Source organism: Rattus norvegicus, chromosome 7 (genome assembly GCF_021556685.1).
Source record: "Rattus norvegicus strain SHRSP/BbbUtx chromosome 7, alternate assembly SHRSP_T2T, whole genome shotgun sequence".
In the NCBI taxonomy this organism is placed as follows: Eukaryota; Metazoa; Chordata; class Mammalia; order Rodentia; family Muridae; genus Rattus; species Rattus norvegicus.
This window is the reverse complement of record NC_141540.1, coordinates 84,213,101-84,285,189: the sequence shown is the minus strand read 5'-3', so window position 1 is coordinate 84,285,189 and position 72,089 is coordinate 84,213,101. Positions and strand designations below refer to the sequence as shown.

Sequence of the window (72,089 nt, the reverse complement as noted above, 5' to 3'; positions counted from 1 at the left end):
AAAGCCTCCTCTGAACAATCAAAGCAAGCTAGTGTATCTATACACCTGCAAAATTTACAAAGGTAGCTAAGTGATTCCCACATACAGTGACATTGAGGGAACATCCCCACAATATCAAGACTACAACGGAGGTCAAATATTAAATTCTCTAGCCCCAGGTTAACAAGTGGCTTAGTGGGTAAAGACACCTGTCACAGAAGCTCACAGCCTGGGTCCAATTCACAGGACACACATAGCAGAAAAAATATCTCTTACAAGTTATCTTCTGATCTCCAATCCAAGCCTACTTCCCTATACACAAACTACAGAAAGATACTAAAAACCTTAAAAAAAAAAAAACAAATTCTGTACCTTCATGTTCAGTATTGGAGCGTGCGGTTGAATGATACAGGTTGTTATTGGCAGGTCAGGTGACCTCTCTCCTGTGCTGACCGCCTGCTGCTTACAGCTCTCCTTCACAGATATTTCACACTGCTCAAGCACTGGAATTACAGGTGTGTTCCATCGTGTGTAGCTTTTTAAAAACGTAAATGCTAGGCATCCAAACTGAGATCCTTATGCATCTTTGACAGCCATTCCTAGAACCTCAACTCAGCTTTTAGCTCAACACTTCTACCAGAATTTGGCTTTCTAAGCTCTCTTCATGTAACAGTTAAGGTGTGCCTTAATTTTTCCAAACTTTTCCCACAAACCACTTCAGAGGCTTCTCAACTATGTGGTTATACAGTCACAGAAAGACCTTACTTCTTGTAACAGGTTGTCTATGCTAAGTTGTCTCTTTGCTATTATGACAAAATACTGGACAGAAACAAAGATTCATTTTAGTTCAAAGACTTCAATCTAATGGTCCTTTCCTCTGTGTTTTCTGAACTTGGTGATACAGGACCTGTACTGCAGCAAAGCCTTTTAGCTAGGAAGCTGCCTTGGTTGGTTTTTCCTGAACGCTTGAGACAAGTAGAGTTATCTGGGAAGAGAAACCTCAGCTGAGAAATTGCCTCCAAAGAATGCCTGCAGGCAAGAGTATAGAGCATTTTCTTAGTTATTAACGTGGGAGGGGTCAGCTCACTGTGTGGTGTCAGTCCCGGGCAGGCAGTCCTAGGTTCTTTAAGCATGTAGGGCTAAGCAAATCATGAGAGGCAAGCCAGTAAGCAACGATCCTCGATGGCCTCTGCTTCAGTTCCTGAATCCTGATTTCTGCCTTGAGTTCCATCGGTGATGGAATGTGACCCAAGAGCTGTAAATCAAAATAAACCCTTTTCTTCCCGTGTTGCTTTAGGTAATGGTGTTTTACCACAGCAATAGAAATCCTGGCTGAAACAAAAGCAAAAGGAATATGCTTGTGATGAATAAATACTTTTTTAAACTCTAAACTCAATCTAATGGCTAGAACTTAAACAATAATTGTATGTTAGTTAAAAGTACTTTTCTGAATGTTTTTAATACATTATGTTTTGGTTTTCTAAGATATTTTAAAGAAATCATTCAAATTTCATCTTTATGATTCCAATTTAAAAGATGGATAGTATTTCATGTAGGTGAAAACTTAAAAGCCACATTCCTAAAGAAACTTTTGATAAATATGTATGCTGTCTATATTTTATTTCCTACTAAATGTTGTATCACTAAGGCAGTCACATACATGAATGAAAAATACTTTTTACTAGCCTGTGGTATCTCTCAATATAGCCAGTTCTTAAATTTTAATATTTGTAAAAATCTGCTGGTTTCCCTCCGTTTAATCCCTACATGTTCCCTTCTGTTGGCCTTTTTATTTCCACTTGGAGAGGTGTAATGAGAGAAGAAGAGTAGAAGAGGGGAGGAGTAAAGGCTGGCCATGAGCACTTGGAGGGAAGGGGTTGGGGGATGGGGAGAGAAGGGATAGGGGAAGAGGGCAAGAGAGCAGAGAAGAGTAAGAGCAAGAGAGCTCCTGCTGTTGCCCTAGGTAGACTACGCTATGCACCCTTTCTCCATCACTTCAGGACTGCTTCAAGTTCATAATAAAAGACAATGTTACTCCAGAAGGTTTACTAAATTTCAATTGTGTACAAATTAACTATACATGGAACCGCAAAACATACAAGGAAGGCTTTCATAGTGTAACTATTTTTCTATTTCTTTTTTTAGATTCCTTTTTTAGATTCTTTTTTTAGATTTTTTTAGATTCTTTCTCTAGCCTTCAGATTATGCCCTGTGAACCACCCGACTATGTTGTCATTTGTGGAAATCTAATATTTATGAAATTCTTAAAAATGATCATCTTAAGACCTTTCTGACTAGAAGTCAACATCAGTCATGTACTACCAAGATCAGAATTTGGTATGCATTCTGGGTCAGACTCTACTATGCCTTGGGTATGCAAGTTAACAAGGAATGACACACAGCACTCAAAGTGTAAGACCCAATTCAAATGTGAAAGCAAGAAATGCATATTCATAATACCACAGAATGTGGCTTGCCTTGTTTCCAGGCTGAAATCTGTTTTGAGGACTGTGACTATCAGACCTTCCGAGTTCTGTCCTTCCTGCTCATTTTGCACACAGAGCTCTGTAAATCACATTTCCTACATTGGTTTTCCTTTACAATTATTTTCTTCCAGTTCTCAAACCTGTAATGACCCTTACGAATCCAGTCCTTAACTCCCTGCACTACCCTCTCTGAATTAAAGTTTCCTTAGACTCTTATTTAAGAATTTTCCAGTCACAAGGTCCTAGAAGGTCATCATCTCACAAAAAGACAGTTGCATTTGTCTGAAAATGGACATGAAAGCCGATTTTTACATTCTCACTTACAAATGGGACACTTGACTAACTTGTAAGTGCTGCAGAGAAAACATGTGAAGAAATGTTCAACATCCATAGCCATTGGGGAAGGGCAAATCCGAATTACTTTGAGATTCCATCTTATGTCTGTCAGAACGTGATGGTCAACAACAATGACACAAATAGCAGCTTATGCTGGTGAGGATGTGGTGCAGGGAGAACATGCCTTCACTGCTGGTGAAAGTGGAAACTCATATAGCCACTACAGAAATCAATATTACTGTTCCTTAGAAAATTTGTAATCTGCCTACCTCAAAATCTAGTAATACCACTCTGGGGCATATACCAAAAAGATGCCCCGTCCTCCTACCACATGGACATCTCTCACTTATGTTCATCTTTCATAATAGCTAAAAACTGGAAACAACCCTCAAACAAATCATGGATAAAGAAAACGTGGTACATTTACACAATGGAGTATTACTCAGCTGTTAAAAAAAATGGCATTGTGAAACTAGCAGGCAAATGGCAGGAACTAGAAAAAAAATTATCCTGATCAAGGCAACCCAGGCCCAGAATGAGAAACAGGACATGTATTGAATTAGAGGTGAATATTAGCTGGTACGCACAGGATAATCACACTACAATCCACAGACCGAGAGAAGTTACAAAAAGAGCAGAGGTCTATGGGGGATACATGGATTTTCCTGGGAAGGAGAGCTAGAATAGATTTTGTGGATCTAGGAGCAGGTGGGGATGGGAACAAGAGAGATCAGGTTGGGTGGGAGGAACGGAGGGAGAGAGCACAGGGAGAGACAGGTGGAGGTGATGTGGAAATCTAGTGTACAGGAAACTTCCTGGAATTTATGTATCGAGGACTCGTAGTAATGGAGGTTATGGAACCCGAACTGGCCATCATTTGTACCCAGGCTAGGTTCTCAGTGGTGGGACTGGGACACCAACCCAGCTACAAAACCCATGATCCACTATCAGTACTGCCTGCAAAAATGCACAGGGACAATGGTGGCTCTGAGCTTGTGGGCGTGGCCAACCGATGAAAGGTCTAACTTGAAGTCCAAATCACTAGAGAGAGCTCGTGCCTGACACTGCATGGATGGCCTGGATTAGAAACTCAGAGATTAAAGGTGTAACCAAACGCAACTGGCAAAAATAAATATAAATAAATTAGTAAAAGGAAGGAAGGAAGGGAGAGAGAAAGGAGGGAAGGAAGGAAGGAAGGAAGGAAGGAAGGAAGGAAGGAAAGAAGGAAGGAAGGAAAGAAGGAAGGAAGGAAGGAGAGAAGGAAGGAAATGTTATAGATGGGTGGGTGCCTACTGATCATCAGAGAGGCTTCCTTGAGTAGTTGGTATGAGTAGATGCAGGAACCCACAGCCAAGCATTAGGTGGAGCTCCAGGAATCCTTGAAGAAGACGGGGAGGAAGCATTGTAGGAACCAGCGGGAGTGGGGACACCAGGAAAATGTGGCTCACAGAATCAACCAAGCAGTGCTCAAAAGAGGCTCACAGAGACTGAAGCAGCAATCATAGAAACAGCGGGGATCTGGATCAGGCCCTTTGCATACATGATGTGGTTGCTTGTTGGACTCCAAACATTGGGAGTGTAGGTATCTCTGACTTTTTCGCCTCTTGTAGGACCCTTTTCCTTCTACTAGTTTCCCTCATACACCCTTGATATGAAGGTTTTTACCTAGTCTTATTGTTTCTTGTTATGACATGTTTGATTGATATCACTGGGAGGCCTGTTCTTTTCTGAAGAGAAATAACTGAGCAGTGGATCTGGGGGTTGAGAAGAGGTTGGGGGCCAATGACTGGGAGGAATGGAAACCTATGAGAGGAGAGAATAAAGCAAAAAAAAAAAAGTAAAAAAAAACCAAACAAACAAACAAAAACATGGAGTTAAAAATAAAAGAAAGTGGGGTTGGGGATTTAGCTCAGTGGTAGAGCGCTTGCCTAGCAAGCGCAAGGCCCTGGGTTCGGTCCCCAGCTCCGAAAAAAAGAACCAAAAAAAAAATAAAATAAAATAAAATAAAATAAAATAAAAATAAAAATAAAAATAAAAAATAAAAGAAAATAAATGACCATCAAGGAATAAAGACAATTCCACCAAGTGCAACCATAGCCGGTGTGTGAGCCGAATCATCACCACTGGCCATCAGGAAGGCACGATCAGTACTGAGCTTTAAAGTATCTACTTCTGGTCTCTTAAAATGGGATGTATATGCCTCATCAGTGCTCAATGAAGGATGACACAAGAAAATGTTGAAATACATAAATGTGAAAAGTTTCTTCAAAATGATATTAGAACCGTTTTCTTGCCTGATCATAATTTTTGAAAGTATGTTACTACTTCTTTATGTAAAAGTGATGCTGATTAAATACTGTGGCGATTCTATCAAATTTGATTTAGATAGGAATAAATGCTGCTGCATATAGTACAATTGTGGAGATTTACTAATAAGTAAAACCTTTTTCTCTCACACCATCTTCACTGATCAAGGTTATCTAGAGGAAGAGAACACAGCGCATGCGTTAGAAAAGACAAGTTACTAAAATGGCTTACATGCTATGGGCTGGATGATCCAAAATGGCTGCACACTGGCAGGTTGATAACCCAGAAGCAGCTCAATGCACACAGTACATTTTGAAGGCCTGGGAGATCCCTGAAGAATCCAAGTTCTTCAGTCCACGGGAGAAGAAAGATTATGTATTTTGGTATCTGTGAAGGACGTCAGCTGCAGTAACAACAGTAGGATAGCTGTAGTCATCAACGAGAGGCAAAGCAGGAAGACGGTTTTCTCCTGCAACCTATCTTCTTTGTATGTGGGCTGAGGCTAGAAGGAGCTGCCCACTCTTGTAGAATGACTTCTTCCTCAGTAAACCTTCTTGGAAATTTCCCCTAGAGAAATACCCATAGAAATACCTTAGTGTATTTCAGATCCCATTAAATTGACAACACTAACCATTACGTCAAAATTTGAGAATAAAATACAGCAATTCTGAAAGGTTGTTTTTGCTAAAATATATTTATAACATGCCATGGAAAACCAGAAAATAAGCTTAAATTCTTGGGGTGTCAAAATCGTGCAATATTATGAAAGAGGTTATACATTCAAAAAGTTCAGAAATAACCATTTAATCAGTAGCATATAAAAGCAATTTCATGCAAGACTTTAAGATTCTTTTATTGTTTCAGGAAATGATACCTCATAATGTTCTATCACCCAAGATAACCACTACCAGATTTTATTGAGTACTGTCATGAAATTTTAAGTGTACTTTAAATGAGCAGAGATAAATACTTTTAATAAATAACTATGGTTATTTAAAATAAAAAATAGAAATAGAAGACAATATTAAAATTTAAATTAAATCTTCTCCTTAAACTATGGTCAGTAAAACAGTTTTTCCAAGATCAAGGGGAAAAATGTAAGAATTGATGTCACTTTTGAAATCATGTGTTTTATCTTTAAAAGAAAGCTTATCACATACTTAACATTCTCCTTAGATTCTCTTTAGATGTTATAGACTATAACAATAATCCCCAGTGATTTTAGCTGTATATTGCAAAAATGGTAGTAATAAAGATATCGTCCCACAAGTACATAATAGTAGATGAAAATTACACAGGTACTCCTTATACGTTTTAAAGTACATTGGAAATACCTGTTCTATACAAATGCTGTGCCTTATTCTTACTTTTCCACTGGCTTTATAAATGTTTTATTCTAGCAAGAAAGACATAAAACCTATCACTAAAATGTTTTGTTTTCTCCTCCTTATAATTGGGGTATGCCATGCAATGGTAGGACATGCTGGGAAGGTGACGTAGACTTTTAATCCAAGCACTTGGGAGACAGAGATTTAAGACAGCCCAGTCTACATAGCAAGTTCCAGGACAGGCAAGGCTATAGAGAAACCCTGTCTATAAAAAAAAAAGGACAGGTATAACGCTTTGCACATGGGATGCAAGTGCTCCCAAAACCTCCCATCCCCTTAGTTTCATCTTCATTAGAAGGGAAAGGGGTCTTCTTAGGGTGAAGTTTCACTGGCTGAGGCTTAAAGTTATATCTCATTTGCATGGAGAGACATTCCAGAAAATCGGTCCTGTAATTTTGCCAAAGATTATATGGCATTCTTCAGGTAGAAGATTGTGGGGTCAGACTCCACAGGTCAGGTGGAGAAGAGGTAGACTTGCTAAGAAAAAGGAGTACTCCATTCTCTGCCGGGCTCAGGAAAGCTGTTCCCACATGGTACTCTACCACCTCAGTATCTAGGTGCAACAATGTTCTATCACCCTTTTTGCACATATGTATCACCATATCTGGGACATGAAACATTGTAAGTACATGCTGTCTCAAATACTACAAACATTAAAATTAAAAAAGTATATAAAATTACAATGAACATAGTTTATATACCTAAACATTAGTTCTTTATATTAAGGACCCATATTAAAGTGTTTCTATATGCTTGACAGTTCTTGGGATGCCTGATGAGAGTCTGATGATGATCAAGCAGGACAATGTAGTACACTTGTACTACACTTGTTTTACACTTGTTTTACACTTGTAAAACTGGATTGAACTACAGTGTGTGATAAATCTAAAACAAACACTAGAATTAATTTTAAGAAAAAATGGTAGACACTAATAAATTAACTGTCATTTCCGACCTTGGTACTTTTATCATACCTGAAGACAGAATTTTTAAATTAGTTCATTTACACTTTCAGTTGCAGTTGGGTGATATAGTAACATGCCTGTAATCCCAGCACTGGGAGGTTGAGGGAAAAGGATCAAGCATTCAGAGTTAGGTTTGGTGATAGGGAAACTCTGTCTCAAAAATCTGAAAAAAAAAATCCCACTTGTTTTAAGTAAATGATCCATTATATGATATTGATGATTCCTCTTCAATAAACAAACAAAATCCAGACTTTCGACATGGGCTAAGTCCCCCATATTAAAATTCCAATTAAAAGCAAGTGCCCCGTCAGCTGACAGAGTGCAGCGTTCTTGGTCTTCTGGAGTTTTATATTACTATAAAAGCCTGCCATATGTATAGAGCAAGAGAACACGACTGCAGCTACGTTTTGTGTTCTTGGAATGAATAGACGCAAGTAACAAGAAGCTTCAGCTCGACTGCCAAGAAGTCAAGTTTAATTTGCTTTCTTTTCCCTTCTCTTCAACTGGCTGAAATGCAAGTTCCACTGCAAATGCAACAACCAGCAAACACAGATGCCATCATAAATATATATTGTGCCAAGCAGAAAACCCTACACTGACAAACAACAGAGCTCCCATGGCAACTGCAAGATACTCTGGGCCGCATAAAGGCATAAGGCAATATTTTAAATAAAATGTATGTATCCTCTAGAACTGAAAAGTAAGTTTGAGATTTTTTTAAAAGCCACTGACATTTACTGTAACTTGGTGGATAATTTTTCTGTCTGGTTCATATTCTTAGCAGATTGGGAAATTTCATAAATCTTTCACTCTGAATTTCTGCAAAATGTAGCTGCTGTCAAGAAGTTCATGCCGGGCTTTAAGCAAAATTTGTCATAATCAATTAAAAATAAACCGAGCATACAACTTTCAAATGTTGCTAATTAAATTCACAGTCTGATAACCTCACTTTGAGGGCTGAGAAGCTTAGCACTTCTTTGATACTCCTTGAGGACATCAGTTGGCATGGAGACAAAATAGGAAGTCAGCACACTTTCCTAAGCATTCTCTTCAGGACAAGTATGTGTTAGAGGAGCAGGGAAATTGAAACAAGAGACAATTCTTACTGGGAGTTTTTGCTCTAGTTGGTAGAAAACAGAGAGACAGAGCACCAGAGAACGAAAGCGCTGTCTCAGAAAGCAACCGGAACCCAGTGTGGCCATCTTGTAAGCAACATCATTTGCCTCAAACATTCCAATCGCAAAGTAAAAAGCTGTAGTTGTTACAAGTGCAATTTGTCAGAACTATTGAGTAATAGGGATTTTTTTTTCAAAGATAGGAATGAGGATTTTGGTAGTTGTAAGTAGCTTAAGTTTCTAATTTTAAAGTTTTTTAATAGTTGTTGATGAAATCTTTATCACAATCTCTAATAAATATCAATGCTTTCTCTCTTTTAGCACTGCCCAGTTGAGCAGCCTAGAGAACGCTGAGCTCCCGGTGGGTGTTTTTGGTGGTGGTGATCGCACTGCTTACCACAGCCAGAGTTCTCTGGATTCACAAATGAAAGAACACACACAGCCTTTATATTTTGATATGCCATGACCAGCTCAATGACTGGGCATTTCCAAACCTCCCCGCAACTAGCACACACTCCGCACTAGTGTTCCTGAGTGAATACTTTCTAAATCTTTATTTAATCTTTGCTGTCCGGTTTTCCTTCTGGGCAGCCCTCCCATGGGGCTGCTTTCCCTTTGTGCCTACATTGCTGGATGATTTCTCTCCAGAAGCTCTTAAATCTGATCTGTTTCTGTGTCGTGGCGATTCTCTTTCTCTCTTCTACATTTCTTGCCCGAGAATCCTAAAATTCCCACTGCTTTCATTCTGCCCAGCTATTGGCTGTTGGCGCTTTATTGATTAATCAAAAACCAACTGGGGAAGGGGACCCTCAGCATGTGGAGATGCAGATTCCTGTGTGATCTGGGGAGCCGAATTAAGACAAAGCATTGAATTGGAACCAATCCCCAACACTTCATTTCTATGAAGTACTCCTTAAGTTTGTTTTCCCCCCCAGGTCAATGAGCATATCATGTCTGCCTGCACATTGGCTACTTTTCTCATTGCTGTGAAAATTCAAAGAAAGGTTGTTTTGTTTATTTTTTTTATGCTCATGTTTTAGAAATGAATACAGTCCATCATAGCAAAGGCATGCCAGCTACGTGAGGTGACATTGCTTAAACAGTTAGGAAGCAGAGGATGGTGAGGAAGTGGATCGTGTGTGGAACCTCAAGCTCTGCTGCAGTGATGCACTTCCTCCAGGGAGGCCCCCACTACAGGACCAAGGACTTCTAAAGCAGCAGCAGCAGCAGCAACTGGACACCAAGCATTCAAACACATGAGCCTATGGGTGCTATTCTAAATTTAAAGCACAATAATACTTGAAAAGCCACAGGGATCAGATCACAGAGTTTTAAATTTACATTTGTATAAGCATTTGAAAATGTTTCCTACTGGAATACAGGCTAATGAACATCCAAAATGCAAATTTCCATCATCAAACCTTATTCAATGACTACACCCTCATTAATACAATTACATTTATAAATTCATTGAACACACAGGATAAACGATGCTGTGCTTGTTAGACATACACATATGTATTGTTTTATGCACAATATTTAACTAATAATCATACATTAAAATTAATCCTAAGTTTATTGAACCAGGCTTTAAAACTTGTAACTCTGGAACTTAATTTGTTATTTGTTACAAGTGGGCATATTAAGTGAATTGCTGAATGTGAGATAATTAAATAAGAAAAATATCCATCAGACATATAACAACTTTAGGAAAGTTTGATATCACAAAGCTAGAGCACATATATAACAGTGTTCCACAATTATTTTAACCTCTGGCATGATTTGAATAAAACATGACCACATTTTGTAGTATAAAATAACACCAACTGCCCCTAAATGAACTGCCTTGTCTATCCTCAGTGGGAGAGGATGGGACAAGTCCTGCAGTGACTTGATGTGCAGGGGGTTAAGAGAACACAGAGAGGGGGACTTCCTCTTCTCAGAAGAAAAGGGAAAGGTGGAATGGGGGTAGGACTTGTGTGAGGGGATTCTTGGAGGGAGCAAGGGCTGATACGGGGTTGTAAAGTGAATAAATTTAACAAGAACAACAACAACAACAATAATAATAAATAACACTAACCTAGCCTGTGGGGTCTAAAACTTAAAAATGTAAACACTAGGTGGCAGACTTCTACAGGCTTGTGAAAGAAAAAGTATAGAACTTAACAAGAAAAGCCTTATTGTTATTTCAAATCAATGACTGCTAAATTATAAATTTTAACTAATCAACTAAAATTTATATTGTCAATATATTAATTATAGAATAATGCTATTAACCTAAGTTAATGCTACAAAATATGCTACATAATTGTTAATATTTCCTTGTAGGAAGCTAAAGAATATGATCAAGAATTCCCTCCTCAAAATGAAATTCATTCCACACCTTTAACTGCCCTATCTTAAAACAATTGGAGTCATATGGAATACACTTCATTACTCACTATATTTAAATGACTCTACATATTCACAAAGCAGTATTATAGTCCAGGTGGCGGTCAGACACACTGACCAGAGCTCCTGACACAGGAGGTGTGTTTGTTACCCAGTCTTGATTGCTACTGGTGGTCAATTATTTGTTACTACTTAGAAGGTACTATTTGGAGGTCTTTTTAGTAAGACAGATATACTCGTGTGTGTGTGTGTGTGTGTGTGTGTGTGTGTGTGTGTGTGTGTGTGTGTAGTAATATATATGTATCAACATTTTGTTACTACCCTGATTCCCCTCATTAAAATTTAATTATGAAAATGATAGGCATCTGTATTCCAGTAGTTTGTTTTAAGTCACTGAGGAGTTACCAAACAATGGGGCTGTATTATCTCTGATCCTCTCTGACCTACTAAGAATGACAGGTAGGCCAGGAAACTGAAATTAGATCCAAAATCAGCTGTCATTTGAGCCGAGCATTTGAAACCAGTGGTTCCTTCTGACCACTCTGGAGACCTTCACTTTGATTTCCAATTGATGTGGACAGCCGACACTGAAACAAGCAGTTTCACAAGATGTGACTCACTCACCTTTTGCCTAAAGGGCACTTGAAAAGAACTTCAAATCACAAAGCACACTCAATACTGTATCTCACCTTAGATGGACAGTTCGTCAAATTTCTAATTCATTCTGTTTGTTATGTATTTTTACTTGACTGTTTCATGTAGAGGTTTCCCTAACAGCAACTTTCTTGCTAGAGGACTGTCTCCAAAGTTATATGGCAGTCATTTGTAAAAGTAGAGAATTTTTCAATCTAAAAATCTTAAAAATGAATTTTATAAACCAGAGAGATAGCTCTGCAGTTAAGAATACTGGTGGCTCTTCCAGAGGACCAGGGTTTGATACCCAGCACCCAAGTGGCAGCTCATAACTATCTGTAACTCCAGTTCCAGGGAATCCCATGCCTTCTTTAGGCTTCCATGGGCCCCACATATGTACACAGTGCACAGACAATAATGCAGGCAAAGTACCCATATACATAAGATTTTCAAATGAATTTTCAAATGAATTTTAAATTCTTACAATTTTTAAATACTTCTTATAACAGAGATACAAATATCATACTAGAATTCACTCATTTTTTAAATGAAGGTGACTTCTAATTTAGTTTTTGAGGGGTGTTCAAATCTGTTATAAACTATAGAAGAACAATGGCTGAAGAACTTGATGTTTTTGTTTCCTGCTGTGCCACTGTGTGTGTGGCTACTTTATAAATGCCTAATTCTTCTTATGCTATTGAGGGAAATTAACACAAATTAAAATAAACTAATCTCAACTTCTGAGAAATTAAAGTGCTAAAGTTACTTAAAAGTGATAAACTTTTTAAATTTTTAAAAAAACTGCTCCAAAATATAAAATACATATATTTCATTTCTTTATGATACTACCTGGGGGCAAGGTTTGTAGTGAAAAAAGTTTGAGTTAGAAAAAAAAAAGATACAAAGCAAAAAGAGAAAAACATAATCCAATGAACAATAACATAGAAGTTTAAGCAGCAGAGAATGTAACAGCCTGGTCTCCACAGCAGAGTGTCTCCATTGTCCAACAACCAATTAGTGTAACAATGGTGTTCCAATTTTAGTGGCTCTCAAGATTACCATTCAGCTATACTAAAACACAAGTTGCTGGAATCAGGGTGTAGCTCACTTGATAAAGTATTTGCCTAAGTATGTGTTCAAGGTCAAGGCCCTGGATTTATCCCCACCTAATTCCTCCAAATAAAACCACATTAAACTACTGGACTGCATTTCTCATTTAGTAGATTAATGTAGTAGGGTCCCTTCTGCATTCTAACCAGTTCCGCAGTAACTACAGATAGAACTAGGAATCATTAACTAAAGCCTGTTAAAGCAGATTAGATTTTGGAAGTGACTTCCCTTGCTATTTCTTTTTCTGGGCAAGGAAGTGAAGATGTGAGGTTACTCCAGTTCTGCAGTCTATTTTACTGCTATACCTAACTGTGAATGCGTTTTCCTATGTGTACTGGGTACTGAATGCAGGGACTTGCCCACGTTAGGCAAGCAATACAGCAGCTACAGAACAGTGCCACCCTCAGACCCCATTTTGTGACGGAAGTAAGGTCTTACTAGGTTGTTTAGGCTGGTCTCAAACACAAGCTTCTCCCACTTTCACTTTTAGAATGTTATTTACCTAATTCACTAACATATATATGCATATGTTATATGCATAGACACATGCTGGGACATCTATAACTGTTCAGTCTCTGAATTTATATGGCCCATTTTGAGTTGTTTCTATAAAGCAGGTTTGAGGACAGATGCTTTTGCTGTTGTTTTTATTGACTGTCTATAACTGTTCCAGCATATTTTAAGTTGCTCCAAAACACCCCTCCATTGTTTCCAATGGTACTGTCAAAAGTCAAATGTCCATCCAGCTATGGGTCTATTTCCTGGTTGTGCTTTCCCACCGATCTTCATCCTGAGACCCAAAGGTTCCTGCTCACTGCGGCCTTATATCTTAACACCTAGCATCTGCTCACTGCGGCCTTAGATCTTAACACCTAGCATCTGCTCACTGCGGCCTTAGATCTTAACACCTAGCATCTCCACCGCTCAATTCCCTTGTCTTTCCATGCTAACGTTCCTCCACAGCGACGCCTTTTCATATACTGCGGGCTCTTCTCTTAGCCTATAGTAAATGGAGAAACTTGACAGAAATTACAGTAAATCTATAGAACCACTTTGAGAAAATACTGTTAATATGTTAAGGCCTTCAATCCACAAAAATGATTTTTTTTTACCTACATTTTATTATCACGAGTTATATTCATCAAAAGTTCCTCTTTTGCTTAGCTAAAGGAAAGAGTTAATTGGGGTACTGACCTTGCCGAATTCATGTACGAGTTCAGTACATTTCATTTCGGAGGCCACCTAAAATTTTTTCTGTGGACAATCTTTTTAGTGGAAAGATGTAATTCTTTCTTTCTTTTCAACATAAGCCTTTTATTTCCTTTTTCTATTCTGTTACATGGCATAAATGAAGAAAAATTGTCTTTGCTCCCTATCTTACAGAGAATGCATGCAGTATTTTGTGTTAAGTTGCTATTGATTCTGCTCATCAAGTAGGGAAAGTTTTGTTTCTGAGGCTTTATTCTGAATCATAAATGAAAACTGAAGTTTGCCAAATGCCTTCTTCTATATTGATCTAGTATTTTTCTATTTTGATAAAATATGATTTTGTTTTTTATTTATTTATTTATATTTTTTAATTGGTTTTCAAATACTGAATCAGCCTTACAGTTCTAATACGGCTTGTACTCATGCTCTGTATCTGTCACAGATACGAATTCTGTCACTATCTGAAAACAGCTCTCTGTAAATAAAGAAGAAACAGAAATTATTGTGTTCTTAAGTTGAAATTTATAAATTACTACTATTAACAACATACTTAAAGTTGTTGGTAGGAAGTTACTCTAAAAATACCTTAAAAAGATAAAAGGAAACCAGATAGCAGCTACAGAAAGAAATAACTTACTACACAAATACAACTTCAGAAGTACATTCGTATTTAGTGACTGGTGAGATCAGAGGGAGAAAAAGTAGAGGTACAATGTGCAGACACGAGGTTCTTTATGGCGAACATAAATGCTTCATGATGCTGAAGACGCAGTTAGTAGTTCTGTATATACAAATGTATATCTTTATGCTAACAGAACAGTGGTGAATGGTGAAAAATTATCTTCACATGGGCAGAGTTAGCTCACAGAAGACTGCGAATTCCTGCTCATGGCTCATGAGCTTATAAGATGAAAATATCTATAACATGAAAGATTAAATAAAACATCCAAACCAATTGGCTGGTACAAAGAAGTATGTAAAAGGCAGCTGATGGTGAAGATGTTGTCAGTATTTTCCCTAGCCCCTCGCAGACGGGAAATGCAGTCCTGGACAGACAGCTGCCTGGGCTTCGTGTTCACTCTTCTGTACCTATGGAGACAAGCAAAGCCCTGCTGAAGGCGGAGGACTGACCATGCATCAAAGAAACGGACAAGAAACCTTAGGAAAGAGCTGACTCCACAAGAACAGTAAGATTTTATTTCTAAAGAGAGTTTAGATTTTTCCTTCCCCCCAAAAAACTAAGGAGATTCCAGTGATAACAATGTCCTCAATATTTCTATGACCCTAACTATATTATATGTAATTCACAACTAAAGTTTTAATAAACAATGTGTAAAAGGGTTAATTCTAAGTGTGTTGCCCATTATTACCTTTGAAGTATTTTATGGATTAAAAATGTCTACAATAAACAAAAATTTCACAGTGTTATCATCAATTTTAAAAGATGACATAATTTAAGCAAATTATTTATTAATAATTTATTATTAGAACAATTTGAAAGAATAAAAATCCAAACAGTCCTCTGAAATGTACAATAAAATTCAGCCTGGCATTGTAAAATACTCAATGTTTCCACAAACTATATATTTTATGTTTCTCCACACCAATGAGAACTTAGGTAACAAATGAGTTCTTCAACACACGAGTTACGTATGACAAAAGGAACTGGAATTTTCGTCCATGAGTTTACTCAAGCATGGTTTATTTAATAAGGTGTGGGGTGATCGATGAGGATGGAAATACAATCAATAGGTCTTCAATCTCTGTCCCACGGACACCTCCATCTTCCCGCTTACGCCCAGCACAAGGCAAGTTGAGGTTTATTTAGACACATTCTTTACAATGACCCCTTCAGAAAAAATTAGAATACAAATAGCACTAGGCAGTCAGTAAATTAAGTCACAGGCCAAGAAGTTCAACTGTGCAGTTTTGAAATCTAACGTCAGAGAGTTCCTGAAACCTTAAGACTGAGTGATCTGCAATGTCTCCAACATGTCTTCAACTGCCTTAAGAGAGGATTTGGTTTCCTTCTTACTTCGACCTGCAAACTAATTAAAAAGAAAAAAAAAAAAACAGCTCAATTAGGCTCAATTTCATTGCAAAGTTTAAACATCACACCTCAGCTTCATATTGCTGATGAAAACAGTATTTATCATCATGTGAAATGACATGTGCTTTACAGTATGAGCAAACTCTAAGTTTTATGGATATATGTGCATGAGGGTTTCAACGTCAGTTGAAGTGTACAGATATTTCACTACATACCTGGGCAGTTTAAGCGGATTTTAATTGGCACGATAACCTACAAAAGCTTAGATTTTAAAACTACCCTAGGTTCAGACTCCAAAACCTTTCTGAAGTACTAAATAACTTAGATGAAGTTTAAACACATACATAGAGGAATAGAGTTGATATATACCCTGTAAATGGATGTGTGGAATTTCAAACAAGGTGCAGCAAGTACCTTATTTAAACATTTAAAAGTAAAAATGTACATACTTTGAACATTATTTAGAATAGTTCACATTTTTTAAGATTTCAGATTTGTTAAGTTAGCTGGATGATACACTTCTTGCCTACTAAGTTCTAATTTATTTTATAAAACTAATTGGAATTAAATTTTATAATGAAAACAAAAAATAGTATATCAAGTCCTAGGTTTGTGTTTACAAAAGCAAATTCATAGCATATTAACTTCAGAACTCACACACTGGGGAATGAGTGCTGACTCCCCCATGCTGACTTCCAAATGAGCTTTCTAACTGTGCTGACAGTCACCATCATTTGCATCAGGTCTGACTGAACACAACAGATTTGCCCAATAAGTAAATGTTCCCTGTGAGTGTGGGGGAAAGTCTATTAATCTGTAGGACTTATTTTCCCATGGTTTAGGTATTGATTAAAATGTGGTATTAGCAACATCTAGTATTCCTAGTTAACACATTTTCCAGCAACTGTCTTATGACAGTAAGTACTTAACATCTGATTTACCACGTGTTTCTTTTCTTTCGTAATCAACTGAATGTGGCAAATGACGTGTTCAGAAGACGGAATGAGAGCAGAGACTAAGGAGCACAGGCTTCATGACTGGTAACCTCCTCTGACCTGCCTACACGTAGCACAGTAAATCCCACAGCATTAGGTGTTATAGCACAGAGTCTATTTGACAGAGGAGATAATACAAGAGCATCCTAGAGACAGGGAGGAAATGCAAGGCACCAGCCTGTCATAGGCATCACAGCTTAAAGGACAGAGACATTAGAAATAGCAGTGCTGTTTATGGATTAGGGTAACAATATCATATTTAAACCTTTAAAACTTCTGTTAGCGATTAAGGAGTACAAAGAAGGTATGCTTCTCATGCGATGACCCAGTTGATAAATTTACCTTATGGGATTTACCAGAATAGAAATTTACCACTGCTTACTCAGTATAAGCAGGAATGGCTCTAATCAAATAATTTGTGGATTAATTTTGAGGATAAGCTTTGATGCTTTGATGGGTTTGGGGCAAGGGTATATAATAGGGTACCACACAGTAATAATTATTTTAATTAAAGTACAAAGTAAAAATGAAATTTGTGAAGCCTTAAAATCCATTTTTAAATATAGGACTTTTAACTTTACAGGAAATACACTTTTAGAAGTAAAAGTCTGATTTTTCATAATTAACTAATTAAAAGTATGCAGGCTAGTGACACTGCTATTGACAACAGTTGCAATTTGGGATAAGCCAAGCTAGCTTGTCAGAACACATTGAAAAAAGTGCAAATATAAATTTATCATTTCAAATTCTTTCTGACATGCAATTATTTCTGTCTATTCCAGAATTATATGGCAAATGAACTGATTAAGCCAGGATCTCATTTTTTTCTCAAATCATAATTTAGTTTTCCATTTTCCAAAAGAATAATAGACCCACATCTACAGTTATATAATAGCATATAGATCGCTGACAGGCAAATTTAACAGTGCAAGGAAGAAGTGCTGATCTGGAGACAGTCAGTAAGCAAACTCTTCCCGAACGCTAAATCGATGGCTGCTCTAGTCAACATGCTAGACCAAGTTTCCAATTAAAGAGCAGGCAGTGGTCACATTTTGTTTCATTAAGTGGAAGCAAAGAAAATCTGATGCTAAAACCTCATTTTATCAAATTTATAAACATTTTTAAAAGGTTGCAGTACAGATATAAGTGAGTTTTATGCTTTACACTAGGTTTATATGCCTAGATACATATTCCTAAATTTTCAAATGCATCTTAAAATTTATCTGGTTACAAAAATGTGAGTCTATAAGCTATACTTCTGATAGCATTCACAAATTTTGTGTTTATCAATTATACCTGGTTGAACAAACTAATCATGCCTGTATTGTGAATCTTAAAAATATAACAACAAAACTCACCAGAAAGAAAAGAAAAATAAGTAAACAAGAAAAAGCATCATTCTCCAATTTACTGGTGTATTAGTTATCCAGGAGGAGTGAGAAACTGAGCCAGACATGGAGACGTGTACATGGAGACGTGTGCATGGAGACGTGTACATGGAGACATGTAAAGAGCACTGTGGAGCCTGAGTCAGGAGGACTGAAACACAGTCAAGGCCGCAGTCTGTTTTACCAGGCCAGTTACAGGTACAATGGAAATCCAGACACCCCAACTCCAACAAAAACGGAAGCAGAACAGACCTCCACCTCACAGGGCACTCACCGGGCACTCACGGGCACTCACCAGGCACTCACGGGCACTCACCGGGCACTCACGGGCACTCACAGGGCACTCACGGGCACTCACCGGGCACTCACGGGCACTCACCGGGCACTCACAGGGCACTCACAGGGCACTCACCGGGCACTCACGGGGCACTCACGGGGCACTCACCGGGCACTCACCAGGCACTCACGGGCACTCACAGGGCACTCACGGGCACTCACTGGGCACTCACAGGGCACTCACCGGGCACTCACGGGGCACTCACGGGGCACTCACCGGGCACTCACGGGGCACTCACGGGGCACTCACCGGGCACTCACGGGCACTCACGGGGCACTCACCGGGCACTCACGGGGCACTCACGGGGCACTCACGGGCACTCACGGGGCACTCACCGGGCACTCACGGGCACTCACAGGGCACTCACGGGCACTCACCGGGCACTCACAGGGCACTCACGGGCACTCACCGGGCACTCACTGGGCACTCACAGGGCACTCACCGGGCACTCACAGGGCACTCACTGGGCACTCACAGGGCACTCACAGGGCACTCACAGGGCACTCACTGGGCACTCACCGGGCACTCACAGGGCACTCACCGGGCACTCACAGGGCACTCACAGGGCACTCACTGGGCACTCACCGGGCACTCACTGGGCGCTATGGAGCTTACTATGGAGCCTGCAGAGCCAAACCCAGAACCTCACACACACAAGCAATGCTCTCAGAGCTCTTTGTACAAAACAGTGAGACTCACAACACTTTATAAAAAAAAAAAAACACAAAACAAATCTATTAACAAAATAAATATGAGAAGGAGATACTAAACTGAAGGGAGAGGGTCAGAGAGAGGACAGAGGAGGAAGGGATAAGATGAATGTTGAAGCAAGGGCAAATGACACCAAGAGCAGGGTTTAGGTCTATGAACAATGGTTTAAAACACCAAAATGTCAATTGGTGAGGTGGGTCTCACAAAGTAGGGGACAGATGTTTGTTTTAGAAATGTAGGGACTTTCTATAACTGAAAAGATGGTGCAGGAAACCCAAAGAAATCAGATTCTTTAGTTTAATTATCATAGAGTATTTTACATCTAAAATGAAGAAACAAGTAGGGCCGGATATGATATCAATTACTTACATGAGATTATAACTGAAAAAGGTTAGAATTATGATAGTACCTGTCTTTATGAGAGGCATCATATTGTGATTTTAGAATAGCAACCTTGAAGGAATTAGAGTTCCTGAGTTGACAAAAGATGCCATTTAACCAGTATGTCAACTGAGAAGATTAATCTTTCTGTACTTTTGATTTCTACATTTGTAAAACAGGACATATAGGTCGATGGTATATAATTTATCAAAGCTATATAGGCAGTCTATGTCATAGTCATACCTAGAACCCAGAAAATATAGATCTACCATTTCTGATTAAAAAAAAAACACTAGATATCCATAGGGGTAAAAACTGATCCTACTTTGATTATAAATAAATTTTTCCTACTGAATAGGAATCTTAAGTGGGAAACAAAAAATGTAAGAGTCTCACTCTTGACCTTGTAGTATCCACAGATTTCTCATATACAGACTAAAAGCCATACAGAAAAGGATTAATGAATTTGAACACATTTAACTTTAGAAGATCTACGTTTTAAACTGACTTCAAAGAGAAAATAAGCACTTAGAAATATTTGCCATAAATACATTCAAAACATGGATCAAAAATTAAAAGTTATATGAACAGATAGACAGACTGTATGAAAGAAAATATCTAAGTATACAAGAAAAGATATCTAAGTACACAAGAAATGTATGAACATTTTCAACCTCACTGCACATTAGGGAAATACAATATAACTACATGAAGTAACACCAGGCACACACCAGAACATCTATTGGTAAGAAGACAATTCTCTAAAAGTACAAATGGAGTAAAAACTGATATAGAAAACTATCCTCCCTAATAAATAAACATATTTTAAATCAGTGTTACCAAGTGTATACATACACCAGATGTACACATGAACTAAGACCAAAAATTAAAATTAAGTGTCCAATCAATCATTCCTAATAGCCTTAAGCAAGACATAAACTACATATTAGCAATTAGTAAGTAAGAGACTCAGTCCAACCAGAATGATGAAACTGCAAATTTAAGTAAGGGAGGCCTTAAACCTAGCAGTGATCCAAACAGAAAAGACAAAGCAAATACAGTGTGGTTCTATAACCTGGGAGGGATTAACCAGGCCTCCTGAAAAGGGCAGGAGTAATCGTTGGGAGGACCTACTGAGATGTAATGTCTGCTTACTAGCCTAATACACGTATTCTGTGTTGTTTATTGACAATCCTATTCACAACTTACGTTCTTCTTTCCACATACAAAGTAATTTAATAATAGCTGATTTTAAAAATGTATTCGTGCTATGGCAAAAGATCAATTTCTCAGTAGCTTGTTGTTTCTAATAAAAACCTAAACATACTCATACACTGTACATACTACTAGTTCATGTTATTATATTGGTCGTATCTTTAAAACACACACACACACACATACACATACACACACACACACACACACACACACACACCAGATATAAGCCATGCCAAACTGCATTTGATGAAACACACAGTAGCTATTTATAAGCATTTTGAGTTGTAATATGCTAACAGAACTAAGATTTTCTATAATATATAATATACATAAATAAAGGTTATTTTCATAATTAGGGGGCACAGCATTTTTAATGGCCCCAATCTTCTCCAACCAAGGAATCCTAAAACAACATGAAAACCAAATGAACAGAAGAGAATACCAGCCCTCTAATGACATCTTTCAAAAACTCCATCATAAGCAATTTTCTAAACATTCCAGTGTGATCATGTGGCCAGCGGCAGGCAGCAGGATTGCAAAATACAACTGGCTCTAGGTTGAGGCAGAGGAGAAGTGAGTAGATGACTCCTTATATTAAATCAAAGCTGAAAAATTATCTGATCTGAAGTGATGAATTTACAAACAGCCAAAAACAAACACCTTGCAAAGTATCTTCCCAGCCTTCAAGTCATAGGCACATCTGAAAAGTGTATGTAAACGTAATTAGGCAAACTGAACTATATAGAAGACCTCAAACTAGCAGCCAATACTTCTGTTTGGAAGCATAAATGCTTCAAAGCATAAAGAAAATACTAACACCCAAAACCAAACTGCATAGGACAGAAACATGGAACAGGAGGAAGAAATGGTCCAAGGAAGCTAAGGAGGAACTAACAGCACAGGAAATGTACCACAGCTCAGAGCTGCACCAGAGGACTCCAGGCCTACAGAACTCAGTGGAGTGCAACTGAAGACCACAGTCAGAAAATCCAAGTCAGGCAGGCTTAACTGGGACAAACAACAGACAGATACACTGAGCAGTGATAAAGGAGTTCTCAGCAACAAAGAGAGAAGGACACAGTAAGGCCAGAAAAGCTACCTTATCACATCTCCGTGGTCCATCCCACACACAATTCCCAGTAGCCCAGAATCTCACTCAGTGTGCAAAAAGAAAAAGAATGTGAAAAACACTACAGCATATTATTGTGTTAAAATGACAGAATTACAGAAAAAGGAGAAAGAAAAAGAGTAAATGGCAAGAAAGGCAAAGGAATGCATTTATAATTGGAGTCTTGAAAGAGGAAAAAACCATATTGCTAAAACTATCTCTTCTCACCAGGACTAAATCCTAGAAACAACTGTTCTGTGTGTTTAGAAATAGTGATCCTAAAACAAAGTATGTTACATATTGACTTTAAGATAAGGAAAAACTTCCTTTGGACAACCAAGCAAAACTCTAAACCACTTGTGAAAGTTGGGGCTGCATTAGGTTTCTGGACAACATTCTAATTGAAAGCCATTGGGAAAATATGGTTAAAATATGTAAGTAAATGTTAGGCAAACAACGTATAAACTGCCAAAGGGTTTTATAAATATAAGTGTGTGAAAAATATACAAGCAGGTATTTTTCTCATGAACAAATTTCCCATGAAAACGTCCCCTGAAAAAATAAAATTCCCCTAGAAAGGAGCTCCAGAACACTAACAAATAGAGAGGTGTGAGAAGGTGCTGGAAGCTCGGTGGTGCACACACAGAGCAGGCTTCAGGATAAAGTCTGCTTAGTTGGCCTTTAGGCCTTTCTCTTTATTTCCTGAAGTATATCTGATCAAAATACACTCTCAATTCCAATGTGCTTCTAAGCTGCATCTTCTAGTTTAACATCTGGATTTATAATTTTTTCCTATTTAACAAATGAGATATACAAATTAAAATTAATTATATCATCAAACTAATAGATGGCTTTGTGGGAAAAGCTCATAAAAGCAACATTTGTTAAAGGCCTAAGGCATTAGAAAAAATTTCCAGTAACAGACATTTAAATTTGTACTTTACAAAGATCAAAGTGACAAAGAAATACATCCAGTAATATACATAACAAAATTGCCAATACTAACCTGATAAGCCCTGTTTATTTGATTAGCAGCCCAACCAGCATATCTGATGTTGTCTTTTTTCATCTTTGCACTTGCTTTTGGATTAGAAGCAATATGACTTGCAGACTATAACAACAACAAACAAGAAACATCAAAAGTAAAACTTCTCTAGTTAAGATCATAAAAGCATGAGTCATGGCTGGGTGTAGGGAATTGATAACAAGTTTTAACACTAAAGCAAAACAATTTTAAAGTAAAAATGCTAAATGAAATTAATGCTCTAAACTTAAAATATAAGTTAAATGTAGCATAGTCCAAAATAACAAGACAGAGAATATTTTGAAAGTGTGTCTAAACCACTTACTATCAACGTCAGCTCTTAAAGCTAACACCGCTATCCACTACGGAAAGACACTTTATATACAACAAAGCATTTTACTCAGGTTACTGTTATTTCTTGCTACTGAAGAATAGCAAATTTCTAATATTATAAACTATTAACAGAGAGATCTCAAAAACAATTTAGCACAAATTCCAATATTAACAGATAAAACAATATTCAGGCTGATAGAAATAATCTAACTTGAACCAAACAAGTTAATGGCAGTCTCTGAAATAAAGAGGATATTTATCTTTTCCTGACTTGTCTTTACACTACACCAAGCGCTTTCCAGTTATATTCTAAACCCAGAATAGTCACAACAATTTCATCAACCTTTAGAAACGATATACTTTAATCAGAAATCCTTAGTCCAAGATCTAGTAAACAACCTATAAACCTCCAAAATAAGAGGCTGATTTTAAATATAAGCTTATATTTCTGAGAAAAGGAAGGATGAACTTTGGTCATATTCCCAAAGATACCCTGTCCTTATAAGGATCTGTCTAGGAGATGTAGGAAAGGTTAAGGTTTTCTTTTATGCCTGGTATTCCTCAGTCTTTCTGCTCTCCCCTCTCTACCCAGTAGGTTATCTGTATTCTTGTAGCAATTTCTGCACCTCTATGAAATATTATCACATTTTTGTTATGAACTTAGAAATGCAGTGGCTGAAAAAATGAATAGTCAACTTCTGGGATTCCAGCTAAATATAGTAGCATTACACTCAGCCTTGGGGAAATTAATTATATCTGCATCTCAGTTGTACCATTTGTAAATTTCAATTAGTAACTGGAGATTTTATGTAAGTGGCTGATGTGAATGACTACTGATGTAAAATGAAAACTAGGACTCAGAGCAATAAGGGGGCAGTTGTTAGTAATCACTGCCATGGGGTTTTTAGATGGTTGTTTGATTTAGTAAATACTGCTAACAACAGTACATCTCCAAGCCACTGGTACTGTTTTGGACAGAATCAAAGAAAATATCCTTTGCATTTTTTTGTAGGCATATTTTAATCTTATTTCTTTACTAAAAATTATCGTATTTGTTTCTTCCTACTGCTGCACTTTCAAATAATTCTCTATCGCTGGCTTCAACAAGAAGACATCCATAAAAGAGTCCATAAAAAAAAAAAAAAAAAAACAGACCAGTAAAATATGGTCAACACTAATTAGACTCAGTATATCTGTAAAAAGAATATATGAATTTGAGAGAGGAAGGTGGGGGGGGGCAGAGCAAAGGTGGAAAGTAGAAAATGAATTTTATAAGAACATTACATCCATGTTTGAAATTCTCAAAAGATAAATATTCAAAAGTAAGCAAGAAAAAGAAAAGGTAAACCACAATTTCAAAGAACTACGGGACCCGTTTATTTCCCTAGCCTTTCTGATTGCAAGCATGTGCTCATTTTAGAAATAGTCTAAAGCTCTGCGAATTGTCCTGCTTCCCCTAGCTCTTGTTAATTGATTTTTCTAAGCTCTTTGTGAGGCATGCATAAATGACAACTACTTAATCTCACAAATAATTTCCAAACTGCTTTTTCACATTTTTAAAGGTTTAAAATTTGATATACTAGATATTTTACTTTTTAATGCTTTTTATTGACATAACTTAAAATATCTTTTATACTGGGCACAAATCCCAAGTATTTTATATTGTTTAATTCTGATATACCAAATATATCAAAATTGAAATGTCAAAAGGCAAGAATGTACTAAAATCACAATTACAGCATTTTTTACCTTCTTGTCATAATTAAATATGTTCATCAACAGAATACAAATGCAAGCAGGGAGAGATTGGAAGGACAGTTAAATGCATTTTAAATGACAGACTCCGTAAAGTGATGTTGAACACACACATCAACTCACCATGTAAAGCCCAAACAGAGCTCTCATGTTTCTGTTGTTGAGTTTCAGTGCCTGTGCAAAATACTTTCTTGAAAGCTCCAGGTTTTCAAGTCCACCTTGGGTGTATTTGACCTGTTAAAAGTTGCAGATTGCTGAAACCTGTTTATTTTACTACTTTGAAATGTAGCATGTTCCATCATACATAGGCATTATGTAATGAGAACAGAAATTCTCTAAACAAATGCTAACATGCTAAAAGAGTTCACATTAAGGAAGTTAATCTAAAATGTAAAACACACCCTTGCTCTTACTGAACTATTCTCTCCTATGAACATTAAGATTTCTGAGTAGTTGTTATAACCAAAATGTTATCACACTAAAAAGCAGAGCACAATCTTCCTATCAATAGCCTTGCTGTTACACAGCACTGTATTTTCTATTATATGTACTATATATCTAGACCTTGACAGAAATTCTCTATTTTACATGTACACTTTAAAAATGAGAGCAATCACCTTTTTATATTCTTTTATAATGACATTTGTAACGTTATAGCATTCAGTTATACTGCGATTCTTAATAGTGTACAAATTAAACACATATTTCCAATATGTCATCATTCTAGTTTCCTAGTATATTTAAAAACTATCATCTTTATAAGTGTCTCATAAACAATTAAATATTGACAATTATGATGTAATTGATTCAAAATTAGGAAAGAAACACAGATATACATGAAACCGACAAATACCATAATAAATTACAACAAATTTCAGTTTATCTAAACTTTTAATTGAAAAGTATGTTATTTCAAAACTTCCATGGTTTAGCTTGTATCCCCTAACCGCTCACTAGGTAGGCTTGTCTAACGTGACGAACACACAGTAATATACAAGAGAAGGCAGCAAAGTTCGACCCCAGTGTCCTTGCTGCCATACTTACCTCTGCGTACTGTTGACAGTACAAGTGGTTATGTGGATTTGTCATCATCAGCTCCTCTAAGCAAAAGGCTGCTTTGGCATAGCTGCAAAATATTAATGGTATATATTTATTTTAAGTCATAAGTTTTCATAAACACACCTTAAAATAAATGTAAAACCTCAGTGAGATTAGACATTTTATTTCTAAAACTATTTAAACAGATTTTAAGCATTTGTTGATTCAAAATATTAATAACATCAAAATTTTTATTGAAATAATAAATCAATCTATGTCAAGATCCCAAAGTAATCTATGACTACTCAATGGGTATTCCTTTGCTAAAAGTGTGTTTACCAAGGCACCCACACATTAGTAACATAGGCTCCGACCCTGAGAGCTCTAAACTTCTATAAATCCACTGATCATTCAATATTAATGTTTAAATTGAGTAGCAGAAAGAAATACAGTATTTAATGAAATCGTATCTAATTTCTACAGTCTTCATAGTCTGTATCAATATGTTCTACTGTAACAGTTTCTCATTAAGTTTATATTCAAATCAGAATTAGGTATGTGTTTCTGAAGCTATCAATAAGAGATGAAGTTAGTTCTGGTGTGCCCTCCACTATTAATAACTCAAGTGCTGCTGAAAACACATGAGCTCTGCCAGAAGGACCGTCCTAAAGTAGCTTTTAGAACGTGTGATTATAATTTGCCTTAATATATTTTTTATGCTTAGGTCTACGTTCTCATCCTCATTGTTTACAGAAAACCCTGAAGATGCTTAGACACTGCAAGATTTATTCCCAGTGAGGTAGTGACCCTCCTCAGTGGCACAAGGTTAAGTAAAGTTATTTTTAGTATTTGTTAGTAATATCTGAATATTAACACTACATATCTTTCTGATATATATAGAATCTAAATCCACACCTACCTACGGAATAATATGTAAATTCTATAAAGTACTCATTATGCATCCTGCACTACTCAAAGTATTTTTAAGTATATCAACCAATTTTATCTTACCAAAATCCTAAGAGTAGAAAATTAATTTTATAATTCCTGAGCAGAGAACAGAGCCACAGAGAAGTCAACTATAACCCAGGCTGTCCCACTGCAGAGAGCCGCCATATAACCACTACCTGTCTTGCCTTCATAGTTCCACACACACCAAAAACCTATGTCAACATAGTAATGAAATTGTCAATGGGTACAACAAAAAAACCCACAAAGACATCAAGGAACCAAATTCATCCCAGAAACTTGCAAAAAATCATATTTTAGATTTCTGGAGGATCTTACATACAGATTCCCATCCAACATCTGCAGCTTTTTAGCACTTCTTATTTTTATGCCTAAAATTTAGCATTTGTTCTTTCAAAGGTATCCATTCAATAAGTAGCTGAGTGAATGAATGAATAAATACAAATCTAAAACAAACCCATGAATGACACATTTAATATCTACTCATTTAAAAGATGAGGAGAAAGCAGCTTCTATCTTAAACATTCAATAGTCTCCCTTTACCTACAATGCTACCAAAAGTTCAAATTAACTTTAAGATGAAATGTCGTTAAGAGATTTAAATGGGTTTAACCACACTCTAGTTCTGATGAAGCATAAAACAAGGTAAACCAGGGAACACTGAAGGTAGATGGGTGGAATCAGAAGTAAATTTTGTCATGTCTTTGCTTTACTGGAATTTCTAAAGTTTTCTATATTAGGTATTTCTTTACATTGAACAAAAAGATTTCCTTTTCAAAATTTAAAATGCTTTTATAGTCACAGAAAACTTTGAAAGGTATAAAGAAATTGTAAGTGATTGCCTTGTGTTTCTTAAAAAACAAAAATCTAATGTTAGTATTGTAATATGTGCTGAAAACCCATTTTCTATTGACTTATATGTGGTCTTACATGCCTGAGAGAAACCTGAACATAGGTAAGTGTGTGTGTGTGTGTGTGTGTGTATGTGTGTGTGTTTATTTATTTACTCTGAAATCAATTCAGGAAACAGATCCCTTACCGTAAGAAGAGACTCTGGCAAAATCTGACAGAAAGAAAAAATGGTTCTCAAATGTAAAATGTCTTTCACTATATATCAATTATGGCTTTTATTCAATATACCATTTTCAGTAAAATTATGAATGTGATCTCCTTTTGTATAGTCTTTGGTGTATAGACTTTTGAAAAGGCAACATACAAATGTCTTCGTTCTATTTTATTTCTGGTGTCATCTGTGTGTAGTGAGTCCAAAGTTAACTATTAACACAAATAAGAAAATGTGCATGGGAATCCAATTCCATCCTTTGAAAATGAAGGAAAGATACGTGTTATGGACTTCAGATTTAGAGCTAAGAGGGTAAAGAAGTAAGCTGTCCCACATTACATGGAGGTTGGCACTAATGCTGTGATATCTGCAAACCTCCACCAGGACTCAGCACTAATCCTTTCACACTGGGATTTCCTCTTGTCACTACAGCAATAAAAAAGCTAACAAAAACATTAAATATCCAATAACCAAGCTCCTACAGCATTCAACATTCTTGATTACACTTCGTTTTTAGCCCAGGCAACAGAACGCTTCAGCTCTGGAAGAGTTGATTCTCTTAGTACTAAGGCTAATAAATGCATACAATTGACTGAATTTTTAAACAGCAGGGAACATAATACTCTTTGTGTATGAGAACAATTTGACCTCCAAAATTCACAATCTTGTTTCCCCCAAAGTAATAGCTTAGGAAAAGGCCTTTCAGATTCCAAAGAATCCCATTTCTATTTGAAAGAAAACCTTATTTCCTGAACAAAAATAATTTACTTAAACCAAAAGACCCAGTTAAAAGATATTCACATATTATAACTAGCAATTTTTATTTATTATTTTTAATTTATTTGATCTTTTAATTAGTTCTTCATCTAAAACGACAAATGTTTGTCTTATTTCCAATCTTCTGGAAACGAGTCTATTGAACTTTACAATTTCATTCTTAAAATTCTGTGTGTTTTTAACAACTTACTCATGCTCATTAATATAAAGTTCTGCAAGTTCATGCCAGGCTTCTTGGTCTCCAACGAACCTGATATGAGGAAAAGAGTATGTGTAAATGTTCTATAAATGAACACTAGAAAATCAAATGCAAATTCCATTTTAATTAAAAAAGATTTATCAGAATAACAAAACACAATCCTCTTGTAAAACACTCACTGTTCCAGATACTCATTCAGCTCCCGAATGGCCTCCACATTTTTCCCCTGGGCTTTTCGAATGGCAATCTTACGCTTTCTGGCAGCCTATGGGTTGACATTAATAAAGGATTAGGTCCTCACGATTTTTTGTAAAGAAAGTAATTTGACTGTGCAAATTATTATCTCAATGCCAATGAAATTCCATTGTAGAAGAACTGCTTTAGAGAGAGTTTATAAACATACCCATGACATCCCACTGGGGAATTCAGACATTCCTCCAACAATCACACACGCTTTACTTTTGATGCATGCAAAACGTATGCATCATTTCATCCAAATAAATAACCATCCAAAGTCCTCTAATTACAAGCCAGCAGGGAATCCTAATCTCTACCCACCCTAATGTTCTTTACTCTGCCTCATTCGCGGGATCAGTATATTAAGAGGCAGTGGAGATTAGGGCGAAAAGAAAATTACACAATTGACACTTGAATGTCATTATACAAATCTGGCTTCTGACAACTTTTTTCACAATTTTAAGAGAAAAACAAATTACTTATAAACCTTTAAAAAATAAAATAGGTGTTAATAAAAATACTTTATAATAAAATTGCTTAAAACTTATATTTTAAAGTTATAAAAATGATAAATATAGAAATTAATGTTAATAATTTATACATTCTTCAAATAACTATTAGATAACTTGTTTATCAGGTACTGTGCCAGATAATGAAATAATAAAGATTAAAAAGGATGCAAATCATTCTTTATAGGAGTAATCTCATGAGAAATATACATTTAGTACAATTTTAATATAGTAAGAGCAATGAGAGATATATCTAGGATGTCAAAGCCGACGGGAAGAGATCCCAATAAGCTATGGCACCATGAGAGGAGCGAAAGGAAAAGCAGCCATGAGAATCCAGGTGAAGATAGCCACACTGGAAGAGAAAAGGTAAAAGGAGGCATCGCAACATAGCAAGTCAAGGAGCTCACGTGGGGAACTGCACCACGGAAAGACAAATAAGCACAAGTAAAAGAAACATCACCACCACCACGTGACTCAAGTTCAAGACCACAGTGAGCTGCTAGGATCAGACAGCACTGTGTATAAAGAATTACACACGCACCAGCTCTAACTCTGTGAAATTCAAATAAAGGATACACAAAATAACATATGACTTGGGTCAGTGACCTTATATTATGAACATAATTTATTGCTTTATGGAATATACGCTCTACAAGACAAAGACAGAAAAGGAAAAGGGTAAAAGCCTCTTTAAACTAAGAGTTACACATAGTGGGATGGAAGGAAGCCCATTGGTTTGGTTCTGAAAAAAGGAGAAAAATTGGAAGAGAATCACTATCAAGCCTAAGAGAAAGCCAACAATACTTTACTAATGAAATATTTAAAAAATATATCTTGATTATTCAGCTAACCCTAAAAGCTACCCCCACAAAGCCACAAAGTAGGTACATTCAATTGTTTAGTTTTTTCTCAGTGGGTGACTGGGAAGATTTGCTTTATTATGTAAAACAAAAGCATCAAAATAATTATAAAATTTAGAAAAATCTCAAAAAATTCACAGGTTAAAGCTTTAAGAGTAAGTCAAGCCCTAAGGCCACTAGAACTGGGAGGGGGATAAAACCTGAAGTATAAAAAAAAGATTAAATAAAATTTTTTAAAAAAGAATATTACACAGTGGAAACCTTATCTCAAGTACTGAAAGGATTGCATGACCCAACTCATTCTCTCTCATTTTCGTCCCCTACCCCTGCCCCCAACCCCATCTCTCTGCTATTGATTGACTGACTGATTGATTGATTGATTGATTGATTGATTGAGACAAGAGTCTCATTATCCAGCTCAGGTTAGCACTGAATTCATCCTCCTGTCTCATTCTACCACGTCCTAGCATTATGGGACTGTATTACCAAGTCCGGATAAGACACTGATTTCTTCAAGGAGATAAATAACTTTAAATTAAATAATCTAGCATTATTTGAAGTACAGATAAATTTGAAATAAAATTTAGTCTATTTTTTCATACCACTATTTCCTCCACATGCAGTATTAATAGGGTGGAAAGTCTAGTTTTGAAATTAAAATGTCAAGTTGACTCTCAACTGTGACTTATCAACTTTTCTTACCTGCTCTGAATCTAGCTACCTCCACTTTTCTCCAACAGCCAACACAAAGCAACCATCAGAGTATGAGTACATAAAAGGCCACTTTACTCCAGCTTTTGTCTGTGAGTAACAGCTAAGCCTTATACTACAGCCTCTAGTAAGACCTTGAAACTACACAGACTTGCTTTGTTCATTTATACCTTGACCCAATCCTTATAGGATCAGCACAAACAAAGTATAATATGATTATGCAACTAGAGTGAAAACTTGCTGAAAATATTGAAATAATAAAACTACAAATTACATTGTGAAAGAACAGATAAGAACAGCAAATAATACACCTAGAATTATGGTGAAGATGCTCATGAAAGATGTCCTGAAAACACCTCATGATACTGCAACTGGTCTTCTCAGTTACCTGACCACAAAAACATCTGTACTATTAACCGCACTAATGTTTTTCACCAAGTGCACAGTAGTTTGTAAAGCTGTAGAGTGATCCCAGGAAAATTAATTTTATTTTTTATTTTTTAATTATTCATTTGTTGGGATTATAATTATAAAACACACACACACACACACACACACACACACACACACACACATCTTCATCTCTGGTCAAAATGGATTGAAGATACAAGATTTAGTTTCCTGACTGAAAACAGCCAAAGGATTTGACTAAATATATCAAACAAGTATTTAAGTATTTTTAATGTACAGAAAGACTCAGGTAATAGAAAACAGATCCCTGTCCTGGCTATCTATCTCAAGAGTTGTAAGCCTGTTAGGTTCAGATAGAGAAGGCAGAGTGAGACCAGGGGAATGAATGCCTGAGCTCAAGGGAGCACACACACTTTCCAGGAAGATCAAAGAGTCCAGTGCATGAGACACAGTGGGCAGAGAGACGCAGGAGGAGGATGCGCAGCTGCAGGGGCTCCAGGACGCAGTCAGCTTTGCACTGCTTAGTACACATCGGTGAGGAAACAAAGCTCAGGCAGGCAGAAAACTAAAGGAAGATCTACAGCAGGTAGTATTAACACTCAAGCAGACTCGTAGTCTAAAATGTTCATTCATAATCTTTCTGTATGTTCTGCTTGTGCCATTTCTCATCCGGAGAGACATAACTTTCTGAATATACCCAAACTTTTATTTGGGTAAATGTTAGTAGAAGTCAACTGAAGTCTTAAAATCTGTTCTCTATCTTCTAAATGATTTCAATATCTGGATTAAAATTTCTATTATAAAATAGGAAATTTCAAAACATACTCTTTTTTCCATGGAATAACAAAGGAAAAGGTATTCAAGTCTTAAAATGTTGCCATTGGTTTTAACTTTTAAGTAGAGAATATGAGATGTGAAATCCTCAGTCATTGTAATCATGGTTTCACAGAGGAAGAGGGAAACTGAAGCTCCAGAGTCAGTGTGCTCACTCCCACTGAACAATGGGCGTGGGTCACTGGGAGAGCATGCAGATACACAGGAAGACAGAAAGCTGCCTCACACATTTTACAACTGGAAAGAACCTGGAAATGGGCAGTGATAATTAAATCTCTTCATTTTATAAAAACAAAGCTCGTCTCAAGCTACCCAGCAACGCTTAAGGCTCCTGGACACGTTCACTCTGCTTCCCAGCAGCTTCGTGTGCAGGGGACACTTACCATTCTGCTGTCCATTACAATTCACAAAATCTAACTCAATCGATACATCTTCAGAGAGCCACAGTAACTGTGTAGGTTTTGAGTGATTACCAAGCACAGAATAAGGTTCAAACAGGTTTCTCTTGGATTTTGGATTTTAATCAGAGCACATAAAAAAGTGTGTAAAGGGGAGGGTGCTGTTAGTTTTCCTATCATGACTTCACTAGTATAAAATTCACTAGAAACTATTCTTAGAAAATAGGAAGGGATAAAATAAAAGCAAGTGGTTTGCCTTCCTACATACTCTACAGTAGTGATTACAGTCTAGTTGAATGACATTTACAGAATGGGATTTTTGTCAGTAGGACAAAGTGGAATCCCAGATCTCTTCACTGCCATGGCCTTTTTGATTATGATCATGGGCTGCCTCTGACCTCAAACTACCACTCCAGAATCTGTGACTTATGAACTGCAAGATGTTGGTGAGGTCTCTTAACTTCCTTATGATCTAGCCCTCTCATAAATATAGTAACATCTGATAAAAATCATAGGACTACAGTGATATTATCAGAAGACACGTAAATGCTCAGCTCCATGAGGACTCATAGCAAATTTTCAAGAAACACTACATTTCACCTTTAGTCTCCTTAACTCCATTTCTTCCCGCCATATGTAGGCACTTATTACACCTTTGTTTAGTAAAAAGTTATGACATTACTCTAAGTTAATGGTAGGGTAGAAAATATAACACTAGCTACATATATATATATATATATATATATATATATATATATATATATATATATACATGCCTTACTTACAACAGAATTAACAAAACCAGATCACATTAAATAAGTAATATCGTCTTTCAATCAATTGTAACACCTAAATTTTTGTCCTCATAAAAAGTAGAATTTCAGGAGTGAAAAAAATGACTCAGTATTTAGGTATAACTGTTGCTTTTCAAGAAGACTTGAGTTCAGTTCCCAGCACCCACATCCGGTGGCTCACAGCCACCTGTTAACTCCAGCTACAGTGATCTGATGCATCTGGACTCTGCAGGTACTTACGTACACACGTACCTTTAAGAATTTTAGCCTATACTAACTCCAATAATGTATCCCTTAACCTAAATCAATATTCTGAATTAACAATCAGGAAACTTTATTAAATACAATAATAATTCTGAAGAAACTATGTACAGTAGTGGAAACAATCCTACTAACAATACAACAGAACACAAACAATTCACTCTACTGCTGAAAAATGAATAAACTGGCCAACAAAACATCCTGTATCTGATTCCGATTGTTTTTGTTTTTGTTTTTCAGGAACCAAATAAATAAGGTTCATTACCTGGTTTCAGAGAATTGACTTTACTAGGCTAAATCTGTTTAGCAAATATAATATACATACTTCCACATCCTCATTAGGGCATATAGGATATTTTCATGTAAGTTCTCAAATAACAGGGGAACTAAACACAGGAAAGCCAGCCTAGGAAATAAACAGGGTGTGAACAGAAATGTTCCTGTGAGTTATTTTCAATTCAGACAACATGGAATCTATATATAGGCATAGCTTTACTTGTGTATATTCCCCAAACCTGGGAAGCTGACACAGGAAGACTGAAGGTCCAAGGTCACCCAGGGCCAAAAGTGACCTCCAAGTTAGCCTATTTTACTGTGCTTAAGAGTTTTATGACAACTTGACATAACCAAGTCATCAGTAAGGAGGGAGCCTCAATTGAGAAAACGCCTCCCTAAGATCAGGCTGTGGTTAAGCCTACAATGGCAGTTTCTTAGTGATGGATGGGGAGGTCCCAGCCTACTGTAGGTGAGGCCACTCCTGGGCTGGTGGTTCTGGGTTCTTTAAGAAAGATGGCTGAAGGAGTCATGAGGATCAAGACAGTGAGTAGCACTCCTTCATGGTCTCTGCATCAGCTCCTGCCTTCAAGTTTCTACCTTATATTGAGGCCTATCCTGACTCCTTTCAATGATGACAGTAAAATAAAAGTATAAATCAAACTCTTGCCTTCTGTCTTAGTTCGAGTTTTATTGCTATGAACAGACACCATGACCAATGTAAGTTTTATAAAGGACAACATTTAATTGGGGCTGGCTTACTGGTTCAGAGGTTCAGTCCATTATCATCAAGGCAGGAACATGGCAACATCCCAGTAGGCATGGCACAGGAGGAACTGAGAGTTCTACATCTTCATCTGAAGGAGGCCAGGAACAGACTGAGCATCCTCAGACAGCTAGGAGGAGGATCTCCAAGCCCACCCCCACAGTGACACACAAGGCCACACCTGGGCCAAGCATATGTAAACTATCACACCTCCCCACGTTGCTTTTAGTCATGGTGTTTGATTACAGCAATGATCGACCTAACTGGGACAGTTAGGTAGAGAACCTGTCTAAAAGAAACAAACACCACACACACACACACACACACACACACACACACACACACACACACTCTCACTTACACACACACACACATACACACACACACACACACATACACACACACACACACACACACACACATACTGCTTTAAATTTTAAGACTATGAATAAATCTTCATCAACCTAGTTACATATCTTCTAAAAACTTATACATGATTGAGTTAAGCATTAGCACATTTTGTGGAAGACATTACACATTTTTAAAAATAGACTGCTTGCAGAGAAATAACCTCTAGAAATGGATTACCATATTACACCCAGTAAAATACAATTTACAACTCCCCAAACTCTACATTTGGAAGACAGAGAGGCAATATAAAACTTAAGTACTTGATCAAAGATAAACACATGAGCATACATGCACACGTGCATGCAGAGGGACAGTCACATGCATGCTTCTTGCCTGGGCTTTAAAAGAAACCTTTCTTAACACAAACTAGAATAAATCAAGAGTGCACCTAAGGGGAGGAGGACATGATGTTCTTTTTGTTCTTTTCGTGTATCATTTTTTACTATTTATAGTTTTTAATGTGAGTATCCAAAACTTAAAAAAAAAATTAAATAAAAATTAGGTAGTATCCCTTTTCACCACCACTTCTCAAAAGTCTGAAACGTAATTGTAATCATATTCTTCCCTTCCCTGAGGAAGCCTTGTATTTAATAATGTGAAATCTTACGCCATTCACTTGGCACTGAATATCTTTCTCCAAATCACTGTCTTTGTTTTATTTAAGCCACATTCATTCTTTACAGCCTCTGAAAGTCAAAACTCATATAGAACATCACAAAAGAATCAAATTTAATCAATCCATTTCAAGGGTCAAAGATATTTGTCACGTAATGAAGCCTCTTGAGAGGCAGAGACAAGGCAACACTGCATCTAATGTGCCCTCTGTCTGGCAATAAGTGCAAACATTCCACGGTTTTGAAGGAATAATGATTGTGTGTGAATGAGGTGAATCTTTAAAACTAGATGTACAGATCCATCTCTTCATTGAACACAGAAGCACAAGACAAAAGGGCCAAATAAGTATTAGACAATGAAGAACTTACACCTTTGAGGTTATGCCCCAAATTTGCTTTATAAGACACAATACAGCAAGTCAACCATTTAATGCTAAAATGTAGTCTTCTACTAGATACGTTAATTTTAATTCTTGAATAGTTTTATGTCCTCCCCAACAATGCCTAGTATACTGACTCCTAAGAGTAAAAGATCAGAGCTGGGTTTTATTGCCACGACATGAGAAATACTCAAGAGATATCTGGGAAAGGAGGAGCTTGGGAATATCTGATAATATTTCAAGAAACCTGAATGCATTCACCTTGTTTAACATGCCTATATAATGGGATTTACTTAGTGTCACCTCACCTATACTCTGAAAGAAAATAGTTGGATTTCTCTTTTAACCAGCCTTAAAAGCCACAAAAATACATAAAATATAAAAAGCAAGACAAAGATAGCCATATTAAATGATAAACTACCAACTCTTTCTTGCATGTGGCCTGGGAGATGAAAACCATGGCTTCACAGGTATTTATCACTAAGCTACATCCTCAGTCCTTGCCTTTAAGTGAAGTAATTTATTAAAAATATCCCCACTTAGACTAAAGCAGAAGTAACATGTTTGATTCCACAAAAGTGAATTATTCACCAGTCATATTAACTTATATGTGAAAAGCAAAGGAAACTTAGAAACTTGATTTTACTTTTTTCAACATATAGCTAAATGGCAAAGGAAGCCAGGACATTCGTAAATGAATTAAGTACTCATAAAAGTACTTTAGCAATAAAAAAGTGGTACATTATAATTTATGCTATTTTATGAACATGGGTGTTTTGTCTGCATGCCATACATGTCTGTATATCATGTGTACGTCTGGTGCCGGTAGAAGCCAGAAGAGGGCATCAGATCCCCTAGAACTGGAATTACAGCCTGTTGTGAGCCATTACATGGCACTGGGAATTAAAAGTTCTCTACAAGGGCAGTCAGTGCTCTTAACCACTGTGACTCTCTCTGATCCTAAGAGGTACTTTTTAAATTAACTTTTTCTAAAGCAGATGGCAAGCCATTAAGATAGTTAAAATTAGAAAATTATTTAAAAATCAATTTTTACTCTTTATAGTAATAGAATCTAGACAAACTAGTAGTTGTTACTCTCGTTTTGTGTTTTTACAATAGGTGGGCTTATCATGATCTCAGCTTTTACCTCTACTTTCTAGATTCTGAGAACCATCATGGAATAATGAAATCTTTCCATTCAAATACCTACAATAACAATAAACAACAAACCAAACACAAAGCAAAACTCCTTACAAGTTTTTCCTAAGAAGATTTTCCTAAGAAAACATTAAAAGTGGAGTGTAGCATAAACATATCAACTGCTGGAACACTGACAGCAAAGGAGGAAGCAGAAAAGACGTTTATGATCAATGCCTCTACAATGTGCTTTCGGAATACATTTATTTTAATTGTATAATTACTGTATCATAATTACTTTCCATTATTTATTATCGAATCATATATTATTAAATAATTTCCATGTTAACATTAGCAATTATGTAAGTTGAATTGATACCATTGTTGAATTACTTTTAGATCTATCATAAAATCTTTAAAAATACATCACATGATTTTTTTAAATAGTAATTTTTAAAGATATGTTTGCCAAACAGAAACATTTTAATTTACTTTATATGAACATAACAATTTTTCTTTTTATAAAAATTGTTTAAAAATTCCAAAAGTAGGGGCTAGAGAGATGACTCAGCCACTAATAGTACTGGTTTCTCTTCCAGAGGACCCAGGTTTAATTCCTAACACCACAGAGTGGCTCACAACCATCTACAACTCTAGTACTAAGGGATCTCATATTCTCTATTTGCCTCCACAGTCATTGAACACCAACTATGTACAGATTTACATGTGAGCAAACCACCCATACCCATAAAAATAAATCAATTTTAAAACATTTTTTTAATTCTAACAATCTGTTCCTGCTGCAGTCACATATGCACAAGGAAATTTAGAAAGACATAACAATGTATTATCTACAACTGCCCTGGAGCTTTCCATTTAGTCAGACAAGCTATGATGTCAGCATATTAAATTAAACATCGCCACATTTAAAAAGACAACTGGGAAATTTTAAAACAAGTAGTTATTTACATTGATTTTTAATTCAAGTAGTAAATAAGAAATCCCCCAAAATGGAATAGATGCATTAATACCATCTAACAATTACTGAGATGACTTCTTTCATTTTGAATTATGATAACCAAAAAGGATGTGCACACACTAAATGGTACTGCATAGGCTTCATAACATTAGAGAGAGAGAGCCTTGCCTGGCTTTTACATAAGCATAGTCTGCCCTCCCCAAGCTTTAACTAACCTACTTTTTAAATAAAAGTCAACTCTAACTAAAGAGCGACAAATGTCTTGAAAGTAAAAGTGATTTGCCTAATCTATATAAAAGAAAAAGAAACATTCTGGCTCCATGAATAGCTATTTAGTATTTCCTCAACTATTTCATTTTACTCTTATATCAAACATTAAATCACCTTTAGGACAATGCACAAACTTACAGTATTAGTTGGATCTTCTTGCAAAATCCGATCATACAGTTGTATAGCATCATCATATCTATTTAAAAAGAAAGATATACCAAGAACCATTACCTTAAATGTCATAATACAGAAACATATTAATTAGGGCTTTAACTCATTTATAACCATTATGCAAGTCTCCGTATTTTCATTTAGTGATAAAAGTATATTTAGTCTATATTTTTAGAAAACAAAAATCATAAAGTATATACAGGAAAACCTTCCACAAAAGCCATTAATTCTATATACATACAATGATAAAACTAGAAACCAAGGCTAAAGGATACTTTTTTGGTGTGTGTGAGGGGGAGGGGGATTAAGGAGGAAGGAGTTGGTTTTTGGTTTTTTGTTGTTTGTTTGTTTTTGTTTTTTTTTTGAGTTTTGTGACTGTGGCACTAAAGTCATAAACTACAGCAGGGAACACAGAAACACAATGCATGAAGGTAGAAAACAGGCCATCAGCTACATCTTGGAAGTTTTTTAACCCATCCTCTATGTTCTGCTACTATTAATAACAATAGTGTAAGAGGCTCAAAAACTGTTCTTCATTAGACTACAGTCAAATAGAATGTTTTTACAGATAAGTCCAAGGGTGGTTCCTGTTTATTTCTTAATAACCTAAAATGCTTTCTTCATATTTTCAGTAGAGCATATTAGTACATAACCTTTAACTGCTTGTTATCTCTAGCTTCAATCCTAGCCCAAAACTCTATCTCACCTCACACTGCTGCCACATCAATTCTTAACTCTCCTGCACTTCTCTACAGATGTGCTCCTAATGCCTCAACACAGGTCCAAATGCGTCCCCACCTACAATTCAATTGAAACAAACCATCTCTTCTCTAGATTTCTAGGTTAAATGTATTTTTCAAAACAGATTTATTTTTCTAAAAGGTTAAAAATATATGGTCTATTGTGAAGGGTATCAACACCCTAGTCACAATCGTCACAAATAACATAAAATACCTCAGTGTGACTCTAACCAAGCAAGTGAAATATCTGTATAACAAGAACTTCAAGTCTCTGAATAAACAAATTAAAGAAGTTCTCAAAAATGGACAGATCTCATGATCATGGATTGGCATAATTAATATTATAAAAATGGCCATCTTGCCAAAAGCAATCTATAGATTCAATGCAATCCCCACCAAAATTCCAACTCAATTCTTTATAGAGTTAAAAAAGGCAATATGTAAATTCATCTGGAATAACAAAAAACACAGGATATCGAAAACTATCCTCAAAAATAAAAGAACTTTTGGGGAAATCACCATCCCTGACTTCCAGCAGTATCACAGAACAATAGTGATTAAAACCTGTGAGAGACAGGCAGGTAGATCAATGGAATAGAATTGAAGACCCAGAAATGAACCCATACACCTATCGTCACTTGATATTTGACGAAAGAGCTAAAACCATCCAGTGGAAAAAAAGATAGCATTTTCAACAAATGGTGCTGGTTCAACAGTAGGTCAGCATGTAGAAGAATGCAGATCAATCCATTCTTATCGCTCTGTACAAAGCTCAAGTCCAGGTGGATGAAGGACCTCCATATAAAACCAAATACACTCAAAGAATGAAAGCAAAGGTGGGGAAGACCTTCAAACACATGGGCACAAGGGAAAATTTCCTGAACAGAACAACAATGGCTTATGCTCTAAGATAAAAAATCAACAATGGGACCTCATAAATTGTAAAGCTTCTGTAAGGCAAAGGACACTGCCATTAGGACAAAATGGCAACCAACAGATTGGGAAAAGATCTTTACCAATCCTACATCCGATAGAGGGCTAATATCCTACATATACAAAGAATTCAAGAAGTTAAACTCCAAAGAATCAAATAACCCTATTAAAAAATGGGGTGCAGAGCTTGGGGTACAGAGCTAACAAAGAATTCTCAGCTGAGGAATATCTAATGGCTGAGAAGCACCTAAAGAAATGTTCAACCTGGGTTGGGGATTTAGCTCAGTGGTAGAGCACTTGCCTAGGAAGCACAAGGCCCTGGGTTCGGTCCCCAACTCCGAAAAAAAGAACCAAAAAAAAAAAAAAAAAAAAAAAAGAAATGTTCAACCTCCTTAGTCATCAGGGAAATGCAAATCAAAACAACCCTGAGATTCCACCTCATACCAATCAGAATGGCTAAGATAAAAAACTCAGGTGACAACAGATACTGGCAAGGATGTGGAGAAAGAAGAACACTCCTCCATTGTTGGTGGGATTGCAGACTGGTACAACCACTCTGGAAATCAGTCTGGAGGTTCTTCAAAAAATTGGACATTGCACTACCTGAGGACCCAGCTATACCACTCCTGGGCATATGCCCAAAAGATGCTCCAACATATGTCAAAGACACATGGCTCTACTATGTCCATAGAAGCCTTATTTATAATAGCCAGAAACTGGAAAGAACCCAGATGTCCTTTAACAGAGGAGTGGATACAGAAAATGTGGTACATCTACACAATGGAATATTACTCAGCTATTAAAAACAAAGACTTCATGAAATTCATAGGCATATAGATGGAACTAGAAAATATCACCCTGAAAAAGATAACCCAATGACAAAAAACACACATGGTATACACTCACTTTTAAGTGGATATTACCCCACAGACCACATGAAGCTCAAGAAGGATAACCAAACTGCGGATGGTTCAGTCCTTTTTAAAGGGGGTAACAAAAATATTCATAGGAGGAGATATGGAGACAAAGTTTGGAGCAGAGACTGAAGGAATGGCCATTCAGAACCTGCCCCACCTGGGGATCCAGCTCACATACATACACCCACCAAACCCATACAATATTGCTGATGCCAAGAAGTGCATGCTGATAGGAATCTGATATAGCTGTCTGCTGAGAGGCTCGGCCAGAGTGAGACAAATACATAAGCAGATGCTTACAGCCAACCACTGAACTGAGAATGGGGCCCCACTAGAGGAATTGAAGGATTGAAGGAGCTGAAGCGATTTACAACCGTATAACAACAATACCAACCAACCAGAGCTCCCAGGGACTAAACCACCATCCAAAGAATACACATGGTCAGACCCATGGCTCCGGCTGCATATGTAGCAGACGATGGTCTTGTTGGGCACTAATGGGAGGAGAAGACCTTGGTCCTGCCAAGGCTGGACCCCCAGTATATGGGAAGGTCAGGTCAGGGAGGTAGAATGGGGTGGGTGGTTGGGTAGGAGAACACCCTCATAGAAGATGGGGGAGGGGCAGATGGGATAGGGGATTTGTGGATGGGAAACCAGGAAAGGGGATAACATTTGAAATATAAATAAAAAATCTAATAAAAAAGATGAAAAAAATATGCTCTAAATGATGATCATGCATTTCATGTACTTTGAGAGTATATGCATAAGTATGTGTATGTTTCCCTCAAAGCCTAGGAAGTTGACAATATCCTTTCTTAGAGGAACAAAGCTCAGAAGTCTTAATATTGACTTGTCAAGTCAAAAACAGAAAATGTGGAAAATGAATTATACTTTATGCCAAACGTTGCTTCCTAGAAGTGTGGGTGGGGTTTGTATCGAGAAGCGCTCTGATGTCAAACAGAGCTCAGGAGCATCAACGATGCACTATAGAAACGGCTTCCGCATCTGCCCATGCAATTACACTGTTCACTAACCATGTTTACCTTTCCATAGCTTCAAACCGCATTCCCGTTAACCGCTTAACTCTGTGACTACCAGGGAATTGTCTTCTTAACTCCTGAAGACAAAACTGAAAACATAACAAGTTAAACGAAACAATGACTTGAGCAACTGCAGTTCTATCTCATAAGTAATCCATTAAAAATGGTCTAACCAGTTTCTACTGTGCCCCAAAGTATGTAGTTTTATTTACTGTTTTATTGGTACGGGTATTTTATTCATTTTCTTTGTGTGCATGATACTAGAGAGTGAACCTAGAACCTTCTGGAAGCTAGCCAAGCATCCTACTACTGAGGTACAACCTTGGCCTTGTACTTAAAGAAGCATTCAAAACTTGCCATAGAAAGCACTCAGTACGTGTCCCACAGTAAACCTTAACTACACATTAATTTATAACTCATAAAACAAATATAGGGTAAAATATAATTAGTTTAAATACTTACCAATGCCAAGTCATCCCGACCATAGTCTAGGGCTGCAATCATCACCTGCTCATATATGATCCAAACTACACATATAAGATAGGAAAAACACCTGAATTTAATGTAGAAATTTCCCAAACAGAAATTAATAAATTCTTCTACTTTCAAATATTTTAGGGACATTGCTTATTACTGAGAATTATTAATTATATCACTTTTAGAAATAAAATACTTTTAGAATTTATTTTTATTTTTGTTTTTAATTTATTTTATTCACAATTATTTTTAACATTTTTATTACTTATTATTTATTTTTTATTTTTAAATTATTTTAGAAATAAAAATTCTTATGTTTTGCAGGCAAATGGATGGAACTAGAAAATATTATTCTGAGTGAGGTAACTCAGACCCAAAAGGACATGCATGGTATCTTAGCAGAAAAAAGCACAGAATGCCCAGCATACAATCCACAGAACTCAAAAAGGTTAGCAAGCTGAAAGGCCCAAGTGAGGACGCCTCAGTCCCACTAGGGAGGGAGAAGAAAGCAATCACAGGAGGGGAAAGGAAAGGAAGGTCCTGGGTGGAAAGGGAACCGGGAGCGGAAGAGGGGAACATGATCTGGTATTGGGTGAGGGAAAGGGACTGAAGCCCTGAGGTCAGCAGAAAAAATGGAAACAGGTGACCTCAGGAGGTAGGAGGTGGGGGGACCCTCCAGAATGTACCAGAGACTGGGGAAGAAGAGACTCTCAGGACTCAAAGGGAGGAACCTTAAATGAGATGCCCTGCAGTGGGGAGTGGAAACTTATAGAGCCCACCTCCAGCAGAAAGACAGGGGATCAAGTGAGGGTTGGCTTTGCCACCCATAGTCAAAAGCTCTTACCCATAATTTTTCCTGTCTGAAAGAACTGCAGGGACCCATAATTTTTCCTGTCTGAAAGAACTGCAGTGACAAGAGTCTGAGGAATAGGAGGTCCAGTGACAGGTCTAAAGTGAGCTCCAGCTCAAGGGGAGGCCTCAAGGCCTGACACCACTACTGAGCTTATGGAGTTCTGACAAAAAGGAGCCAATCATGACTGCCCTCCGGAAGACCCAACAAGCAGCTGAAAGAGTCAGATGTAGATATCTACACCCAACCAATGGACAGAAGCTGCTGACCCCTGTGGTTGAATTGGAGCAAAGCTGAAAGAAGCTGGGGAGGAAGGCGACCCTGCAGGAGGACCAGCAGTCTCAATTAACCTGGACCCCAGAGATCTCTCAGACACTGCATCACCAAGCAGGCAGCGTACACCAGCTGAGATGAGGCCTCCAACACATGTACAGCAGAGGACTCCTGAGTCTGGGTTCAATCAGAGAAGATGGACCTAGCCCTCAAGAGACTGGAGGCCCCAGGAAGTTTAGAGATCTGGTAGGGTGGAGGTAGGAAGGACATACTTGTGGAGACGGAGGCAGGGGTTGGGAGGGGGGATAAGGGGTGTAGAACAGTCAGAAGTCAGAGGGTGGACCAGGAGGGCAGGAGGGGGATAAAAATCTGGGGTGTAAAAAGAAAAAAAAGATTAAATAAAAGAAAATAAAAAAGATAATGTATACATTCAACATCCCCCAAAATTCTTAAGTTTAGACTTATACATACTAAATTCTAAAATTCTCTAGGAAATACATTTTGACCACATTAGAATGTCATTCTGAAATCTACAGTGGCCAAACATTTACCAGCTTCGTGAGCCTTTCAAACAGAAGTGCGTGTTTAATGGTTTAACTACAGTGGTGATTTGAGTAAGATTGTCCTCCACAGTTTCTGGCACTTGAAGACTTGGCTGCCAGTTGTCTAGGGAGGTCTAAGAGATACGGCCTTGCTAGAGAAGTCCCTCTCTAGGGCAGGATTTGAGGTTTCAAAGCCTCTGCTTCATGACTACTGACCAAGAAGTGAGTCTCCAGCCACTTCTTGCTGCTCCTGCCACCATTACAGACTCTAACCTAGAACCATAAATCCAAATAAACTGTTGTAGCTCCAGCTTCTGTTGCTGTGATGAAGACCATGGCTAACAGCAATCTGGGGAAGAAGGGTTTACGTGCTCTAACAGCTTTAAACTTATCATCCAAGAAAGTGAGAGCAGAAACCAAGGCAGAGGCAACGGAAGAGTGCTGCTTATGGACTTGCTCAACCTGCCTTCCTTTACAACCCACGACCACCAGCCCAGAGGTAGCCTCGCCCACAGTGAACTGGGTTCTCCCATATATATCATCAGTCAAGAAAATGCTCCAGGGGCTTGCCCAGAGGACAATCTGGTGGGGACATTTTCTCAGTTGAGGTTCTTATTTCATAAAGACTCTAGCCTGTTTCAAGTTGACATAAAACTAGCCAGCTCAGACTTTTCTATTAGCTGTCACAGTAATGTTCTGTATCACAGCAATAGAAAAGTTAATGGATATAAGTACCAACAACTGTAAACTAAATTATAGTACCTCCTTAAAGTACCATTCATCATATCTCCTGCAACAAAGGAGGGATGTAACTAACTAGTAAGTAAAATGTTAATAAAGACCCTTAAAGATGAATAATCATGAATATGACATGCTGAGCCTGCACAAATAACCGAAAACTTACTGTCGTCCCCAAGCTTAGATGCATAATCATTAATTAATTCTTCTCCAACTTCCATAATTTGTTCACTATTTCTTGAATTTTCTTCTCGCCATTTTCTCATTTTATCTCGCATTTCTAAAAAAAGTAATATTCAAGTTCTTTACACATATACATATATAAACATATGAGAGATGTCAAAATACTGACTAAATGAAATCAACTATTTACATAACGAAGTGAACTCCAACTTCTAGGCAAGTCTGTGATATCACAACCATCTTTAATTGTAAAGAACATCATGCCACAGGTCTGCTACATGCACTGTATCACTTTGGGCAACAGTAGGTCTTAGTTGGAGAGCTGAAGGCAAATACAGACTACTTTCTAGAGTTTGGTAAAAGTCAGAGATCATTTTCTAAATAGTAAAAAAAAGCATACTATTATATTGAGATATCTCAATATATTCAATGTATTCTTATAATTTGCTTATGGATATAGAAATTTTCAATAATTTTCATAAACTAAGCTATTAACAACTAAAGGATATTAACCTCACATTTCCTTCATACTACACTGCTAAGCTAAGAAGTAAATAACGAAAGAATTACAACAAAGGAAGTGTTTAAATGAACTTAGTAGACAACAAGAGTAATGTTAGTAAGATCAATTGTATTGTTAGCTGCATAAGACAGGAGAACAACTCTGCAAATTACAAGTCAACAGGAAATTTTGGGATAAGAACTCTACTGTGGTATGAATGCCTCTCCCTACGTTCAGGAATTGGAAATCTGATTCTGAATACAACCAGACTGTGGTGGAACCTTTAAGGTGTTCTCAGATCCTATGGCTTTTGTCCTACTGAATGGATCAATATCCGTATCACAGGAGTGGGCTGAGAGGAGTATTAGTTATCACAGGTGGGTTATTTACAACAGAAGAGGGTTCCTGGTTTTTTTTTCTTTTTAAAGAAAAACCCCTTATGTTTTGCCTGTACACAAACTTTTGTCCTTCCCCGGGAGTTGAGAACCAGAATGCCTTCCCCATAACCACTGGCCGAAAATAGGTAGGTAAATACATAAATAATGAAATAAAAATCCCAGTCTGAAGAACTAAGATCTGAGTATAATGAAAACCAAACCCAAAGTATTTTAAAAGCATGTTTAAACTGGTTCCTTTTACATAACAGGCTAAATGTTTATGATTCTTCAAGTTAATTAAATAAATACTTAACTAAAAATCCAAGACCTTAAGTGGTGACGGGCCTATGGAAGGCAATCAGTGCCCTCACGAGATGTAAGAGACTCTGTCTTCTCTGCTTTCTGCCATTAGCTGTCTATCCTCACTAGACACCGTATCTGCCAGGAGCTGCCTCTCTACTTCCTATCCTCCAGAACCGTATAGAAGGAAAGAATTTATGGTTTAAGATGTAAATTGTGATGTATTTGCCGTATTGGCCTGAACTAAAACACATAGCTTAGGTAAAACTAAGTATCTACCTGAGAGCATACATCTTTCCTATTTTACCTGTACACACCTATCAAGAGAACATACCTGAGAGCATACATCTTCCTTATTTTACCTGTACACACCTATCAAGAGTGCAAATGCAATACTCAAGCTGCTGCACTGCAAGTCTCAACACTGACACTTTATACCTGGGTATCTGCTGAGTTAATCACTTTGCATTTCAACATTCTCATCTACCAAATGGAGATAAAAAATAATACTTGTATAACTTGGCTACTGTAGTGAGCATTATTAATTGTGTGTGCTGAAAACAGAATTTTTGCTCAGTTTTATGCATATTGCTATTTTGATGATTCTTCCTCAGTCAGTCACTATTATAACTGCAAACACTATCTTGTTCTGACTACGGTATCTCTAGCTTGCTCTGCACTTTGCATTTATATCAGAAAATTTAAACTTGACAAGAAACTACAACCTTAAGGCCAAATTTGTAGCCAATTGTTTTGCTAGCAAACTTTTATTAGAACCTACGTTTGGGGAGGTTTTGTTTTTCTATGCTGCAATGATACAAGAAGAGACAATACAAGCCAAATAACACACAAAAGCTGCTGACATTTAGAACATTTAGATAGAAGTACTATCTGGTTATTCTTTATTAAAAAAAAATATATGCTGATGCTTGGCTCCATACAAGATTCAGAAAGAGCAAAGGATCTAGTGAGAGGACTAGTATTAAATCACCTTTGCCTCATCAACCTGAAGGTGGTGATTCGGGACTTATCATTAAACATTTCTACCACTTTGGTTATTACATACACAGGATTACAAGTTTCACAGGTCTCTCATGAAACTTAAATACAGCAAAACCGAGAGTTCATGTTTGAACAGTGCTGTGGTTTGGATTTTTGTTTTGCTTCTAAGCCGATTTCGATTACTATTAAAAGATCATGCACCCGTGCACTCCTCATAGGCTTTACCAATCTTTCATTCAACCTCATTCACATGTTGCCCTCATTTATGTAGTCTGCATTTAGGACTCCTACTGTCAAGTAATTTACAGAAAACATTCTAGTAAACATAAAGCACCACAAAGGGTTTGGCTACCTTACGGAAGTAAAATAAGGGAATTTGGGGAGCATTCCTCCCTTGAGTGTACTTTTCTTTTTAAGCTGTTCCCCAAAGGCAGTACACTCTTCAAATCCAAGCTCACTTTATTACATACTATATATGTAATCTATTCACCACTCTCTGTACCTGCTATTAACTACTGTCTTTCTACACGGGGTAATATCAATAAAAGAGGTTACAAGGGGCTATCCTGTTCATCTTTCCCTAAAGACTAAGTCTCACTGTGCCAAGACACCTGGACCTCGAGAGATAAGGAAATAGCCTGCCTCCTACTCTGCTTCGTTTATACGAAACACCTTTCTCCTGTATTTCCTCCATTCCAATACACATTCTCAAAGACCACTTATAGACTCAGGTATATGAATCAGTATATATCTTTTAGCAATTATTCATAGTATCACAAATTTGGATCACCAAATCACAGTTACAGGACAATGAAATTGCCTTAGCTCTTAATGGATGGGGTGGGTACTAAATTTGAAGGCAAAAAGTAAGTTATTTCAGTGTACAGAAAATTCAGTAGAAGTGTTCTCCCAATTATGTATGGCAGTGACCTAGTGAGGTATGAAGTCAATCTAGTGCATTCCAGCACTTGGCAGCAAATGGATGCAGAGAACTTATTAAAAGAACAGTGTGAAAAGAATGAAGTAAACCTAGGGGAATTCTATTAAGAAGCAAAAGCGAGGGGCTGGGGAGAAAGACAGTGCTTGCTGCAGAAGGATGGATAAAGACCTCAGTTCCAATCCCTAGAACCCTTGCAAAAATATGAACATGGTGACACCCCCCTAAGTTATGGGAACACAGGTGGATCCTGGAGACCCACTGGCCCATCAGTCCAGCCAATCAGTGAGCTCAAGATGTAGTGAGACAAGCTGTTTTGAAAACTTAAGTAGAATCCAATAGACAAACACCCAGCAGGAACTTATGGTATCTACATGCATACACACATATATCATACACACATATACATACAAAAAGATACAAAATCAAAATCTTGCATAGAGGGCATTACCTGTAATGGCAAGTATAACAGAAATGTATAAAATATAAACATTTGAATTGGCAAAGTGTCTTCCTAAAGACCTTAAAGAAAAAGTAAGACATAGAAACCAAACTGTTGATACATATACAACACAGTCCCTGCTCCTCAGGCTCAGAGAAAATCCTGGAAAGGGGACAGGAAAGGTAAGAGTCAGCAGATCATAATGTCAGCTGTAAGACTGTATCTTCTAGATATGAGAAGCTGCATCCAGGAAATGTCACAACTGTGGTTTCTTAAGGGATGAAGTAAAAAAGAGGAATACAAACAAAATTCTCTGTAACATTTTTAAAAACTCATTTCATGTCTATTATATGCTAGGCACTGCCCAAGGCACGCTATCGAGCCATGCCTACACACATATCTCAAGAAACTTCGCTATTTTCCTTACGAGTCTAAATTCTCTTTCCTGCCTCCAATTTTTAAATATATTTTACATAACAAATGCTTTCAACAGGTCTTACAAAGTAGTCTTTCATTCTATTCATTAATATCATTTGAGACTTAAAAGAGTGTTAAACTTACTAAAGTCTTTTATATATACATTCCTATTACAAGAATTACAGGGGCTAAGTAGCTAAGAGCTCTTGTGGGGTAAGAGTCCTTGCTTAGCAAGCATAAGAACCTGAGTTGAATCCTTTGCAAAACATAAAAAAGGCCTGCTTGGCTCTAACCCCAGCACTAGGAAGGGGTTTGGGGAGGAGATATTGGTCACTGGGGGTTGCTGTCTAGTAGCCTGGCTTCAGGTTCAGTGAGAAACCCTGCCTCAAATAAATAAGGTAGAGAATGTACAGCAAGACACAGCTTCCTCTTCTGGCCTCTTTGTGCCTATGCATACCTACACTCTCATGTATGACATGTAACAAACACTACACAGAGACACAGACATTTACACAAACACACAGACACACCCATACATACACACACTATAGTGTTCTTTGGACCCATTTATGATGGCGATGGAGTTCTTCAGGATACAGCTGGCACTGTCCACCACATCTAAACAAAACTCCTAAGACAGGTTTTCAGGAAAATTAAGACTTCAGTTTACAAAAATAAGGAAACCGTGTTCTAGCCACTGAAGTGCCTAGACTAGAAAGCAAGAAAAGAGCGTGGACAACTTAGTGTTGGTTATTAATACTTTCAATAGTTCAATAATCAATAATTCAAGTTTCTTCCCTGTGTCAAGCACTAGTTACATAACAGTGAGCACAGTTGGCCTAGTTTCTTTCATTCTAACACAGAAAAAAATTTGAGGTAACATAAGCAAGAAAGTACTTCAATAGTAAGAAAACACATGATCCAGGAGCAGGTTTTGTTCAATTCAGTTGCTTGGGGTTTTCATTTTCTTGTTTTCCCTCTTTCCTTCTTTTGTAAATATGGTGGCAGGGGTAAGAAGATGCATGCTTAAGGGTCCTGCAATACGTAACTTTAGAGCATGATCCTGAGAGGCTAACATTTAAGAGTGAGGAAGGAGTGAGACTGTGAGGAGAGAACACTGTTGGTGGAAGGAATTGCTTGTGCTCCTAAGACAATTGCCTGACAATTTAGGCAATCTAGACAAGACAAGCTGAGCCAGCTCACAGAGTTGGCACCGGCAGTGGCTCTAGACAGATCTTTCAGCAGAGTGACATAATACTATCACCCAACAACAAAATCTTTTCGCTCAGGTTAAGAGCTTATCGACCACTTTAAAATAATTTCTTCTTTCATTGCTCAACAAATTTGCACAGCAGTAACTATTCGAAATCTAGTGATATCACTACACTTTAGAATGCCCACAGGAAAGGACGAAGCTATACAGAATGATTTTGTTTGCCAGCAGTGACATAATCCTTGTCCCTTGATTGTACACATTAATAGACCTTAAAAGCTATCCTTTACACACCGTCATAATATCACTTTTCAACAATCATGAAGTATTTATAACATTTAAAACACCCACTAACCTATCAACTTTACCACTGAAGAGTACGTGCTGACACGTACCTTTTAAAAATGAATTGACAGATTTGTTGTTCCATTAAACTATAAACTCTTTGAAGGTTGGAGCTGTGTATTACTTAACATACAGAAGAACTAGCACTTATATTTCTCTATCAATATAAAATCTTTTGCTCCTTAAAGTATTTCAGACACTTACTCACGATCAAACAATTCACGAAAATTTCACAAAAAAAAAAAAAAAATCCCACAAAAGCATACAGTGGGCAAATTAGCTACTCCAATACACTGTACTGTGTCAACTTTTGGGAATATGGACTGTCCATGGACAGAAATTGCATGTTTTTAAAAAAACTCATTTATTTTCTTAAGTATGACTCCCACCAACGTTTTTTGAAAGAGGTAACAGTTCACACAGAACTGATCCAAGATTTGAATATTTTATTTAAAGACTCTCCACTCTTGGTCAATCAGACAGGAAAAGTTGATCATATGTGAATCAAATTAACCAGTTACATTCTCCTTCAGTAAATGAATTGGCAGAAAGTAAGTAGGAAGCTATGCTGTGTGTGCTTTAAGTAGGTTTGACCAATGAATTTAAAAGGGGAAGGCATTCGAAACCCAGTTCTGAAAAGAGAACAAAATAGAAAGTGCATATTGAACCACATTTGTTTATGGATCTCCCACACACCTTGTCTATACAATTTACAAACACTTAGCACAGGCCTCACTGGACCTATCTCTTGGTTTCAAACAAGAGTCAACACACAAATCCCGCCTCAACCACGCCTCCCAGAAACCACATGCTGTGTGACAGTCGCAACCCCGTGTTCCTCTCGCCTCTTAAACAGAAGATGACAGAACCGGTGCACAGAGAGGCAGGTGGGACGGTGTACGGACCGGCAAAAGCGACAGGGTACGTCGCAGACCGTGGCTGGGCCCAGGAAGGAACCAGCCCCAGTCTCCACTAGGTTCAACCAGTTCAGGGAGAGCTGCCCGGCCGAGGACACAACGGGGCACGAATCTCTCCGGGGACTCTGGGTACTTCTGAACCATATCCCAGGGCTTTGGGTCTTCCTGCACCCTCCCCGCCCAACATTACCTTCCCAAGTCACATCGTAACGCTCAGTGACCTTCGCCATCTTCCTAGAACCTAGAGGCAGCGGGGAGAGAGGGCGGGGAGACGCAGCACGTCACCCGCTACCGGGCAATGGCAAATGACGAAACCATTTTTTATTGGTCGATAGAAGGGAATGGGCGGAATCTTCCTCCCATTTCTACAGCTCTTACGGGAAAGAGGGAGGAGCCGAAGGGACGAGGCCGGGGGCGGAGTCTGAGGGCGGGGCCAGCGGTGAGCTGCGGGAGCTGCTGAGTAAGGAGTCTGTGACACAACTAATCTTAGTTGGGCTGAGGTAACTTAATCTTTTTCCTGAGATTTTATCAAATGTGATGCCGACTCAGGGTTTTCATTTTCCTTTACACAGGTATATTCATTCTATCATAGTCCTTAGTCTGTACTTTATCTTCAGAGACCCCTGAAACTCAACGTTTTAGTCAAATATTTGCCCACTCCCAACTTTCCTCTATACATCATGAAAGTGGCTTTCTGTGGTCTTTTAATGTTCAGCTAAATAGAACAACAAAGTTTTGTGAAAGATTTGAAGGAGCAACTGTTATTCTCCATTTCCATTATCATGTCCCCAGAGCCAAGGAATTTTATGTTCTCAAGACAGCTCGGCTGCAGACCTGCATCCATAGTTAATATCTGTCTTATATTTAATTTCATTATCCTTTCAGATGCAAGTCTAGATTGAAATCTCCATAAGAGCAGCCAATGTGTAAGTACGTATAAAGAACGAATAAAGAATAAAGACACTTCAGCGCCTAAACTTTGCTTCTGTTCACTCATCTGGGGAGAACTTCCCACCAAAAACTTACTTTGAAGAAAGACTGGCTCAAAGGTGAAATGGCTGAATTGCACATCCCCAACAATGTGTTTAGTATTTCTAATGAGTATTTTACTGTGTAAACAGAGGATTTGTAAGCTGGGGATGTATGAAAATATGACAGATCACCCATAGTTAGGGGTTAGTGAAGAAGAGGCAATAGAGTTGAGACTGAGAGACCTATATCCCACAGCCTAGCTGTTGAAGGGTTTTTGTTTCTTTGTTTTCCATATCCTTAATGAGATATCATTGACAAAAGGATAGATAGATAGATAGATAGATAGATAGATAGATAGATATAGATAGATATACAGTGTATAGCTTAATGATTTGAAATTATTACCCCAAATAATTAACTTATCCATCTCCTAAATAGTTACCATGTTGGAAGGTAGAAAACACCTAATAGCTTTTTATCAAAATACCAAATATATGATGCGATACTGTTGTTGACTAAAATCTCCATCTAAACAAAAATGTACGTCTTTGATCAGCATCTTTCCATTACCCACTCTTGGCAATTTTTAAGTGAGGCAGGGGAAGGGAAGAACTTGTTGCTATCTGCCAGCAATGAGCCTGAAAGGACAGAAAAGGAAACTTATAAACCTGGGTTAGATTCTGAATTATTTTCTCCTCTGACTAAGCAGACTTAAAAAATTATTTCATTCAAAAAATTTAAATGCTTCAGTCAAATTCATATTCGTGTTCTGATAAGACAGTGCTGTGTAGAATATTGCCCCATACTGTTTCTCTTTCTTGCTTTCTGTCCCTCCCTCTCTCTATTTATATATCTCTAGCAATCTATCTCTATGTCTATCCCCATCTCTCCTTTCCCCCTTTCTTTCTCTTTTCTTACACCAATTCCTGTTACTTTTCCATCTCTCAAAGCTCAAAGGCAGACCTACTTTACAACTTACCTCTTCATTTTAGTCTTCCATTAGCCAAATGTCCCACATGCCCCTCCCCTCATTTTTGCATTTACTGAATTACTCTAAGTCCTCTGTGGGCCCCTCTCCTCTACTTCCCATGTAACAATCCAATACTTATCACTAGTCACACTGCGATTGGTCCCTTTGCCTCCCTTCCACCCATACTAACATATCGGAGTACACGGTGCTTCCCACTTCAAGAACTATTATTTAATGTGCATATTTTATAGGCAATTTCTTTCTAATATTATCTACTGTTATTAAAATGGGTTAACTACTGAATAGTGACTTGTCATAGGCAATACTCAACCCTCAGGAGCAGCGTTAAGATTGAGCCTGGTGCCTGGAACACTAATCTAACACAGCACTGCATCACAGACGACCTCCAGTCCTAACCAACAATCTGACCCCAGATAGTCATATCCCAAAAGATAAACCTAAGAAACAAGAAAATTTAAGAAAACTTGATGCCATCAAAAGTTACCAACCTCATTTAGATGTCCTCTAGCAAAAACGACTAACATAGAAGTTCATATATAGGATTTTAAAAGTGATTTTAAGTGCATGATGACAGGAACCGGATATAAATGTCTCCTGAGAGACACAGCCAGAGCATGTCAAATACAGAGGCAAATGCTAGCAGCAAACCACTGAACTGAGAATGGGACCCCCTTTGGAGGAATTAGAGAAATGATTGAAAGAGCTGAAGGGGCTTGCAACCCCATATTAACAACAATGCTCCCAGGATAGATGGGGAGGGGAACACCCTTATAGAAGAAGGGAGTTCGGGGATGGGATGGGGGCTTATGTCTGGGAAACCCGGAAAGGAAATAACTTTTGAAATGTAAATTTAAAAATCCCATAAAAAATTGTAAAAAATTTAAATCTGTTACAACTCAAAATGAATTCGAGAATTATCCCAGAGGATACAGACAGCAAAATGAAATAAGGAAGTTCATCCATGTTGTTGAAACAGAATTTAGCAAGCAGATAAAATACTGGAAAAAATAAATACAGAATGATAATGGAAGTGAAAAATAAAATAGGTCAAATAAAATGTTAAGTGGATATCCTCACCAACTGAATGGATGTTATTGAAGATAAAATATAATGTCTGAAGATATGAAAAGAAAAATAAAGTCTTGGGTGAGTCAGTCTAAGTTGATGATAATTTTTGAATGAATGAACAGAAGATGTTAAAAACTATAGCAGTAGTTACATATTCTAAATATCCAAGAATAAGTATTCCATGCCAATGTCATAAAAATTTTAATGAAATCGTGGAAGATATTTTTTCAAATATAGTGAAAGGAAGCCTATCCAGATATAAGAGGCATGCATACAGAACAGCAAAGAAGCCTAAATCTACAGAATAGATACTACACTGAAAATGCAAAAGAGAAGAGCCAAGACACATAGATAACCAGGCTGGTAAGAAAAACTGCCAACATTTCAATCCATCAACTAAAGAAGGGTTGAAATCTAATGACATGATCATGTGTTTTTTTTTCCTTTGAGTTTGTTTACATAGTGGATTTTGTTGATGGATTTCCCTATGTTAACCATCCCTGCATCTCTTGGATGAAGCCTACTGGATCATGATGGATGATGGTTTCAATGTGTTCTTGGATTCAGTTTGCAAGAATTTTATTGAATATTTTGGGTTCCTCAGAAAATTGGACATATTTCTACCTGAGGACCCAGCTATACCACTCCTGAACATATACCCAAATGATGCTCCAACATACAACAAAGACACATGCTCCACTACGTTGAAAGCAGCCTTATTTATAATAGCCAGAAGCTGGAAAGAACCCAGATGTCCTTCAACAGAGGAATGGATACAGAAAATGTGGTATATCTACACAGTGGAGTACTACTCAGCTATCAAAAACAATGACTTCATGAAATTCATAGGCAAATGGATAGAACTAGAAAAATAGCATACTGAGTGGGATAACCCAATCACACACACAAAAAAAAATAACACATGGTATATACTCACTGATAAGTGGATATTAGCCTAAAAGCTCGAATTACCCAAGATACAATCCACCAACCACATGAAGCTCAAGAAGAAGGATGACCAAAGTGCAGATGCTTCAGTCCTTCTTAAAAGGGGGAACAAAAATATTCATAGGAGGGGATATGAAGACAAAGTTTGGAACAGAGACTGAAGGAATGGCCATTCAGAGCCTGCCTCACCTGGGGATCCAGCTCATATATATACAGCCACCAAAACTAGACAATATTGATGAAACCAAGAAGTGCATGCTGACAGGAGTCTAATATAGCCATCTCCTGAGAGACTCAGCCGGAGTGAGACAAATACAGAGGCAAATGCTAGCAGCATACCATTGAACTGAGCACTGGGTGCCTGTTGGAGGAGTTAGAGAAGGGATAGAAGGAACTGAAGGGGTTTGCAACCCCATAAGCACAACAATGCCAACCAATCAGAGCTCCCAGCGACTAAACCACTACCCAAAGACTAAACGTGGACAGACCCATGGCTCCAGCTGCATATGTAGCAGAGGATGGCTTTGTTGGGTACCAATGGGAGGAGAAGCCCTTGGTCCTTCCAAGGCTGGACTCCCCAGTGTAGGGGAATGTTGGGGAGGAGGGAATGGGAGGTGGTTAGGGAGGGGGAACACCCTTATAGAAGAAAGGGATGGGATGGGGCTTATGGACGGGAAACCATGAAAGGGAATAACATTGGAATATAAATTAATACACACACACATATGTGTGTGTATGTATACATATACATATATACAATATATATATGAAGGGCTTATATCTCTCAATCTTTAAAAGATTATAACTGTAAACCTTCTCTAATATACCCAGCAAATGCCTGCCATAATTCATGGTGAAAGAAAAGCTTACTATAATAAAAAGCAAGCTAAAGGAATTATTGACCACTAAAGTAGCCCAACAGAAATTAGTAGAATGAATACTCCACTCTGAAGAAAAAGATGAGCACAATAAAGAGATTACAGGAGGAAAAAATAATGCTGCAAATGCTATATCACACATTAAACAAGAGAACAAGGAATTCTCAAACACAAAAAGGTAAATAAAATGACAGGGAACAATACACACCTTTCAATCAAAACTCTAAAATTATGTGTCTTAATTCACACATCAAAAAAGACAGACTACCTATTTAGAAGACAGAATATTTTTGCTGCTTCAAGAAACATTTTACCACTAAATATAAATACTATCCTAGGGTGAAAAATAAACTTTTAAAAAGGAACGGAAAACAAATAGAACCAAGAAACAAACAATTGATCCTATTCTAATGTCTACAAAACCAAATACTGTCAAAAGACATAAAGAGGGTATCTTAATATTTTATTGCTATGAAGAGACACCATGATCATGGCAATTCATATAAAATAAAGCATGTAACTGGAGATTGCTTAAAGTTTCAGAATTTTAGCCCATTATCATCATGGTGGGGGAGTATGGTGGCATACAGGCAGTTATGATGTTGGACATAGCTGAAAGTTTTGCATCCAGATCCAGAGGAAGCAAGAAGAGAAAGCCAATGGGCATGGCTTGGGCTGTTGAAACCTCAGAGCCCACTCTCAGTGACCCATGCCACAACAATCCCAATGATGCTACACCTACTAATCCCTGTCAGGCAGTGCCACTCCATGGTGAGTAAGCATTCAAATATCTGGACTGAAAAAGGCCATTTTTATTGAAACCACCACATTTGCCTACAGTTAACCTACAGCCTAGATAAAGGACAAGATAGAAGAGGTATGTTCCCACTCCCCAGAGATACTTATCCTGATCTCTTATAAACATTATTTATATCTTTTCATTAACCTATTTTCACTATGGGACAGATAACTGTATAAAAAATAAGTAAGAAACAATGGATTTAAATAGCATCATGGATCAAATGGAGCTAATTAGAAACGTGCAGACCATTCCACTCATACACCAAACAATACACATTCTTCTCAGCACCACTGGAAACTTTCTCTAAAATAGATCATATGTTATGACACAAGGCATATCTCAACAAATATAGGAAAATTGAAACAACATTCTGTATTGCATCTGACCACAATGGAATTCAACAAAAGATGAAACGACAGACAATCTGCAAACCCATGGAAATTGAGCAACACCCTATTGAATGAAGAATAGAGTGGCGCAGATATCATTAAAGAAATTAAAATGTCTTAGAAACACATACCCAATCCAATAATATAAATTGAGGGAAGTTCAGAGAGGAAGGTTTATAGCTCTAAGTACCTATACAATAAAAATTCAGAGAAGTTGTAAGTAAACCACCAAATGTTGAACCTTAAAACATTGGAAAATCAAATTACATGGAGAGAAATGTGGAGCAATCCCATTAAAATCAGGGACAAGATAAGGCTGTCCACTCTTTCCCTACCTACTCAATATATTGTTTAAAGTTGTAGCTAGAGTAATAAGACAACAAAAGAATATCAAAGAGGATACAAATTGGAAAGGAAGAAGTCAACGTATCACTATTTGCAGATGATATGATAATCAACTTACAGAATTCTACCAGAGAGCTCTGACAGCTAATAAACAACTTCAGCAAAGTGGCTAGGTTCAAAATTAACTCAAAGAAGTCAGTAGCCCCTATCTGTAAAACGTGATAAATGGGCTGAGGAAGAAATTAGGAAACAATACCCTTCATAATAGTCACAAATAATATAAACTATCTTAATGTAACTCTAAAGATTTCCACCATATCACAAGGACACACTCCACAATATTCATAACAAACTTATTCTTAACACTTAGAAACTGGAAGCAACTCATATGTCCCTCAACTGAAGAATGGACACAGAAAATGTGGTTCACATAGACAATGGATACTATTCAGCTATTAAAACGAAAGACATCATGAATTTTGCAGGCAAATGGATGGAACTGAACATATCCTGAGTGAGGTAACCCAGATCCAAAAGGACATGCCTGGCAGAAGCCTAACAAGGCCGTCCTCTGAAAGGCTCTACCATCAGTTGACTGATACAGATGCAGATACTCAGAGCCAAGCATTGGATGGAGTTCAAGGACCTCTATGGAAGAATTAGGGGGAGGATTGAAGGGGATGGCAACTCCAAAGGAAGACCAACAGTGTCAAATAACGTGGAGCCTTAAGAGCTCCCAGAGACTGAGCCACCAACTTAGAAGCAAACAGGGCTGGGTCTGAGGCTCCCAGCACATGTGCAGCAGATTACTGCCCTGTCTGGCCTCAGTGAGAGAGGATAAACCTAATCCTTTAGAGGTTTGATGCCCCAGAGTGGGGCGGGAAAGGGAGGGACAGAAGTGCCCTCTAAGAGGTGAAGGGAGGAAAGAACTACTTTGATGGTGGAACCAGAAAGGGGCAACAATTGGAATTAAATAAAGAAAATATTAATAAAATGCAAAAAAGAAAAAAGAACAACACAATCAGTAAAGTTGTAGATGAAGAGAAATAATGAGGATCAAGGTTGAATTAGTAAAAGATAAATAATGTAATAAAACAAATCAGTGAAACAGTTGGGTTTTGAAAAGATAAATAAAATTCACAATTTTTTTACCCAATACAAGCACAAAAGAGAGATGATCTAAATAAATAAAAGTGGAGATAAAATAAAAACTAGAAGAATTAAAAATTACAACAGATACTGAGATAATTCCAAGAATCATGTGGATTTACATTAATAATATGTATTTCTTGAAATTGAAAAATCTAAAAAATGTGGGTGAATTTTATAACCTACCAAAATTAAACCAATATGAAGTGAATAACTTAAACACAACTCAACAACCAATGAAATAGAAACAGTAGTAAAAAGTTTTCCAACTTAAAATCTAGGACCATATGGATTCAGAATACAATTAAATTAGATCTTAAAGGAAGAAGTAACACCAATACTCCTAAAATTTTTCTGTATAATAGGAAAAAAAAACCACTTCCAAACCAGTATTATCCTGACAGAAAAACCAGATAAAAGTCTAAAGGAAAATAGAATTATAGACTAATCTCACTGCTGAACATTGACACAAAAATTCTCAACAAAGTACTTGCAAACTAAATTTAAGTATTTATCCAAATATCATTCAAGTTGGTGATGAAGCTGACTTCATTCCAGTGAAGCAGGGAAGGTTCACATACATAAATCAATAAATATTATTAACTATGTAAAAGGACTCAAGTACCAAAATCATATGATCACTTCAATTGATTCAGAAATAGCCCTATGACAAACCCAACATACATTCATGATATTTAAACATAATGAGCATTATCCACGACAAACCAATATTCACCCATATGAAAAGTAAGTGGGGAAATGATATAACATGAAGTACGTAGAAAGCGGCTTGGAGAGGTGGTTTAAGGGTTAGGGGCACTGACTACTTGTCCAGAGTACCTAGTCTGTCTCAGCACACATGGAATCTCATAACTCTGTGTGACTTCAGTTCCAGAGGATCAATTGTCCTCCTTGTCATTGCACATAATAGTGTGCAGACATATGTGCATACAGAAAACCCATACACATAAAAATAAAATCTGAGCTAAAGCATGGGATGAGAAAGAAACCTATAAAAGAACAAGAGGATACTTGGAGGAGGAAATGGGAGGGAAGGGAAGGTAAATATGAAATTTCTTTTGTTATTTCTTTTAGACACTTGTACATGTGTGATGTGTGGTTTGATCATATGCACCCCTCCCCCAACTCCTCCCAACTCTTCTAACCAGGAAAAACATCTCCCCGCACTTCGTATTTTGTTGAAGAAAATTATTATTAAAAAGGATACTTAGATCTTATTCATAGCCTCACCACTTGATAACTGGATGACTTTAAACATCAAAGATGCTCATATATTAAAAGCTAATAATACTTAAGCTAAAAGAAAACACTTGGGGGCTTAAAGATTGTAACATTGGTTGGATCTGTAATCAAATAAGAGACAGGAAAATATGAGACTATGTTTACGGGAAAGACTAACGTAGGGAGAAAGATCCTTCTCTGGTGCTTCCCAGAGCAGCACAGACACAAAGGGGAAAGGGGGAAAGTGCCTGCTTGTTACTTAAGAATACTTCTGTCCTGTCATTGTGTTGCTGCCATCCTCTGCTCCTGTTGGCTTTCCCACATGGACTGAAAACCAGTGCCTTTCCAGAACTACTCAGGTCTTCAGTAGTTACTAAGGCTACTGCTACAAAATCTGTTATATCCAGTTGCCTCCTAAATTCATGAACCTTCCAGGACTGTGTGCTTACTTGGCATACTCATTTAAAATATTAGCTAATGTTTAATCACAGTATATATCCCAATCAGACCTTAGGGTTCCTGATGCCACCTCGCTTAGACACATTGGTATTCCTCTTCAGAGTTGACTAGACCACTAACTTGTTTGCAGAAGCTAAATGACAGCCAGCAAGAAAAAGTATGCTAAATTCCTTTTTAATACCTCCCCTACATCTACTCTGTCAGCAAATTCTACATTTCTCATCCCAAGCACTTCCCAAGTGACTTCTTAAATGCTTCAGCCTTAATCCAAGCCATCACCATCTCATGCCTGAGTAACTGGTATTTCATAACTAACTTTGTTTCATTCTGGTGTAAAAAAATGTTATTACATGAGACCTCAGATATTCTTTCTTGAAGCCCTTAACAAATAGTTTGCTGTAACACTGAAAATATGCTCAAAAGGATTCATGTGGATATATGGGGCTTTGTTTAATGTAACATACATACATCTCTTTTACTTACTGTTTTATCAATTCTTACCTGCTTCTGATTCTCATTCCCCTATGTGCTTTGAATATGGCATTTGCAAATATATTCCTAAGATGACCCTTTCTAGGATCTTTTGTCAATAGATCTTGGGGTTTTTTTTTTAAGTGCAACTACCTATAGAGAAATCTTTTTTGACCACCCCATGAAAAAAATGGTTTCTAATGACTTAATGCCTATCATGATAACACACGTACTGTTAAACATTTTTCTCTTCTTATTTACTTTCTGTATTTTCTATTCTAATGAGGTCAACGCTCATACTTCAAAATATTCTAATGAGCATTGTATGTATTTCTTTGGGCCCTAAATAAAATGACATGTCCAAATTCTCACTACTAAGAGTAACAAAGCTGGATTATTCATATCGAGGTTATAGAGATGCTTTGCTAAATGACAAATATAAGCTGAATTATCTTAGATATACATTGTGTGGTGTGTGTGTGTGTGTGTGTGTGTGTGTGTGTGTGTGTGTGTGATGAAAGTAGATGGATTATTTATATCAAGCGTGGATAGGTTAAACATGGAAGACAAAGGAGGAACAAAACAGGGTAACGAGTGGAAAGACAGATGTTACAGGTTTTTTCTAGTATTTAGAATACAGATGTATGTCTCTACATAAACATATATAGATATATATCATCATATCTATGACATGAAAGTAGAAAATACACTATGCTTAGGGAGGCAGCAGTAGGAGAGACAAAGGAAAGTAGTTGAAAAATGACTGTGAACAAATATACTGCTATGTATATGTAAAAGTATAATAATGCAACCTGTTGTTGTGCATAACAATAATTAATAATAAGCATGAGAAATACAGTATCAAGAGAAATTTTATTACAAGTACTATTTCTTGAAGAAAGAAAAGTGATTTTTATAATCTATAACATTTTGCATTTCTATTAAAATTTCTACTTAGGCACACTCAGAAAAACTCTTGTCACATCAGTAACAGTAATTCTTTATTCCTTAATTCCACAAGCATAACTAAACTATTATAAATTTGCTGTTTTATATATTAGATTATAACCCTTAAAGTATATATATATACATATATATATATATATATATATCTGTCTTATCTTCAACAATTCTACCTATAGATAATATTCTAAAAATTTTGCTTTCTACTTTCTTGTTGTTTGAAAATGTGTTTTTGTTTATTTAAATTAAGGGTTTTTACTTTATCTTATTGGTCTCTGGCACATAATCGTGATAAATATGAATAAAATACATAAATATCTGAGTATTTATTTATCATACCACCCTCATTATGAGTTAATGTGCCAGGCATGTTGTGAGGCAGTAGCCTCACATTTGATTATCTCAACACAATGGAAAACAACAAGTGATTAGCATCTATATTATCCATTTTAGGTAAAGCTATGTTTACTTTTTGTGTGTGTATAACTATTTTTTAAGTATTAAAATTATAATGACATAAGGAATCGGATTCTACCCTGGATCAGACAGAAATAACTTTGAATGAGCTCATGTTCTTTGAAATGGAATAAACTTTTTTATTATTTATCAAACTGGATCCAAAAGAGTTTTAAAGTGCACCAATTTTGCGGTTTATTTAATCAATTTTCTATCTGTAGATATCATGGACGACTAAAACAATTTCTTAAATTTAATAGTGTTTATGGCATTTATTCAGTGTTCATTATTTAATGGTACAGAGTGCTATTCTGTGTTAATTGATTTTGTAAGACTCATCTTCTCCCCAAATTATTTATGTAGAATTGATTTATTGATTTGTTCTTAGTCATAGTGAATTAAAGTGCCTCATGTTGCATAGCACAGTATATTTGCCAGAACAATTATCTATCAAAGTAAACTGCTCTCACTAAAACAGCCATATGTAGATTTATGATAGATTTTATAAGTCATTATATAATTCTTGATTAGTGGATCATAACCATTTATATTTATTTAAAATCATAATCCATTTGTATCTAAAAGAACAATTACTCCTTAATCTTCATTTCATTTCAATAAATTTTTCATTCTAACAAAATATTTGAAAGGAAATTTAGAGCATTATTTACCAAAATTCAGTTAGGCATAGAATTGTTGGAGGACTATACCAAACTGTTTTTTTTTAAATACATTTCTAAAGGATTTTATGTAATTTAAAATGATCCTTTAAAACACAAAAGCCCAACTCCCTTTTCTGGCTGAACTATAAGATTTTGGGCACTTTTTACATTTTTGTGTTTTCTGTCACTTGCGATGTGTATAGATTTAAAAGCACTAGCCATAGATTTCATATCCAATTACTTCAGAAAGCAAAGAAGAGTCTCTGGGAATCGTTTTCAGTGAGGTCATCTCAGCCCTTTCACAGTAGAGTTCATGCTGGTGATTACCCCTCTGTGCCACAGTTGCGAGAGAGAGGAGAAAGTACATCCAGAAAGAACACCCCCAGAAACCTCTCCCACGTGCATCACAAATCAGAGCGGTTTCTTCTCTTTGAGATTTGTAACCGTACTTATGAGTCCACTTTCTCTAACAAGTTTTGTTTAATTTTCCCATAGTGCATATTCTATTTACAGACATGCATACATCTGTAAATGCAACAGGCCTTGTGTAAAATATAAAGTAAGAATATCCATTGTGAAAACTCAATATGAAGAAGTCCCTCAGTACCAGTACCATGACCAGGGTTCACTGGAGAACCCTGACTCTACTTTGCAAGAAACCATAGGTTCATAACTTGAAAAAAATGACCATAAAAGTACTTATTTCAGTGAACATTAAATATTAGTTTATGCATATGCTAATAATTATGTGCTATTCTGTTCCAGATGTAATTTTCATTTTGGGGGTTGTCCCTCTCATAAGTGGGTTGGTAGCAACATTCTATCTACAAGTGACTAAATCATTCTCTAAGACCTATAATTGTGAGCTGTCCACCCTGGCCTCCAGCCACAAACCACTTACTTTACTGCTCCTCTTTTTCTTTCACTGATCACACTTTTGCCTAGAATTAGCTTAAAGGCCAATAACCACACTGAGCATAAAGTCTCATCTTTCAACTCATAAATCACATGCCATTTTGCTCATAAGAGAGCAATACTTAGTCAACTCCATAGATTTATTTAGGTAAAAGGCCAATTTCTTGGTAGAATGTTTCCAGAAAATGTGCCTACCTTCCAAGTCCATTTCATCAACCCCATGATACTTTACCACCTTCTCTCCTGAAAAAGACATGTGTTCAAGTTTTAGACATGTTTATGAAACATAATTTTCACTTAAAATTCTTTTTAATAAAATTATGAAGTAAAACGCTTTAAATACTACCACTTAATTCATATTGTTACCACTTCAGTAGGAATCAGTTTGCCGTGATAACATTAGAGTTTCCTTTTGGTGTTTGTAATTTTGGAATGTTTATTTTGAATCTTAAAATTATAGACTAGAACGTTTGACCTGCAAAGAAGAAAAACTTATGTAGTAAGGGCTTCCGTTTCTATAATTTTATAGTAATGGCCATATTTTTTAAATTTTAACTATAACTTCAATCTAATCATGAGTATCAAACAAACTGAAATAGAGAATCATCCATTAGTAACTAGTAGTGATCACAGGCATCAATAGACTTGCATTTTGTTCTTCAAAGCTTTTAGTTTAAAAACTGTTCTTAAGCATGTTGACAGATTCTAAAGTTATATATTTGGTGAACTCAAGATTGTAGGCTTACATTTATGAACTAGTTTATATGAATTCATTCCCAACTCTACAGACCATGCCAAATGTATATGGCTTCTGCAGATTCTGGGTATAGCAGTGGCTTGTCAGCACGCTGCTCTTCCACAGAGCACATTGTTAATCCCACTTCACACATTATACTTGTATAAATTTAGTAAACAATGTGTTTGCTGAGTCCTCGTCTCCTGACATGTGAACCAGTCATGATGACACTTGTCAATTATGACAAAAATTCTAAGTAACGAGCATACAATTCTTCATTCTGCATGGCGGCATTCTTTTTTGTTTAGTATTTGTAAATGTTTTCTGAGACAAGGTCGAATTGTGTAGTCCAGGCTAGCCTCGAAGACTCAGTCCTCCTACCTTAACTGAGATGCTGTGGTCACAGGTATGCACAACTCAGCTCAATAGCAATATTTTAAATGTTAGCTACATTTAATGTTAGTCGTTGAGTACCCTGTAAAGTCATCCTTCCTGATCACCGCATTTGCCTACAGATAACCTACAGCCTAGATAAAGGACAAGGGAGAAGAGGTAAGTTCCCACTCCCCAGACATACTTATCCTGATCTCTTATAAACATTATATATATGATTTTCAGTAAACTTTAACTCCTAATTGATGCTGTCATGTTATGTTCAACACTTCTGCTCAGAGATTCAGTGAGGATTTGTGGAAAAGCAGAAACCCCATCAGAACATTTATTTCATTTTATTTTTATGTTACCAATCTGGGGGCTTTTTGGACTAGTGGAGTTATAAGGAATTGGGTGTAGGGGAAAAGTGAAAATTTTGTCAACTTTCTTTTTACTCTCACGTTATTGTATATTAAAATTGCTCTTTGTAACACCAGAGGAATTCTAAGGATTCACTAGACAATTCCTGGAAAAGGAGTATATCTAAGTTCACCAGAAAACAGTGCCGACTTCCATCTGGAATGACCTCATAGCACATTTGCACTACTGCGAATAGAGTTTCTACATGATATTTGATATATAAATTGAGACAACAGGAAACAGCATTCACTGATTCTAGAACAACTTGTTATGGATAACTCTTCCAGTTAAATAGACTTGATTCTTACTCTTATTTTCTGTATCTTAAAACAAAGACTCTGAGAGTGTTGGCACATGGTTTCCAGCTGGGACTTGTTTAGATTTTTTCCTCTTTTCTGGGTAAATCTCTGAAGGAGTGAACGTGTTAGAGAGCAAGAGCTACTGTATCTTGGTTTATTTTAAAACCGTGTTTGGAGAAGGGTTGCTCCAGTCTAATCTAAGAAGAAAAATAAAATTATACTTTAAGTATCTCATGGCACAAATTTGTGGCAAACTTGATTTAAATATATGTCTTGTCTCATAATTCAATGAAATTGAATTTCTTAAAATTTACACTGGAGCAGAGAAAGCGGTGTACACATTATTCACGAGCATAAAGATGGCTCCAGGATCAAATAGTGAATATGCAGAAAAAATATTTTCATTAGAATGAGAACAGGCAGGGCTGTTATGGCTACAAATATGTGTGTGTGTAGGGACGTATTAACAAATGGAAAAGACAATAAAATTCAGCAACAGTGTTTCTATTTTAAATGCCACTTTTAAAAAAGAAACTGTGGGATAAATTACAGCAGTCCCTGGGAAAGCAGAGTCATTAAAATTAGGAGATGGAAAAGATTAAATCAGCGATGTGAGCTAAGCTAGACACTTGATGATACAGGGAACTCCCTTGTAAATCCCGCCTGCATGTAGTGCCTGTTGTAATAAATCAAATATGAGTGGCTCTATAATTACAGATAAATTACATATATACATATACATATATATATATATATTCTCTTTATTCTTATTCTACTTTCTGTTGCACTTCCTTGCTATCTTTATGGGGGAAAACATGTCTTACTATTCTCTTTATACTCAATTACAATTCTGTTAAAAGGAAATCATGTTATTGTCTGTTATAAAACAATTTTTCCTAACTAAACTTGCAACTTCAAAATAAGTAGCAAATCTAGGGATATTTTTGTATAGGGATAAAAATTGGACATGATGTATATTATAAATCTTTTGATACTAGGACCTCACAGTTATTTGTGTTTTATTACATAATGGGGTCGATTTTACTTTATCCCAATTATTTAAAAATATTTTTGACTCCATTTTCAAATGAATGACATGTATACTCAAGTTTATACTACGTGTTTTAATATATTGAGGAACTTCCTAATTTATATCTAAGAGAGAATTTAATAGTCCAAAGACACACACAGACACAAACACACAGACACACACACTAACTCAAGATGAATAAAAAGCACAAGAAAGCAGATTTGTATTGTATAGTTTTACAACATGAATTGGTCTTGTAAATTTTCATTTAGTTCATCATAGACTAATAAATCCTTACAAGTTTTGACATTCTAAAATACATTAGAAAATAAAAGGATGTGGATATCATTTTTGAATAGTGTTAATGACAATAGTTAAATAATTTTGAACTATCAGGAACTAAAATTGGTTTAGCACTCATGAAAATAGATGTAATTGGCAGCATATTATCAATGAATAAATACTCACGTGTCAACACAGGCAAGACTATCAAAACTAAGCTGCATGCTAAGCACAATTAAGTGAAAAACAACAGTTCAACCAGAGTGCACCAGTCAGATTTCATTTTAAGAGTAGTTATCTGCCTTTTCAGATTATAGTCACTTGAGATTAAGCTATATGAAACTAACTTGAGTTGAAAATTTGTCAAAACTTTAAAAAAAACTTTTTTAATATTTGAGAGAAAAAAGGTGTTTCTATTCAAAATTAAATTATTCACTGTAAAACTTGGGTACCTCTGATACTTTCCTTGTTTTTCCAGTGAACAAATATATATAGAGAATAGTGTTATTGACAAAATGTCATTAAGAAATAGAAACCCAAATGGAATCATGCAAATAAGGAATTGGACAAACATGTGGTGCAAATATGGATACATATTTGCCACAATCACTGTGCATAAAAGACTTTGCATCAGTTGGTTTCGTTGTTCAGGTGCCGCTGGTATGGCTGAGCATTGCCGCTCTTCAGATCCTTACCTGGCTCAACTTCTGGAATTATTGGTATTTAAAAACATAAGCTTGCCAGGCATAGTGGCACACAATGTTAATCTCAGAACCTCAAGAGGCAGGGGTAGTGGATCTCTGTGACTTTGAGGCAAGGAAGCATGGCCTACAAAGCAAGGTCAGGACATTCAGGACTCTGTTACACAGAGAAACCCTGTTTCAAAACAAAACAAACAACAACAAAACCCAAAACAAACAAACCAAAACAAACAAACATAGAAGCTCAGGGGAGTCTGACTATCCTATTGTATAGAAGGTAATCCCACATGCCGTAGAAGATCCTTGAAAAAATATCTGAAAATGTAGCACAATACCTAACACATGAGTAAGTCTTACGTGGATAAAATAACCGCTCTAATGAACTCATCATTTCTTGGACTGTTTTGGTTTCTTTTCCATTCATCATTCAGTTCTGGTTACAAGATGAACGAGCAAACTCTGTAATATTTGCTTAGTGACAGCTATAGATGACTGATGTAGATTTAAAAGCATCTCAAAAGAGCAGAGGCAATTTTTATTTATTAGCTTTTTAATCTATACCAATCTATGTATTTTGTTATCAAATATGTAGACAGTTGCCTTGAATATTTAGCAAGAAATCAAAGAAGCCCAAAATCAAAGAAGCCTTCCCTCTACTTAGAAAATCATCAAGGAAACCCATGAAAAGTTCAAGTTCAGTGCGAGTATAGTCACATCTGTCTCTCCCATATCTTTCTATATGTAACCAGAAGTATTATCTCTTTACCCATTAAAATGCCAGTGATAAACTTACTAACATAAAATATTTTTTCTTCTGCCTTTTCCTTTAACATTCTTAACAATAAAAAGCCATGATACAAGTATCAAATGGTACAACTTTAATTCTTTTAATTATTTACAGCTTCAAAAGGAAATGAAGACAGTTGTCAGTAAGGGGACATAGATGATTCCTTCATGGCAGCAGACACACTAGTTCAGGGATTTTGTCTTCCAGGATGCACTCCTTCCGTCTCTCATCGTCCTAGTCTTGTTCCTTGTTGCTTGCACATGGAAAGATAAGAAATAGCTTCACATGCCTGATAATACAAATGTAATTTTAATCGCTTAATAATAAGTGAAGCAGTAACAATATAGATGTGAACTTCTGGAAGACGAACTCGGATACAAGGCCTTTTCTAATACCAGTGGCGATGAAGAGAAAATCCACAAGAACAGCTCACTTCACCTGGGACTCATTGTGTCCTAAAATGTTGGTCAGTTATGGTAATGTCTGGGAAAACAGAGCACAGAACTGGGCGGTTTCCTGTAATACCCTTGATTTAAAATCCCAGTGCAGACACATGAGAGAGTAACTCAAGTATGAAAAGAGAGATAGACATCCTGCTGTATGTTTTATACTTTACCATATCATTTAGCATTCCTGTCACTCATTCCACATTTATTTATTCTTCACGTGGTTGAAGTTGAGCTAGAGATTGAAAGAGACCATTTTGTCTACATCAAATGAGTTTAAATAGGACACTTCTTCATCAATGTGCCCTGTTTTTCCCATGAACTCTTTATTTCCCACAGTCTCTAAGATTATAATATCATATCAGGTATCCTCCTTACCAACACAGACACACACACACACACACACACACACACACACACACACACACACACATGCACACACATAAACACACAAAATTGGAGAATCTTAGGAGATTGCATAAAAATGGCCTTTTAGTAGCTGTATTTGGATTCTGTAAGTGACACACAGAAAAATTTCTTCTTAGAGAAAAAGTAATGATTCAGGTTCAGCATAGAAGACATGTTCTTACAAAGAGATTAAAAACAGGAAGTAACTGTCTTGAATCTTGATAGTGCTTCCTGTTCCAGCTCCATGCACCATTAGTTCCTTAAGATTTTCTCCATTAGTGCTCAACCAGTTTAAGTCTGTTTCTATTTCTTACAACCAATGGCTAAGGTGTGATATGAACTGATTCTTGTGTCCTTTTAATAATGTTCCATTTTATTTTTGAGATTATACTATAATTGCATCATTTCTTTCTTCGTTTTTCTCACTCTCAACCTTCTTGCTCTTTTTTCAAGGTCACAGGTCATTTTTTCATTAGTTTTTGAGATATATATGTATATATATATATGTATTTCTTATTGTAACCTGCTTAGTATGTATAATGTTCCTTGTATGCATGTATGCTTTAGAGATAAATATTTGGTATTGGATAACGGATTACATATTCTTTTCTGGGGAAGAATATTTCTCTCTCTTTCAGCATCCCTAAGTTGCCTCTAGTTCTTTCTGTAGAGACCTGTAGTCCCGCCACCCCCATCCACCAACTTTGGCATGTCTGTTGTTAGTATCTTTGTTCTGCATGTGTTTATGCAATCATGTTGATGACACTGTATGTGTGTAGCTACTAACATTATCAGGAAGCAACTGAGTTATTTGTCTTGGTCCATTTTTAAATTTTTATTAATATTCATGAATTAATGAAATCCATAAAATAAAAACATGGAATAATGCCCATGCTTCTGTACAAGCATGTGGGCTGGTAACAGCTTCTCACAGCCTGTTCATAGAAGTCAGAGAACAGCTTTCTAGAGTCAGTTTCTTTCTTCCTCTTCATTGAGACACACTCTCTCTCGTTTCCTCCACTGCTCAAGCTTCCAGTCAGTTTTCTTGTTTTCACCTCCACAGCAGTGCTGGGATGTTTATAAATGCCCTTCACTGCATCCAGCCTTTTGCATAATTTCTGGAACAAGGTTCTCAGGCTTGTACAGCAAGAGTTTTTATGAGTGAAACCATCTCCAAAGCCCCTTAGTCTCATTTTGAAAGTTAAGTTTGCAGATCAAGTTGCTACCATTATGCAGTAAAATCCAGTAAATGTTTTTAAGTATTATTGCCAATTGCCATGTAACTTTAAAAATATGACAATGAAGAACGAGCTTGTAAAAATGAAAACATTAACATGATGTGAAAACAAGGGAGTTATTATTACCAACTGAAACCAAACTATTATAAATTGGGTCCTGTTTCTAATATTAAAATTCTCACATAATATTTAGCATTTCTAAAGATGATACCTAACTTTTGATGAGGTTCC

General features: G+C 36.8%; 1 protein-coding gene across 1 annotated transcript; it reads right to left on the bottom strand.

Moving 5' to 3' along the window:
- Positions 1 to 15,600: 15,600 nt before the first annotated feature.
- On the bottom strand, positions 15,601 to 52,683 carry Emc2 (ER membrane protein complex subunit 2). Its single transcript, NM_001113785.1, has 11 exons — positions 52,620 to 52,683; positions 45,961 to 46,074; positions 43,377 to 43,441; positions 42,918 to 43,003; positions 39,252 to 39,309; positions 29,445 to 29,530; positions 29,257 to 29,316; positions 26,264 to 26,345; positions 25,343 to 25,453; positions 23,114 to 23,218; positions 15,601 to 15,967 (listed from the first exon to the last, which is right to left on the bottom strand). Exons 1-11 carry the CDS (start codon positions 52,657 to 52,659, stop codon positions 15,881 to 15,883), a joined length of 894 nt encoding a protein of 297 aa, NP_001107257.1. The 5' UTR covers positions 52,660 to 52,683; the 3' UTR covers positions 15,601 to 15,880.
- Positions 52,684 to 72,089: the final 19,406 nt, after the last annotated feature.

Bases quoted from the DNA above. Each gene is read 5' to 3' on its own strand.
- Emc2 (NM_001113785.1), bottom strand. From the start codon at position 52,659: ATGGCGAAGGTCACTGAGCGTTACGATGTGACTTGGGAAG. The intron at 29,531-39,251 runs GTAAGTTTGTGC...GTCAACCCATAG, and splicing joins AAGAAGATCCAACTAATACT to GCTGCCAGAAAGCGTAAGAT. The intron at 15,968-23,113 runs GTTAGTATTGGC...CTTTTTAATTAG, and splicing joins AAATAAACAGGGCTTATCAG to TTTGCAGGTCGAAGTAAGAA.